Here is a 69,208-nt window from a genome sequence, read left to right on the forward strand (position 1 = left end):
TTGCAAAAAGCAATGAGTAAAGCATAATTCAAAAAGAAAAGAAAGTTATAGGTTCACATAAACGAAAAACCGGAGTTAGATCAACCTAGAAGTTAATAGTAGTAATAAATAGTGTATTAAGTTGATAATTAGCCTTTGTTTAACCTTTTTACCTACCTTTTACCTTAGCCACATTACAACCCAATAAAAGACCATATGATTTTTGTTGATTACCGAATCAAGTAGCGGAGTCCGGGACTATGAGCAAGCTTATGGTGAGTATTCATGTTTTCAATTGTGAGCTTTCTTTGTTATACACCCTACTTGTTGAAATATTGATGCCATTAGCTTAGTGATGAATCACCAAACTGAATCCGAGCTGTAGTGACCTGCACACCACAAGCAGACAGAGGTCAGAAAGAACTCCGGTGGGGGTCACCGGACGTTCACTCCGACGCTCAAGTAAGATTTTAGGTAGAGGAAGAAGAAGAAGAGAAAAAGAGAGTGCTTAGAGTAGAGAAAAAGAAATTACCTAGGGTTTGTCCTTAAACCCTCTATTTATAGTTAGGGTTTAAGGACAAACCTGCCTTGCTGGCAGGCTGTGAGCCCAGTGGTCCCAGAAATCAGTTATGCTGACGTGGTAGAATATCCCTGCGGGAGGTACGGGTTGTTAGGTGTGTCAGAGGGAACATTCCTCACGTACCTGTCAGAAGATCTTCTGTGGTCCCAGGATCTGGTACACGAGCGAGCGCTCTTAGGACGGGACCTCGGAGCCCGGATAACTTGGGAGTCAAGTTATCATGGTTCCCGTATCTGGGAGTGGCTCAGATCTCGGACTAGGTGGTCCAGTGTTTCGGGCTCAGGAGCTCGGAGCTCGGCTTAGGTCTAGGTCGAACATACTTCAGAGCTCGGGTAAGATTCTTGGTCCGACCTTATCAGGCATGATTGTCTCGGATGATGTTTGAATTCCCATCGATCCGGTGACCCCCCAAGTCATGCGTTCTATGGTTTCAAGAAGGTCGGAAATTGTTACCAGGTCGGTGAAATGCTTGACTTAGCGATGTTCGTTCCTGGCGAGGTTGCTTCGCCCCTACTAGATGTGCTACGTTATCACTAGTCCCCCCCCAGTGCGTCGGATATTTATGTCCGAGATGGTGATTTTATCCGGGTTATTAGATCACGTGATTCTGGGCGTACTTGCTTTGTTTTTGGGTGATCTCTGACACCGAGCCGCTTGTCAGGAAGATGGGTGAGCTGATATGATTATGTGAAAGGACGTGACTGTCGAGATGTCCTGTCTGACAGCTGTTGGAGCCGTTGTCCTATGTGGCGATTGCTTGTTGTCTACGCTGTGTCCACGTGTCTAGCAGTTAGGGCGTGAGCGCTTTCCAAGGAGACGTTTTGAGTGGGATGAGAGAGAAAAATTAAAAGCGTGGCTTTTCATTTTCCCTCTCTTTTCAGTTATAGGTTTTATTTTTCAAACTTTACAAAATCTCTTGCCTTCTCTCTCGTTTCATATTCTTCGTTTTTCTGCTGAATCATAGAACAAAAACTCTCTGTTTCTTTGCTTGCTTTGAGTTTCCCAGTTTTTATCTTCCTTCGACACAAGCGTTCGTTAGTTGCTGTTTGAAGGTGTGATCTGGTGATTTTTCATTCAAAGTTCATCCAAGCTTTCTGAGATCGTTTACTCTGTAACAAGTAAGTAATCTCATCTTTTGATGCTTTAATTCTTCTGTTTTGTGCTGTTTGATTTTCCTAAAATGGATGGAACTTGTTCGTGTTTGCCTTGTTATATGTATTTTAGTACTGTGTTGTTGATTTTTCGTACCTGTGTTCATGTTTCTGGTTAGAGTTTGAATTAAACCCTTTGTATGCCTGTGTTGTTCTTGCGTTTTTACTGAGTCTTTGTGGTTCATTGTTCTTGCGTTTGTACTGAGTCTTTGTGGTTCATGGTTCATTGTGTGATTTTTGTTGCGTTTGGCTTGGTTTCCAGAAATTAGTTTATCTTTGTATGCCTGTGTCTCTGTTTCTGTTCTTCGTTTTGAGGAATGAGTTTCCAGAAATTCTGGAAATTCATTGTGTCGTTCTTCATGTTCTGATGGTTTCACCCCTTAGGATTTCCCTTTTGATACATGGTTTTAACTTTTTGCAAGTTTTATCTTGTTTTTTCCCTATTTGGAACTTGTCTCATCCGAGCTAGTTTCTGTGTCTTTAGGCATGTCGGGTGAAACCTTAGATCGTGAAGAGGGGATGGGATATGACGATCACGGTGTGGGCACAGACGAGCCGTCTACGGAGTTCGTAGTCGTTCGCCCTCTCCGAGGTAACACCCCGGATGTGGAAGAGACTGGGACCTCCCAACCTTTACCGGTCGAGAAGGGGAAAAAGAAGAGAAAAGCTCCCGAGGCCAGCGAGAAAAATGATGACCGTGATATCAAGGCCTCTCGGTGCACCCGGGGTTTTCTGAGAGCAGTACGGGAAACGTTCGGTATTCCTGTCGAATACGAGCTGTCTTTGGTGCCCGAGGGGCAAAAGCTGAACGACGTGCCTCCTGCAAACACCATCATGCTGACCCTGGAGCATTTGCAGTCCGGGATCCGGTTTCCCCTACGCGAGGACTACAAGCAGCTGAGCCGGTACTTCGAGGTTCCCCTGTCTCAGATTCACCCTAATGGGGTTCGACACTTCTCTTGCTTCTTGAAGCTCTGCGAGAAGACCGGGGTGGTTCCCAGCATGAGGTTATTCTGCTGTTTATACCTCATGTCTCTGAAGGACCGGAACCACTTTGCGTACCTGCGGTTCCGGAGTGAAAGAAAAGCGGTTCCCGGGGGGTTGATCTCCGGAGTGATTGATTCACTCCGGGATTTCAAAGAGGATTATTTCCAAATTACCCACCCCTCGGCTTTTGATGGGATGAGCACCTCGTGGGTGATCAAATGCTACAAGCCGGAGAAGTGGTTCCACATCCCGGGACCTCTAGAAGATAACGACATTGCGATCCTTCGGGATGATGCCCCTCCGGGGAAGAAAGCACAAGCTGATGACTTGTGTCCGAAGCTTGTTTTTGACTACTGGAAGAATTCAGTGCCCGGTGCTGGGGGTTTGTTTTTGTCCTTGTCATGTTGTGTTTGTTATTTTTCGTTGTTTGTGTGTTGTTTGTTTTTGTTCCTGTTTTAAATTTGGGATTTTTGTGTTTTTGCAGTGGAGAGCCTTGATTTAGGAAAACTTGCTGGGAAGAAGCGCAAGAGGCCGGCGAGCCGAAATGTTACACCGGCACCTCCTCCTCTCCCCAAGGCTGCCGAGGTTCCTAAGTCTCCTCCTGGCGAGGTGCAAGCTGCTAAGGGCGCTCCTGAAGAACCCTTGCAGGGTATGGACGCTGTTCCTCTCCGGGTTCGTTTGCCGGAGGGAATCGAGGTGCCGGCGGGTGCCCAACCAGTTGGGGACATTCCGTTCGTCAACTTAGACTCCACCGAGACGGTGGATGGCCCCGGTCGGGAGAAGGCTGGTCCAGAAGGAGCAGCTCCTGCGGCTGCTGGCCAGAGTTCTCGGGCTCCTGCCAACCGAGCACCGGACCATCCCGAGATTTCTTCGGGGTCGAGCACTACTGCTCCTGGTCCTCAGACCATTACTCGCGCGAGCTTCGCCGAGTGGGTTAGCAGGCACAACGATGGTTTGCCTGCAACCTTGAACGAGCTGGCCATCGCTGGAGATGTTGCTCGGGTCACAACAATGCCCGCCGACAAGGAGCACTACAAAACGTTCAAGCCTGAGAATTTATGGGCGGTGATTTCGTCCTTCTGCCTCCAGGTAAATGCCTTGCGTTTTTCATTTGTGTTTATCATGTTTTTTGTTATATGTGTTCTTTTCTAATTTGTTATGCTTTTCCTTCTCTTTTCTCAGGCTTCCCAGATGTCGTATATGGCAGATCAAAACCAGAGCCGGATGGAGGTTGATCTTACCTTGGCCAAAAATCTCCTACTGACTGAGCAGAGGAAAGCCCGGGAGGCCGGAAGACGAGCGACCGAGGCGGAAAAGAAGGCCTCTGAGGGGGCTGCTTTGGTTGCTACCTTGGAGTCTCAGCTGAAGAGCTCTGAGGATCGCCGGGCTGAGGACCTCGGTGTGTTGGAGAAGCTCCGAGCCGAGGTGGCCCAGCTTGAAAATGAAAAGACCTCGGCTCGTGAGGACTTTACGAAGCAGCTAGCGGACCTGACTACCCGGAATGAGCTGGCTTCGAAGGGTCTTCGGGAGACTGTGTCTGATCAGAAGAAAAAGATCACCGAGGCCACGAAGCGGGCGGAAGAGGCTGAGGCCCAAGTCAAAGACGTCAGGGGTCGGGAAGAGAAGATCTACGAAGACTTTCGCCGAATTCTATATGTGAGCGAGATGCAGGTGGGCGAGTATGTCCGTGGACGTTTCGGAGCCGACCTCGACGTATCCGACTTTGTGCTGGATGTCGAGGAGTTGGGACGTCGAGCAAAAGAGCTTCCCAAGGATTATGATGGTCCTGCCGAGGTTGAAGATTATCTGGTGGATGGCCAAGATCCGGGCACCAACCCTTCTTAGATAGTCTATCGTTTTTCTTGCCTTGTATATTTTTGGAACAGTGTTTTCTTCTTTGTACTCTTTTTTTTGAATATTGAGCCTCGAGCTCTTTTTATAAGATTTGGACATCTTTTTTATATGTTCTTTTCAGAATGAATGTTTTCTGTTGTTTTGCAATGTTGAGCTCCGAGCTCCTTTGTTATACTTTGAATACTTTTGCAAAGTTTGGTCACTTTGTCCTTAGTATATATATCTTGTTTTTTACCTGCTGGTTTGCATGTTATCTTTCTGAATGAAGTTTTTCATGGCTAACTTGTAGTATAAATTTTCTAGTTTCTATGTTGTTTTTATACGTGGGCTCCTGACTTAGACTTGGGATAACAAATGCTAGGGTAGGTCCTTAGTTGTTCATAAGTCGAGCTTGATCAAGTTGCTCGGCGTGGATAACCTGTTATCTCTGGATGACCCGGGATTGTCATAGCTCGCAGGCGGCATACAGCCCGTAGATGGCACATAGCCCGTGGCCGTAGATGGCACATAGCCCGTAGATGGCACATAGCCCGTGGATGGCACATAGCCCGTAGATGGCACATAGCCCGTGGATGGCACATAGCCCGTAGATGGCACATAGCCCGTAGATGGCACATAGCCCGTGGATGGCACATAGCCCGTAGATGGCACATAGCCCGTGGATGGCACATAGCCCGTGGATGGCACATAGCCCGTGGATGGCACATAGCCCGTGGATGGCACATAGCCCGTGGATGGCACATAGCCCGTAGATGGCACATAGCCCGTAGATGGCACATAGCCCGTGGATGGCACATAGCCCGTAGATGGCACATAGCCCGTAGATGGCACATAGCCCGTGGATGGCACATAGCCCGCTGGTGGCACATAGCCCGTAGATGGCACATAGCCAGTAGGTTTTTTACCGAGTAAAGTACTCGGGTTTTGAAAAAGACATGAATTCTTTTTAATCTTTTTTATTCATTGAGGGGAAAAACTTATGTTTGAGTTTTACAAAAGCCTAACTCAAACATAAGTGAAAAAACCCCTAGGTACCTCGAAAATGAAAACAAGTAACTACTGATAGTATTTCCGAAGAACCTGGGAGTTCCAAGTTCTCGGGAGCACCCTGCCCGACATGTGTGCTATTTTATAAGCTCCTGCTCGTCCGACCTCCGTGACTCGATAGGGGCCTTCCCAGTTAGGGTCGAGCTTTCCCACTCCAGCATTTCCCTTAGCAATGTCTGCCCGTCGTAGGACCAGATCGCCGACTTGGAAACTCAAGGGTTTAACTCTCTTGTTATGATACTTAGCCATTCTTTGCTTGTATGCTTCGATTCTTAGCGCTGCCTGTTCTCTTCGCTCTTCCAGCAGGTCTAAGCATAATTTCTGTTCTTCCTCGTTCTTAGCCTCATCGAAGAACTGGACCCTTAGAGTTGGCATCCCGATTTCCACCGGTATCATTGCCTCGCACCCATATGTTAGAGAAAACGGGGTATCTCCTGTGCCTGCCCTTGGCGTGGTTCTGTAAGCCGAAATGACCTTCGGTAGCTCTTCCAGCCACTGTCTATCGAACTCCCCTAGCCTGGCCTTGAGCCCTTTTAGGATCGTCCGGTTGGTTACTTCAGTCATCCCATTGCTTTGCGGGTGAACTACTGACGTGAAGCGCAGGTCAATGTGCAAGTCGTTGCAAAATTCCTTGAAGGCTCGGCAGTTGAACTGCTTTCCGTTATCAGTTACCAACGCTCTGGGTATACCGAAACGACACACAATTTGTCTCCAGAAGAAATCCCGAATCCGAGCTTCCGTGATGGTGCTCACTGCCTCTACCTCGAGCCACTTAGTAAAGTGATCTACTGCCACTATCAAGAACTTTTTCTGCCCCGTGGTTGGCGTGAAAGGCCCCAGGATGTCAATTCCCCACGTTGCAAATGGCCAAGGACTTGTAATAGGACACTGTTCTGTAGTAGGAGCATGTCGGATATTCTGGTGTCTCTGGCAGTTTTCACACTTCTTTACTATCTCCTCTGCTTGCTTAACCATCAGGGGCCAGTAGTAGCCCTGCAACATTGCTTTCTTGGCCAACATGCGCGGAGCTATGTGTGCCCCGCAAATACCCTCATGTATCTCTCTCAACACATACTCTCCTTCCTCAGCTGTCAAGCATCTCGACCACGGGTGGGTGAATGACTTTCTGTACAAGACTCCGTCGAGGAACGCGTAGTACGGAGCTTGTCGCAAGATTTTGTAGGCTTTATCTCTATTTTCTGGCAGAGTTCCATCCATCAGGTAGTGGGCTATACCTTGCATCCAGTTTTCCAAAGGCTGAGTTAGAAAAATGGTTTCATAGTTGTCGATACTGGAATGCTTTTGAACAGAGAAATGGACTCCTGGTATCTTTTCGTTCACTGTTGCTGCTTTGGCCAATACATCGGCCTCTTGATTTTCCAAACGAGGAACTTGCTCTATTACCCATTTTCCTCCGAGCTCCTGAATCTTGTTCAAGAAGAACTTGACTCTGTCCACGTATCTCCTCATTTCCGAATCCCGAGCTTCAAAAGTACCCAGAGTTTGACAAACAACTAACTGAGAATCACTCCGTATCGTTACGTGTTCAGCTTTGACCACGTTTACCATTCTCAATCCGATCAACAGAGCCTCATATTCCGCAGCATTGTTGGATGCCGGGAAATCAAATTTTACCGAGCTTCGGAGTGTGACTCCGTGAGGGCCTTTCAAGACTACGCCTGCCCCCGATCCATCCAGATTTGATGCCCCGTCGACTTCTAAGACCCACCGTATGAGTTGTTCGTCAGGTTCTTCAGGTTGGTCGCTTGCAGTGGTCTCAGCTATGAAATCTGCCAGTACTTGTGCTTTCAGAGCCGGTCTTGGTTCGTACCGGATGTCATATCCTCCCAGCTGGACCGACCAGCTGACTAGCCGTCCCGACATCTCTGGCCTCTGCAGCGCCTTTCTCAGAGGTTGGTTCGTACGTACTACAATGATGTGAGCCTCGAAATATCTCCTTAGTTTTTCCGCCGCTACCTTCAATGCCAAAGCAAATTTCTCAATTTTTGGGTATCTGACCTCCGGGCCTTTCAAGACCCTGCTGAGATAATAAACCGGGGTTTGCAGACCCTTATCCTCCTTCACCAGGACTGCCGCTGCTGTCTCGTCATTCACCGAGAGATACAAGTATAAGATTTCCCCAGGCTCAGGTCTACCCAGCACCGGGGGTGTGCTGAGGTAAACCTTCAGCTCTTCAAAAGCTGCGTTACACTCCTCTGTCCACTTGAAATTCTTTGTATTTTTCAGGATTTTGAAAAATGGCAAACATCGTTTGGCCGAGCAACTCATGAATCTGCCCAACGCCGTTACTCTCCCGTTCAACTTTTGTACCTCCTTCACCGAGCTGGGTGCTTTCATGCTCATTACTGCCTCGATTTTCTCCGGGTTGGCCTCAATGCCTTTCTCCGAGATGAGATGCCCTAGAAATTTCCCCGAGCGTACTGCGAAAACGCACTTTTCCGGGTTCAGCTTAAGGTTAAAACCTTTCAGTTTTTCAAAAGTTTCTGCCAGATCCGTTGCATGTTCCTCGATTCCTCTAGATTTCACGACTATGTCATCCACATAAACCTCGACATTCTTGCCCAGTTGATCTTTAAAAACATGATTCATGAGTCTTTGATAGGTTGCCCCAGCATTTTTTAAACCAAAAGGCATCTTCTTGTAGCAATAAGTCCCCAGATCCGTTGTGAAAGCTGTTTTTTCTTCGTCATCTTTACTCATCGGGATCTGGTGATATCCCTGAGAAGCATCTAAGAATGCATAGACCGCAAATCCGCACGTCGCGTCCACCAGTTGGTCAATGTTTGGCAGAGGAAAACTGTCCTTTGGGCAGGCATTGTTTAGATCAGTGAAATCTATACAAAGCCTCCATCTACCATTGGACTTCTTGATCAAGACTACGTTAGCCAGCCATTCAGGGTAGTCTACTTTCCTGATGAACCCGGCTTTCAAGAGCTTCTCCACTTCATCTCGGATGGCAATCTGTTTCTCTAGAGAGAAAGTTCTTTTCTTTTGCTTGACAGGTTTGCATTTCGCATCCACATTTAACTTGTGCGAGATGATCTTAGGGTCTACCCCCCCAATATCCTCCGGCTTGTTGGTGAACTCCTTCACGTACTGTTTTATCCGAGCTATGATAGCCTCCCGGTGCTCGTCTGGCCAATCTACCCCCAGCTTTACATACATCTCGGATCCCTCTGTAAGTTCGATCGTTTCTAAGTTTTCTCGGGGTTTCTGAGCTTTTTTCTCTCTGATCAGCAGCTCGGGTGTATCGATGTTCATCGTTTCCACCGTGCTGCCCATAGTGGCCATGTAACATTGCCTAGATAGGGTTTGGTTTCCCCTGATAGTTATGACCTCGTTTTCCACTGGGATTTTCATCATCAAGTAACGAATACTAGTCACTGCACCTGTGCTATACAACATAGGTCTACCAAGAATACCATTATAAGCAAGAGGCATGTCAACTATCATGAACAGTGAACGTACCTTCCGTGTTGGTTCCGCCAGGATTCCCTCTGTTCCGTCCTCCTGAGGTATTTCGATGCCGAGCTCTAGATCCAGCTCGACCATGCCCTCTGGGGTAACTGGAGCTCCCCCCAGCCCCAGGAGAGGAATGTTCACAGGCTTGAGGTCAGTCTTGGATCCTCCCATTGTCAAAAAGACTGTCAGAGTCAACAAGTTAACCGAGCTTCCATCGTCTACCAGCAATCGTTTTACCCATTTCGATCCAATGATGGCGGATACGATCAAGGCGTCTTCATGAGGAAAATCTACTCCTTTCGCATCCTCTGGCCCGAAAACAATGTTAGGCCATGGCGTCCCAGTAGATACCGACATGACCATCTTTTGCTTTTTCTTTCTGCGCTTGCGACCATATTCGGACTCTGAGGTTCCTCCCGAGATTGTGTTAATTACCCCCGTGACTTGTGTTTTCTTTGATGGGGATTGGGCCTCCCTACTCCCCCCGGGCTCCGACCTAACCGAGTTGACCCTCGTATTTCCTCGGTCTTGGCCCTCCTTGGCCACAACAAAATGTTGTAATCGCCCCTGACAGACCAACTTGTCTATTTCACTTCGCAAACGTCCGCACTCCTCTGTTTCGTGGCCATAACCATCATGAAAATCACAGAACTTGGATCGGTCTCCATCTTTCACTAGCCTCGGCGGGTAACGAATCTCTTCGTTGTTGTGCTTGATCCAGGATAGAATTTGTTCCCTCGGAGTATTGAGTGGTACATACTGTCTCGGCACTCCTGCTCGATCTACATATCCTTCCGTTCCTCCTCCAATACTGAAACTTGGCTTAGTACCAGGCCCCGTACTTGGCGGACTGGTCTGAGCATTGAATGGTTTGTTACCTCTGTATCCCGAAGTCTCGTTCAGAGGTCGGTACCGATCTTGGTTACGGTTAGATCCCTGAGTATTCTGCGTTTTACTGGGAACCGGGCTAGCCGTCCCGTAAGACTTCCTCTGCCTTTCCTCGTCAAGATTGATATAATTCCAAGCCCTGTCCATCAACTCGGTGTAAGTGTCAACCGGGTTGGTGATCAGGCTGTCTCGGAAGACTTGCATGCTGGTGTTATCTTTCATAGCATCGATGGCGGTATCATCGTTCAAATCTTCTATCATGATTGCCTCGGCATTGAACCGAGCAATATAAGCTTTTAAACTTTCTCCCGGTTTTTGAAAGCACTTCTTCAAATCACTGGATCTTTTCTTTCGTTCGATGCTCGGGGCAAAATGAGTTTTGAAAGCCATAGCAAGCTCCCTGAAACTAGTAATAGAGCCCTCCTTGAGGTTCTGGTACCACTTTTGCGCCGCATCGCTCAACGTCGAGGGGAACACTTTGCACACTGTTGCGTCCGAGACACTTTGAACTCCCATGGCAACCTGAAAACAACTTAAATGAGTCATCGGGTCGGATTTACCGTTATATCTGTCAATGGGCGGATATTTAAACTTATCTGGAAATGGGTCATCCCATATAGCCTTTGACAAAGGGCTAGCAATGCCACAGGTAGTAAAAGGTCGAGATTCTGCCTTGTGCCCTTTATGCCTATCCAGCTCGGCCTGGACTAGACGAGTAACTTCGTCATGCAAAGTTTTCTGATGCTGAGATGCTGCCCCCGAGCTGTGAACACTCTCGGCCCCGTTTCTCCTGACCGGTGGAGCTCCTGCTCTCGCGGTCCGCAGAGGATCTGCCTCCGGGTCTGGGTCTTCCCTCCCCAAACCAGCGTCACCGCGCTGTGTCCCCGGTGGTAGATTCTCGTCTTGCACCCCCTCCCTTCGAGGAGGAGGAGGATCATTCCGACCTTCGTCTCTCGGAAAAGGGCGATCATGCCGACCTCCGTCTCTCGGCAGATTAGTGTCACGATGATCTTCGCCTCTTGGTGCTTGATGCTCTGTGGGACCCCTAGGTCTGGGTCGCGGGTGATCGCTCCGACCTTCTTCTCTCGGAAGACGACCATCCTGAAACTCAGAAGCTCGGGGCGGTGGGGCCACAGGGGTGGCTGAGGGATTGTAACTTGGGTAATACTGGGACATGACTGCAAAGTGCATCTGCTGAGCCTGGTGCAGCTGGCGAGCCATGTATTCTAAATATTCTTGAGCTTGTAAGACCGCCGGAGGTATATCCTGCCCAGAAGTTGTTCCCGTTCCCGTAGCCACCAGTGTAGCGTCTACTGGGAAGTTGAGTTGAGTGGGAGACAAGGTATTGTGGAGGAAACTCTGAGGCACGGTGGTTCCTGGGGTTGATAAGTGGGTGTGACTTGGATCTGAAGCAAAAGGGTTCGCCCTTGGATAGTTTTCCAACCCATATAAAGGCACAAATCCAGCTCCACTGCCGGAGGCCCTGGATCCTCCCACCTGAGCATTCGCCGGAGGAGTTAAGCCAGTGATCACAGAGGTCCGACCACTAGCAGAGACTCCACCAACCAAGTTAGCGTCGGCAACCGTAGTTCCCAGAGGATCTACCCTGTCCAAAACAGGATCATCAGCCATTGTTTCTCGTCAAGATCTGGTCAGCAACGTCAAGAGAACCAGAGTAGAACAAGGGAATACAAAACGTTTCCCACAGACGGCGCCAAGTGATGAATCACCAAACTGAATCCGAGCTGTAGTGACCTGCACACCACAAGCAGACAGAGGTCAGAAAGAACTCCGGTGGGGGTCACCGGACGTTCACTCCGACGCTCAAGTAAGATTTTAGGTAGAGGAAGAAGAAGAAGAGAAAAAGAGAGTGCTTAGAGTAGAGAAAAAGAAATTACCTAGGGTTTGTCCTTAAACCCTCTATTTATAGTTAGGGTTTAAGGACAAACCTGCCTTGCTGGCAGGCTGTGAGCCCAGTGGTCCCAGAAATCAGTTATGCTGACGTGGTAGAATATCCCTGCGGGAGGTACGGGTTGTTAGGTGTGTCAGAGGGAACATTCCTCACGTACCTGTCAGAAGATCTTCTGTGGTCCCAGGATCTGGTACACGAGCGAGCGCTCTTAGGACGGGACCTCGGAGCCCGGATAACTTGGGAGTCAAGTTATCATGGTTCCCGTATCTGGGAGTGGCTCAGATCTCGGACTAGGTGGTCCAGTGTTTCGGGCTCAGGAGCTCGGAGCTCGGCTTAGGTCTAGGTCGAACATACTTCAGAGCTCGGGTAAGATTCTTGGTCCGACCTTATCAGGCATGATTGTCTCGGATGATGTTTGAATTCCCATCGATCCGGTGACCCCCCAAGTCATGCGTTCTATGGTTTCAAGAAGGTCGGAAATTGTTACCAGGTCGGTGAAATGCTTGACTTAGCGATGTTCGTTCCTGGCGAGGTTGCTTCGCCCCTACTAGATGTGCTACGTTATCACTTAGTTTTTACTAAATTGTGCTATGATTTGCCTAAGTGAAAAATTGATTATTTTCCATGTCCCGCAAGTGATAGTGAAGCTTGAAGTGTGATTCAATTTGACCTTGTACTAATGAGTTAGTAACCGTTGTTATATTGAATTATGTCATAAAATTATTATTGTTATTCGATTGCATCATTATTTAGTTGTCGGTTTTAGAAGGTTGTTATTCATATTATTCATAGGGTCGGGGATTTCTTTGATTGATTTATTTTTAAGTTATATGCTAAGGATTTCTAACATATTTTGTAGAGTAAGATTTATTTCTTGCTTGAGGACAAGCAAAGGTTAAGTGTGAGGAGGTTTGATAGGAGTATTTTACTCCTATATTTAGGTTCGATTTTACTCGGTTTTTATCATGTGTAGTATTGTTTTTATACATTATTTGGCGTTTTTACGTTTAATAGTGTTTGTTAGTGTTTCAGTGGAAATTAGGTGAAAATCGACTATTTGGGGCAAAATTATGGTGGATTGCGTGTACGAGTAAAAGCGGACGAAGGAATTGAAGTTCACGAACGAGATTGAGGAAAAAAGGATTGTTCCGTTCGAAAAAGATGAGTCCCGAACGGAAAACATGCAGAGTGAGCATGAGTCCCGAACGGAAAAGCCTTGTCCCGTTCGGGACTCAAGAAGGAATCTGATATCAAAAGCTTTCGGCCAACAAGTTTTTCGAACGTGAATGGTTTGTTCCGTTCGGGAAAGAAGAAAATTAGGCATGTCACGAACGGAACCAAGGGTTTCCCGAACGGGACAAGAGTAAAACACGCGTGCAGCAGACTTTGAATTGGACTAAAATTCCTCCTCCAAATACAATTACAATTCCTATTACAAATTGATTTGTAATACGAATTAGAAGACTCCGGAACTTCTCCTACTATATAAAGACCTTGTACTAGACTCAATTTAATACGTAGAATAGATTAGACATTAGATTAGAGTAGTTATAATTTAGGTTTCATTAAATAGTTTTTAGTTTAGTTTTTTTCCAGCAGTTTATAAGTAGTTTATAATTAGTTTCTGCAAGACGATTGTTGAAGATTTCAAGTTTAATCAAGACGATTCTTTCCGAAATTGACAACTCCGGTATTTATTGTTTAATTATGCTTTCTTCTTCATCATCCTTCTTGTTTTGTTTCAGTTTTATTATGAGTAACTAAAACCCTTGTTCGAGGGTTGATATGAACTTATAAATTGGTAATTACTTGGATTGGATGGATTAGTGTTAATTCGTGTCTTAATTATTAATCTTATTGCTTGGATTAAATTAGCTACTTAGTTCATGAGTTTGTGTTTAGTTAACTAATTGAGAGATTGTTAATTAAATAGACATAGATAATTAAGAACTTGGAGAAAAACGCCGTGAGAGCGGGTTGGAATTTAGGTAGTCGTTGAGTTTGCTTCATAATTATAATTTGATTATTTAATTCAGTTTTAATATCGTGAGAGCGAGTTAATAATTGGTTAGTTAATTAGGTTGTAATTTTATTCGGATCTTTGAGGCTTGAGAGGGCGGGATTCGGTGCTTTAGAATAGCTCGATTCACGATAAAATCACTAAAAACTCCTATTCCATAATTTTACTTATTTATTTGGGATTATCAATCCTTGAGCTTTTTAATCTTATTGTTTTAAATCATATTTTATTATTTGTTTTCAGTTTATATTAGTTTAATTAAATTACAAATCCTATTGATTTTTCTAGTTAGCCGATTAAAGAATATTTGAAATTAGTGATTAAGTCCATTGTCTCTGTGGGATCGATACTTGGTCTTCCAAGTTATATTACTTGAGCGATATCGTACACTTGCGATTATTTGCCAATAGGCTTCAAAGAAAAGCCTATCTTAAATGTTAGTCCAAGTAATCTTGTGGCAGCGCAAACTACTCTATCTTTGTGGTTACCTCCACCAATAGGTTTTCATAAAGTTAATTTTGATGGTGCTATTGATATGAACTCCAGGATAGGTGCGATTGGATTTGTAGTATGTGATTCTGCAGGTAACATTATCTTGGTCGGGGCTAGACGTTTTCTGGGCATAGTGGTACCAATCGTGATAGAGGCATTGACGCTTCGGACATCGATAGAGGAGATGTTACTAACAGGTTATAAAGATCTAATCCTTGAAGGAGATTGTCTTAATCTATAAATGCTGCTAATACCTCCACAAATGACGACAGAGATGCCAGAGTAGTTCCTGAAGATATTCTTAATCTAGTTTTCTGTTTTTCGGAAATTAGATTTAAATATGTAAACCGTAAACAAAATGGGGTGGCCCATCTGGTGGCTAGATAAACCCTAGTCGATGACTGCTTTGGCAGCTCTCATCATTCTGTTATGAACTGGCTTTCTCAAATGTGTTGAGGAGTCATTCATTATGTATATATCACATTATATTAATGAAATTCAGCGACTTAAGTAGCAATTTGACCCCTTAACTTGTAAGCAATGAGCAATTCACATATAAATTAACTTTGTGGGCAAATTAGTCATGAACTTGCTGATTATGAGCAATTAACCCCGTTATGAAAAATTAACTTAAAATTTGATTGGGTAAATTGACAATTGAGGGACAAATAACTTATATATTTAGGGGACAAATTGCCAAAATGGGGTTAATCGCCCATAATATATAAGTTCATGACTAATTTGCCCACAAAGATAATTTATATGTTAATTGTCCATTGCTTACAAGTTGAAGGGGCAAATTGCTATTTAAGTAGAAATTCAGCCTTTGTTAAAAAAAAAATAACATAATTAATGTCCTAAACGTAACGAAGTCGCCAAATGGAGGTAAAAGAAATGTTTCACTTCATACACGCGCGACATACAGCCAATCACATAGCGAGTAATATCAACTCTCTCTAAAACAAATTACTAGTTCGTTGACCATCTGCAAACTCATTTTGACACCTTCTTTGCTTCTTATTGCATTCCTCTTCTTCTGTCCTTAAAAAACTTAAAATCGAAAAAAAAAAAATTAGGGAGAGAAAGTAAAATAGAATCCCTACGAAATCGCGTCCCTGAAATTTAGCGATTTTCTCTCTGTTTCTCTCTCTCTCTCACTATATAAGGTATGAATTAGATCTCATAACGGTTCTGTTTGTTTCCCGAGAAAATGAATTAAACAGAACTGAATGGATTACTTTTGACTTTACTTTGTGTTAGATGAACACGTCATCTTTAATTTTTTGTTTATTTTCTTTTAATATGACTATTTGTTCACCAACTGAATCGACATTTTTCCCTTTTAGTAAGTAATAACTGAATTTGCACGGTTAATTAATCAATTTAACATGTATTTTAAATTCCTGTTGCAATCTTGATGTGTATACACTTTAAATGCTGTGAAATTGCACTTATTAAGAATTTTTGTTTTTGATTTTACATATTTAGATAGGTTTTAATTACTTGAATTGCTCTTAAATTTTCATATTATTCTCAGTTGATTTAGAGTGATTGTTAATTGTTATAGTAAAAGGAGGAGGAAATGAATTGAAGTGAGAGAGATAATCAAAAAGAAAAGAAGAGGGAGAGATGAATGTGAGCCATGCGTCGGTTCATCCAGTCGAAGAACCTCCTACCACGGATGGAAATAATAATAACAATGTACCTCGTGTGAGGATGAAAGACATACAAGGAATGCCTGGTACTAAAGGCGGCTTCGCCTTGCGTGTTTTTCAGTTCATCTTTGCTGCTGCTGCTCTTGCTGTCATGGCTACCACTAGTGACTTCCCTTCAGTGACTGCCTTTTGGTAATCACTCACTCGCATTTTCTTCGTTAATTTATTTATTGTACTTTGTTATGTTGTGTCTATATTTGGGGATTAGAATTCAATGAGAAATGAGAGAAACGATGGCAGGGGATTATACTAAAGTAATTAAGATTGAAGTATATAATGTAATAATCAACATTTATGATTTAGTTTGCTACGCCTTTGGGGGAAGAACATCACTCTATGTTTCCAGCTTTCAAAATCCAAGGTTATAACAATGTCTAGGGAGGTACTAAATTTGCCTCCCATGTAAAATGATTCAAGTTTGGGTTTAGGATTTTCATGAGATTGAGAAGAAGCTCATGCCTTTATCATTTAGGGTATTATGACAGTTTGTTTTCTATTTTGTCGGATACACGTTGAAATGTTGGTTTACTTAATGTTTGTTGAGCTTTTATTTCCTTTAGCTTTTGATTTACTCGAAAAAAGAGTGGCTTAATACATGGGGTTAGTTTTGCTCTCTTCAAAATCTTGTTATGGAAGTTTGGATAAATGGTCCTTCTTAACACCTGTGCAAAACTAGATATTGGCTCAAAATGAAACTCTAACGATGTCTCTCTTGATGTACTTTACTCTAGCAAGTGATTAGAATTGCTGTTAATTAATGAGTTGTTTCAAGTTAAAAGTTCAAAGTGTCTATGCTTCAGTTGTCGTTCATATGACAAAAGAATTTCTGCAGTCTATTTATTTTAATTGGATGCATATTCAGAGGGAAACTCTTGTAAAATCTGACAGTTCACTGCCTTCAAGTCATTGACAGACATGGATAGTTGATGAATGAGAAAAGAGTCAACCTGGCCTTCGTACTTGTGTTTCGGAATCAAATAAATCACTTTTTAACTTTTTTAATCAACTAGATCTCCAAGCTTGTGTCTCGAGGTCAAATAAGTCACTTTGAACTTTTTTAGCCAGTTAGCTCCCAAAACTTGTGTCTCGGAGTCAAATAAGTTACGCGTTTGAGGCATATAGATTAGGGGTTATTTGACCCCAAGACACAAGTTCTGGGATCTAAAAATTAAAAGTGACTTATATGACCCTGAAACACAAGTTTTGGGATCTAATTGACAAAAAAAATTAAAATGACTTATTTGACCCCGAGACACAAGTTTGAGGTCCGGGTTGACCCTTTTCTCGTTGATGAATTACAGACGAAATAGTTTTAGGGTGTTGAGAAATGACTACTTGTGTACCTTTTTCAATTGCCTTACTATTTTATTATGTTTTATCAGGACATCAAAGTTTTTTTTTTTTATGTTTTATCAGCTATCTTGTTGCGGCTGCTGGTTTGCAGTTCTTGTGGAGCCTTACCTTGGCTATAGTTGACTTATATGCTATCTTGGTGATGCGCTCCTTGCAAAATTATCACATCGTCAGCTTGTTTGCTGTTGGTGATGGGGTAAGATTAAAGAAGTATATTGATTTAAAAAATAGTACTATCTTTTACTCGTTCTAGTTGTTATTACTTATCTCAACAGTATCTATATAGCTTATGTAATCGTGTTCTTGATTTGGCATTTATTCAGTCGTTAAGCATTTATAATCTTGTTGCATATGTTTAATTAATATGTTCTGAACTGCTCGGTTCTGCTCATGAATGTTTTTAGTAAGTTTCTTTGGTTTGTCTAATCAATTTAGTTCTTTAGTAAGTACTTCACTATATATCCATCTGTTAATGTACAAGGTCAGTAAGACTAAAGCTTAAGCTGCCACTTCTATTTTGAAAATAAGCGTACCTAATGAAATTGTTCATACTTCATAGAACTTTTTTCGGCGACTGTTTTTAGCGTGTTCCTAAATCACGCAACAAATATAAATCTAAACTTAGGGTATTAAATGTGGAGTGTTATATAGTCGACATCTTAATCCTATGTGCATTTTTCTTCCCATCCTATTGTATCTACATGTGATCCGATAGCGTAATTATCTCTATAAGTTCAATTTTCTTGGTCTTGTAGTTTAACTGTGTCGCGATTCTCATGCAGCTCACATCCACTCTTACATTTGCTGCTGCTTGTGCTTCTGCTGGCATCACAGTCCTTATTGATAATGATCTTGGCAGTTGTGCTGAGAATCATTGTGTGCAATTTGAAACAGCGACAGCCATGGCTTTCATTAGCTGGTTTACTGCACTGCCATCTTTTCTACTGAACTTCTGGTCTCTGGCATCCAGATGACAGAAAAAAAAGACCGAAAACTGAAAACCAAAAAAGAGAAAAACAAATCGATATACGAGCCATTTTGTCACCAATTGATGAAATACGTGGTGGTGTTTGACCTGTATTGCCTGATGTTGTGTGCTCCAATTCTCAAATGTTGAACTCAACTCTCTTCTTCCACTTGAATAGTTTTTGTAAATTGGGATGCATCGTAAATACTTGGGGTTGTTTTGTATCGTCAGCTTATGCTGTGTATTACGGAGGAAATGAAGTTGAGTTTATTCTTCTAGACATGGATTGTAGAAGTAGCTGAACTTGAGTAGTGTGTCTAACAAAGAGTGTTACCGATAAAATTTTCATCTTTCATCTCCACTTTATTTTTGATGTCTCCCATTTGCTTGTGTTGTGCAAATCTGATATTTGTGGGTCAGCATTATTGCAATAGAAGTAACTAAGCAGCTAGTAATACATATTTTTTTGGATAACTCATTAAACTGTACATGTTTATATTACACATGAAAATATCATACAAAACAATACAAAAATGAACTTCTAGTTCATATAAGCATTAGTTCTGGAAACAAAAGAGGATGAATGCAGTAGCGGATCTAGAACTTTATTATGGTGGGTCCAAATATGTACCAATAAAATTAATTAAAAATAAATTGGTAATAATATAATAAAATATTTTTTTGTCATTATATTGATGAATTTTTATATCATGAAATTATTAAATAATTACATCGTTATTCCTACTATTAATTTTTTTTATCTCATTTATACTATTAAACAATTTTTTAATGTAATTTTTAATTTAAGTTGTTTTCTAGAATAACCTGTAAGACCATTAAAATCGAGTTCCTTTTCTTTTGTTGAAAAAGTTTGTACTTTATTGAAATTTATCTTTTTGAATATTAGTTTTTTTTATATCGAGATAAATATTGAAAAATTAATAAATTATTAGATTCAAATGCAAAATAAAAATTTAGTTATTTTTTTTCTCGATTTGATCTACTATATATATGTAAAAATTAACTATAAATTATTAACAATGATTTAAATATTTAATTGAATAAATATATATTTAAAAAATATGTACATATTAATGATTTTTTCAATTCAATTGCTTGAATTTTTTCACTTCAAAACCCGAAGTTACAGTCTGTTCAATGATTTTAATTTTTAACTTGAAGTTTGTAATTATTGTTGTCATTAATGTTAATGTTAAATTTTCATTTTTGGTTAACATAAAAAATAATGTGGTCCATTTAGATAATTTTTCTTATCCTATACAAAAATGTGTTGAAGATGGTAAAATTGGACTTAAAAACAAAAATCAAGATCATATCAAAACAAATTTATAAGATGTGGAAATGCCTCACTGTCTTCTCATAAGACTTGATGTACTCTTCTCCCAAGTGGTAAGACACCTGCCCTAACATATTATCTGATGTGTTAGTCAATAGGCCTACGCAGCCATGCAAATGAAGAACGAACCTAAAACAAGCTCTTAAGCTTCGTCTTCTATAAATACCAGACTCTACTCCCACATTTATCACCACCAATTCTAACATATATCTCTTCCGCTCCTGTCACCATGGCTAAGCCTATGCTGCTCTCTGTTTCTCTCTGCCTTCTTGCTATCTTCAGCGGATCACTGGCTAGCCGTTCATTTCAGATGCAAAATGAGTGCCAACTCGATCGGATCAATGCCCTCGAAGCCGATGATCACATTCAGTGCGAAGCTGGAACCATCGAGTCATGGAATCCCAACCGCGGCCAGTTCCAATGCGCTGGTGTTGCTGTCAACAGACACACCATTGAACCCAATGGTCTTTTGTTGCCAAAGTACAACAATGCTCCACGACTTGTCTATATTGTCCAAGGTATCGTGTATATATCTACTAATTAATTTTATGAGAAATATATTGAAGAAATTCTTTAGATTGATTCTTTTTTTATAAAATGCAGGTAGGGGTATGCTTGGAGTGATGATGCCTGGATGCGCTGAAACATTTCAAGAATCTCAACAGTCTGCTGGCAGCGGCGATAGGCAGGCAGAGCAGCACCAGAAGATTCGTCATTTCCGTCAAGGTGATATCATTGCTTTGCCTGCCGGAGTTGCTCACTGGTGTTATAATGACGGCAACGAACGCGTTGTTGCTGTGAGCATTTACGATATTGCCAGCAATGCCAACCAGCTTGACAACAACCCCAGAGTAATATACAATCACATTTTTTACTATCCATGCTTATACCATTTGAACTATAATTTTTTTTTTTATGAATTGCTATAGCTCAGCAAAATTCATATTTTGGCTGATAAAACTAATCTGAATCTCATTGGTGTTTTTTGAATAAATTCTGTAGAGCTTCTATCTAGCTGGTAACCCGGAAGATGAGTTCCGACAACTATCCGAACGCCAAGGTGAGCGTGGCCGTAGCGAGTCCTCCCCACGCGGCAGCCGTAGCCAGAGGCAACAGGGATCTTGCAACAATATGTTCTGCGGAATGGACACGAGAGTCATTGCCGAAGCTTTCAACATTGACGAGCAGTTAGCAAGAAAGCTTCAGAGCCAAAATGACTTCAGAGGCAACATTGTCAGAGTCGAAGGTCGGATTCAGGTAGTTAGACCACTGCGAACCCAACAAGAAATGGAGGAGCAACGGGAACGGGAATCTGAAGGAAGCCGCCGTTATAACGGTGTTGAAGAGACTTTCTGCACCATGAGGCTGAAGGAAAACATTGGCGATTCTTCACGTGCAGACATTTTCGTCCCTGAAGTTGGTCGTATGAGCACCGTTAACAGCCATAACCTCCCTATTCTCCGGTCGCTCCAGCTCAGCGCTTCCCACGTTGTTCTCCGTAATGTAAGTTAATTAACGCTACCTCAATAATCGAGAAAATCTTGTGTGAACCTAGTTCAATTATGAACCATCTATTAAATACATGACACCCGGCGTATGTATATCTTTTTAATTTACTTAACAAATCTAATTAAAAATTTATTGGCAGAATGCTGTTAGATTACCCCACTGGCACATGAATGCCCACAGCTTACTATACGCCATCAAAGGACAAGCATGGATTCAGATAGTTGATGAAAATGGCCGCAGTGTGTTCGACGGCAGTATGAGCCAGGGACAAGTACTGACCGTGCCGCAGAATTTCATGGTGGTTAAAAGGGCGGAGAGTGACCGATTCGAATACGTGGCCTTCAAGACGAACGACAACGCCATGACCTCCGATGTTGCTGGCCGGACTTCATCTGTTCGAGGTATGCCTGTGGAGGTGCTAGCCAATGCATTTAGGGTGTCAATTGAGGAAGCCATGAGGATCAAGTTTAACAGGCAGGAGACCACTTTTGGCCGCTCAGAACGTGGGTCTGATAGGAGGGCAGTTGCTTAAGTTAGTATAAATTTGCAATGAATAAAAGAAAGGGACTCTTTTCAATGTGTAGAAGTTGAATAAAAGAAACCAATTTTATGTATAATGCAAAGTTGACAGAGGACTTGGAAATAAAAATAAACCTTTTCTCTTCTTAATATTATCTTATCTCGTCCTTTGGAATTCTATTCTGTTACATTTTTTAGATTTCTAAACTTCGGTAACATATTAAAACATGTTAGGCAAATTTAAGTAATATATACAAAATCATATTACAAAAATAAACAAGAAAAATTGAATAAAATTACAAGATTAATATCAAATATTTAGCGAAAATCTCCATCACATTCCAACTTGTATCGTACTTATTTTGTTTCAAAAAGATCCATGCCCGAAAAGGTGTGTGCTCCCGTTGATGTGGCACTGACAATGCTTGCCACACATGATAAAATTAGGCAAAAGATGTAGAAAAATCCTTGAACTTATTTTTACACTCTCAAACTCTAAATCGGTTCAAACAAATTCTAAATTCTTTTTTAAAATAATAAGATTACAAATTAAAGTGTATTCCCCGGTCACTCAAAAATTCAAAATTGCCTGTATACCGCTTAAACACACTATTGCATTATCTCCTGATATATAACATAACAAAGCTTTTCTATATATAACATCACTATATATCACCACTTTACTTTTGCCTGAAATGAAATAAACCAGTCCTGTTGGCTGACAAGCAGAGTTTGCTATAGTAGTTTCTAGTAACCGTAAAATCCACTGATGTTGTACTGATATGATCATCACATAATCAGTTACAAACAATTATTGATGCATCCAAACTTTCAAATGTAATTCATCATTTAAATAATTTTTTCTTTAGGTATCTACAGTAATCAAAGAGCGAAACTGTTTTTTTACCATTCAAACAAAACCCGAGTTCATATAAGCATTATTTCTGTAAACAGAAGAAGATGAACGTCAAGCTTGTTTCTTGAACTTGGCTAGTTACATAATCTACTTTACTCGCGACTAACACATTCTCAAACAAACTACAGCTGCTCTCACATAAGATGTCTGATGTTTGAAAAACTGGCGGATACTAATATAAGAAGTCTTAAGGAACCTAGCTAAATAGTCTAATGATTGTAAATTTGTAAATCAAATCTTAGAGAAAAAAAAAATAAGAATTCTATTGTCTGCATTGTTCTTTTCGAGAAATATTTAGGTGAACTTAGTTTACCACTTAAAATTATGAACCATCTACAAATAATATGTCATGTGACATAATTATAAATTTATAATAAATAATCCAATTATTTCATGACACATTAATGATCATTTAAATTTAATTCTAAAAATCAATAAATAATATATGTCATTAAAATGATTGAATTATTTATGATAATTATATCACGTGACACATCATCATAATCCTACGTGATAGATTAGATTGATTTAAGGATTTCTAGTTGTTTTCAGTATTTACTACTTAGAGTGGCCAGTCCCAAAACCAACACAGGCTCCATCGCTAGCCTCGAAACCACCGCCGGTGCGGGTTTGTTGAGAACATATACCCGCGCCGGTCTGTTCTCAAATCCGAGAATAGACCATGTCTGTTCTCAGGTGAGAACATATGTCTGTTCTCACCTGAGAACAGGCCACGACCTCTGGTGGCCGGCGGTGGTTTTTTTTTGTAAAATTATAAGTAAAAAAAATATCATTCAGATTCCTAATTAAAATTGTTTATCAATATAAGTCCTTTGAAGGATCAAATTGAAATATATCGTAAATATTAAGGATATTTGTGAATCTTTTTCTAAAAGACATTTGACGCCGTTAACTGCCATAATTAACGGAAGAGTGTATTTCTCCAATAAAAAAATTTAAATGGTTTTTATTTCGATAAAGTAACCACAAAGACTTAATTGTGTCGGAAAAATGAAAAAGGGCTGATATGTATTTTGGTAAAACCACGAGGTCTTTTTGTACCTGTTGCCTTCTCAAAATCCTCCCAAATTCAAAAGCAAACCCTAGACCTAGAGCATCTCCAGCTTAACTTCTCCTGTCGGTCGTCGTCTTCATTGCAAAATAAAAAAAACGAAAATTTTCAATTCTGTATGAAATAATAAAATGGCGAAAGGCGACAAACAGAAGGCAAAAATTGAAGAAGAAGAAGAAGAAAATCCGGTGATAGAACTGAGCAGCGGCGATGAAGCCAACGAGGATCTAAGCTTACAGATTGTTAAGAAAGCGCTTCAAACGAGAGCTGCAAAGTTGGCCCAAAACGGCAGTAATATTGTCGTTTTGGACGATGATGACGATAATAACATTGATGCGTCTAAGAATGATACCGGAGTTATTGGTGTCACTGGCCGTGATGAGTTGGCATCATCCTCGTCGCCGCCTGTGGACGCTGACGTGTCAGTGAAGAAGAGGAAAAAGAAGAAAAAGAAGATTCAAAAGAAAGAAGAAATTCAAATTCAATCTGTAAGTGTGTTGATTTTCACGATTTGATTGGCCTATAAGTTCCCCTGATTTTATGAATCTTTATTGCCATTAAAAATGATTTAGTTCAATTATCATTGCCGTTGAAATCTAATACTGTATCAGGCAAAGGAAGAAGGGAATGCGGCGGAAACAATCCAAAAAGTTGCGGTGGAGGAAGCATTGGAGAATGTGGAGGCAGTTGAGATGGCGGCGGAGTTATATCCCAACGCCGAAACTAGTGCTATTGAAGTACCCGAGAATATGGTTCTGCGAAAACTTCTTGTGAGTTTAACTTAAACTTTTGTTTTGGATGTGCTATTTGGAATACATGTTACTTTCTCTTAAAGTATATGACTATGAGGAATGTAAATTCAGTGTGAACTATGAAGGTTTATATGGGTTGAGTATGTCTTTATTTGTTCTGTCAGCGAGGCCCTAGATACTTTGATCCTCCAGATAATAATTGGTCAAAATGCTTTAATTGTGGAGAGGAAGGTCATATGGCGGTGAATTGTCCTTCGTTTGAGAAGAAGAGAAGGCCTTGTTTTCTTTGCGGGGGTTTGGACCATGGTGTCAGGCAATGTTCTAAGGTCTGTAATCCGAAATAATGGTACATATTTGTTTATATTTTTATTTATTCATAGTTGTGAGTTGCTCTTGAATTTTACTTAGTTGATTTGGGCTTTTTGTCTGATTATTTTATGTTGAGGGGATCAGTATTCAGAATAAAAAATCTATTCAAATCTAATTCATAACTAACATCTGACTTTTCCCCATTAGAGACTCTTTTAGACAAGAAAAAATTCGTAATTGCGTTCCCATTAAAGCAAAAGTGTACATCTTCATTTTTTTTTAATGTTTATGCTTATGTTTTAGTTGGAACTCAATATAAGTGGGTTGCAACTTAAATTTGATGACTTATGAATATTTGTCGTGTTTGATTTCTTTTTAGGAACGGGTTTGCATTATTTGTAAATCTGTTGGTCACCGTCCAAACAAGTGTCCAGAGAAACATAAAGGTGGTCTTCAGAATGCAAAAGTTTGTTTGAAATGTGGAGACTCTGGGCATGATATGTTTTCATGCAAGAACAATTATTCTCATGATGATCTCAAGGTTGTGTTCCTCTGTACAAATTTTATTATGCCTTTTTGTTTTACTTACAGGCCAGTTTTATCATTTGAATGTGAAGGACTTTAATGTTTATTTGTTTCTTAACATTTTTTTAGTCTTCATGCAGGAGATACAGTGTTACATCTGCAAGAATTTTGGCCATCTATGTTGTGTGAACTCTCTTGACAATAGGCCAAGCGAAGTTTCTTGCTATAAATGTGGTGAACTGGGTCATACTGGTTTGGTAACTCCTGATTGGCATTTTGTGGCCCTTTTTTCTATCTTTAATTACTTCTTTAAGTTGAATATTCATGAAAATTCTTTAAATATATAGATAAATAAATTCAATACTACTTGCATTAACTATGTAAACAAACTTGGAATAATCAAATATTTTCTTGACTTCGGTAATGCAGTCTAACCACAATATTCACGCAAAAAGAAGAACATAAATAATATATTTAAATCTTAGAAGACTAAAATTTAATAGTTCAACTCAATGTCCAAAATGTCTTTGCCCTCAAATAAAATGTTAAAGCAAACTTCTAGCTCACAATGGCATTCTAGACCTATCTAACAGACTTAGTAAACCAAGCTCTTAAATCTACATGAATAAGTTACTGCAGTCTATTTTTTGAAAAAACAGATGGCAAGAGATTAGCTACATATTTAATAAGTATATAAATAGTTAAACTCTACTGATTGTTGAATTATGTCATCTATTTCAAAATGGATACTCATTTTAATTTCTTTTTTATTATCAAACTTTAATTTTGAATTCAATATTGATATTAATGAATTTTCTGCTGTGATGAAAAAGAATAACTTTAGAATATTCATCACACCAGCAGCCACGTGGATTTGAAATTATGTGGCTGCTGAGGCGGAAAATATTACAGGAATACTTTTTCAAGTTAGTTAAAATCCATCTGAAGTTTATTAAAGACTTGTGTCATTGAACTCAAAATTGAAGGCTGGTTATCAAAAAGGGAAAAAAAAATCAGAACTTAGTATCCATTTTGGGACAAAAATGCATAGTTTGGTGATTGCTATGGTTGATACCCATGTATCCTTGTGTCCTAAATCTATTTAATGGTATGTACTTATTAAGTACTTATATATTTGAGAATGCTATTACTATAAATAATATATTATCTTTTAAACAGGCTTTAAATAAGACTTAATTTTCCTAGATTGGCTGAATGCAGTGTATAAATTTATTATACAAAATAATTCAATGGATTAAAATGCTAAACTTAAAACCCAGAAAGCATATGTAGCACTACTCATCAAGTGAGGTTAAAACTTAAAAAAAAAAACCCCATTCTCTACTTTACTTGAGTGTAAAGGAACATTGGTAATAGTGGAGACAATTAAAGAAAAGGATTTTTGTGTGGAAAATGTGGGTTGAAAATGTAGATGGAAGCATGTTAAATTATAAGATTTTATAAGACAAAATAACTTGTCATCACCCTACTGTTGCTTGCAAGATACAAGAAAGAAGAAGAAAATATCATAATCTGTAAATCAAAACTCGCAAAATCGTGCACATAAAAACTTGTAAGCTAAAAGCAGTATCTTTTTGGAAGAACTTGAAGAGAAATATAAACAGTTGGCTGTAAAGGGAGGCTGATTCAAATAAAAGAAGAATATTAGGAATTTCTTTAAATAAGCATCTAGGTTTAGAAGTTTTTAACATAATCATGAACATATTAAAACACATGTTGAATTGATTTGTTAATTGTGGATATTATACATGATTACAGATGTAATCATGCATGCTTGTAAACACTAAGACACCTATTCTGGAAAAATCATTTATGCCGTTTCAAGTATTAGTAATATCTTTATTTCATAGGAACGTTACTCTTTTATGTCCATCAATGTCATTGTTATTGTTGTTGTTTTCATAATGTAGGAATTGGTGAAGCAAAAATCACCATCAAGTGGGCATTTATTTTTTCCTCATGTGTAACTTTTATGTGATTTCATACATATTGTGCTTCTTTCTTTTCATGTGATTTTAATTTTTTTGAAGCTGCCAATAGAGTAATTTATTATTATTTTTGGTTATAGTGTTTCTTGGAGCAACAATATACCAATGCGGTTTTATAGTTAATTCATTTACTAGTTTTTAAATGATTGGCTGAAGTTGATGATGCACTAATATGTATTAGAATATTATATGTTTATTTCTCTACCTATCCATAATAAATATTTATTATTGAAAATACTAATAGTACTATCAACTATATAATATTACAGATCTCTTGTGATTATTCGATGATTCCACATTTTAAATCTGCACTAGCATAAGCTAGGTAATCGTCGATGATGCGGATTTTAATTCGTCCCTGACATTGCTGTTGATAACATAATTTTTGTTGACTATATTACGTGAGGGGTAATGGGAATTGATTTGTGCAGGAATGTTTAAGCTTATATGACAAGGCTGCCACAACAGCCTCATCTAGTTCATGCTTCAAATGTGGTGAAGGAGGACATTTTGCACGCGAATGCACAAGTTCTGTAAAGGTAAGTTTTAGCAATGACTTCTTTTTTGATGTCGGTAGAATCATTGTATGTTGCCTAAGCATTTGCTAATAATTTTTGTCATAAAATGTATCATACTAGTGGTTAATGGACAATTAGTCTCAACATTCACTTTCTGGCCAATCAAAGCACAAGTTTTCCTATGTAGCTTCTCATAATAAGAAGCGAGTTACAGTTTTGTTGAGAAGTTTACACTTTCCTTTTTCCAAATGTTCTCCTCAAGACAAGGAAATATTCTATTAAAAAACCGAAAACCCTTAATAATTCTCTTCTCCAGCTGAAATGTTGTGCGATACATCTTATTTTTCCTTATGCATTTTATTAGAAGTTACACTTGTTGATTGTATTGCAGGCTGGGAAGAGAAATCATGAGATATCAACCCCTACTTTAAGACGTCATAGAGAGAATAATGAAGCTTTGGGATTCAAATCTGCTCCTCAAGATCTTAATAAGTCTCGTAAAAAGAGGAAATCCAAATTTGAAGAAGGAAGCAATACAACTCCAACAAAATCAAAACAGAGAGGTGGATGGCTTGCTGAGGATCCTGAGGAATACTCGCAGTCAAAGTCCAAAAAGAATCATTGGAGGTCTCCTTCAACACCGTCTTATAAGGGTTATAAAAATTCTTTTGTTGGTCAGACATCGAGTTCTTCAATGCACAAGAGTTATTCAGGTATGTCGAGGTCTCCATATTATAAGAAACCACAAAATAATCATTCGGAATCATCAGCATTGCATAGTTCAGCTTCATCTTTCCATAACAGATATTATTCGGCATCAAGGTTTAGCAACTCTGGTAGTGCTGGGTTCAGGGATAATTATACTTGGTGGTAGTAATGAGTTTGCATGTAAACAACAGCAAAGAGTTTTCGTAAATTCTCTTTCGCTGATCAATTAGTGTAATCTTGTAGCAAATGAACTTTGATTTGAGTTAATTTTATTCATCCACATATTTTCGCATATGAAGGAACATTCAATTTGTAGTTTGTTCCTCTTTGCCGCACATCTGCGTGCTTATTGATCTCATTGCGAGCTTTATAAATAATTTTTGATAGAGTATTGGAGCTGACTTTAATCTAATATGATATATAATTGGCAAGCTTTATACTAGAAAAAAAGTTGGGTTGCCGCTAATATTGATTTTGTTGCAACTAACCCAGTATGCAATTTTCTCAACTTAAGACTCGTGTTTTTCTGTTGATTGTGTTGTATTGGTGCAAATTCTCAATTGGCTCATTTGGATTGATGTGGTGATGATATATATTAGATTGGTGGTGTTGGCATGTTAATCTGTGCTTAAAAATGATATTTAGTGCCTCGCTGGTCTTGGCATGCTAACTATTGCAAATAACGTTCATAACACATGCGCTTGCAAACAAACAACCAGATCATATTGAGGCGACAAATTAGTATTTCTTAATCAATTTTAATTCATAACAGAAATATATCTAAATCGTTCATTCTGAAAGTTGTTATTAGATAGTTTATATGCATTGCGCAATCTCATTAGTTATTAAAAAAATTTGCCTTCAACACAACCGAGGGCTCTGACAAATGTAATACAGTTCTGAAATCACTAACATCAATTTTTGAATCACATGAAATCATAGTGCTAACATTGACATTTTATGATTGGTTATTTTAAACTTGTATTGTTTGTGCTGTAGTAGACAAGCTCATCATAATCAATGCACTGTGTATCTTTATGCTTGACGATCTTAATCATGCTATTATTGTTTTGCTTATGAGTAATTTGTTTGTGTAACTTGTCTTGAACAAACCCAATGTGGTGTGCATAGCCCATAAAGCATGAATAAAACAAATAATGGGGTTTGAGTTGCTAGCAACCCAATTAGCCATAACTGCAAAATTAATCCAAAAATGTTAGTTATAAATAATAATGAATACATGATATAAATATAATCAAAAATCATGAGATACCGCCACAAATCCCCTATACAACTTAAGCGTCACAAAAGCTCTAGTATTTTCCATGAATGCATCAACTAGAAACCTACATACAATAGTTTTGAGTATAGTTCCTACCAATGTATCATGATTAAGTCTGTTCTCCAAGCTCTCCCAATCTTCCTGATGTCAATCTTAATTCTCCTTAAGGCAGTAATCTGCAAACTGGAGCAGGTGGCTTCTAGATTTTGGTGGCACGAAGATGTTAACCAAAGAAGAATCCAGTGGCTCAACTGGAACAAATTAGCCAAGCCCAAAGACTCCGAAGGCATGGGATTCAAGAGATTATATGAATACAACCATTTTTGGTGGCCAAGCAAAGTTGGAGGCTCCTTCATGACCATGACTCCCTTTGGGCAAGGGTCCTATGGCGAATTTACTTCCCTCACTCTTCCTTCACCGAGGCAAAGAGAGGTGCACGACCTTCATGGGCTTGGAATAGCCTCTTGGCAGGTAGGAATCTTATCCTCAAAGGCACCCGCTGGTCCATGGAAACGACTCCTCGATAGAGATTTGGAATGCTAAGTGGATCCCTGACTCAAACAACTTCTTTCTCAATGATCCCACTTCAAGACTGCTGATATCAACAGAGTTATTGACCTCATTGACATTAATCAGAACTCTTGGAACTCTCCTCCTATCCAGCGCACTTTCTCTGAAAGGGAAAGCAAACAGATCCTAGCCATTCCTCTGGGCATGCCTAACACTCCAGATTCTCTCATTTGACACTTCACCAAATTAGGGAACTAATTGGCTAAATTTGGATACAAGCTGCTTTTCGACAGCAACCCCGCTTTGGACAATAAGAAACTATGGAATTTCATTTGGCGTATTAAAGGCCCTCCTAAGATCAAAACTTTTATGTGGAGGTGTGATACGAACTCTTTGGCAGTTAAGTCAAATCTTCTCAAGATCTCAGATTCAGGCATTTGCCCCATCCACAACAACCAAGATGAAGACACCTTGCACATGTTGTTGCATTGCCCTACTTCTAGGCTTGACTGGTTCTCCTCAAACTTAGGGTTTAACTCGCAACATATGCATTTTATTTGTTTTTCTGATTGGTGGCTATACATGCATGATACTTTAGCATCTGCTAGTTTGAAAGATAAAGTTTTGTTGGTTGCTTACACTTGCTAGCGTATTTGGTGCTCGAGGAATGCCTTTATCTTCCAACAAAGAACCATTAATCCTGGAGAAATATTTGTTCAAACTTGGAAGGACTTCTAATTTTGCCTTTCCACTCTCAAGCCTGCCTGCCCTGCCTCAAATCACAGAAGGTCTTCTCCTAATCATTGGCAGCTTCCCCCTTCAGGCAGATTGAAAATCAACTCAGATGCCTCTTTTGATAGCAACACTCTTAGAAGCACCGTTGCTGTGTTTCCAGATACATCTTGGAGCCCTGGTTTATGGTCAAGCAACTACTAATTTTTGCAGAACTGTTCTTGCAGTTGAGGCCCTTACCCTTAGAGACACAGTCAGAAGCGCAATCTGCAATAACTGGAACCATGTTGATTGCGAATCTGACTCTTCAATCTTGATTAATTAGTGCAATTATCATAATGATGAAGTCCCCTGGGATACTAGACCAGTTGTTGAGGAGATCAAGGAGATTGCCAAACATACTCAATATTGAAATTCTTCATGTTTTCAAAACAAAATAGAGTAGCTGATTGGATTTGTAAGTCTCCAAACTTATTATGTAATGAGGGCTGGTATAGACACCCCTCCTGAACTACAATGCCTTTTGCATTTGGATTTACATCCTCATTAATGATATTCATCATTCTGATAAAAAAAAAACTTGTGGATGCTCTTATCTTGAACCAACTAGTGTGTTGTGCATAGCACTAAAAGCATGAGTAAATAATATGACGAGGCTTCAGCTGCAAGCAACCCAGTTAGCGATAACCTTGAAAAATTAATCTAAAAATATTACTAGTTATAATCGACTTCACCATCAGTTCTTTACAAGAGGGCTTTAAGCATTATTTATGACATTCTAGGTTGCTTGTGGAGGTTTCTTGGGCACTTTATTTAGCTTCATCACTCTTTAACTTAGAAGCATCAGCTGAATTCTCAGGGTTCAAAAAACGCCCCGTCATTGGATCAACTGGACGTGTGTCACGAGGACCACCTTTGCGTCCCAATGCCACCATTGGTGGTGGAGGTAGCAGTCCTGCTCTATAAAGAACTCGCTGAACAGGTTCTGAAGGTTGAGCACCAACAGATAACCAATACCTGTTGAATGTCCACAGATTAGGATAACTAAAACAGAAACAGAAATTGAAAAAGAGAAATTAGTATATGGCTCCATTTATTTGACAACGCAAACGATCTCCATTATTAGAAGCTATGAAAGCAAAACAAAAATTAATAATTCATTCATCCTTCAGTTTTCTGTGAATCTGAGAAAGACACATTAAAGTGACTGTGGATTAAAAATAATTAAATCTAAATTGTCTGCCAAAAACAACTACAAAATTAGTACAGCTCCTATATAGCCGGTTTACTAATGTTCATTTTCATTTAAGTATCACAAATCTATAGGATATTAAGGGAAATTCAACAACATCACAAGAATGCCAAGCACATAACACCATTGACTGAGAAGGAAAATATGCTATTGCTGAATGAGAATGAACATCCTAAGCCATTATTTTCATTTTTTACAACTTCCAAATTTAAAATAGGTATTGTTAAACACAATAAGGGTACAGAGGATAGCAAAACTAAGTAGCTGAAGTATCACTAAGACAATACTGCATTATTAGTTCAAAGCTCGAGGTTAGACTACAAAGTCTAGTGTTATTTAGCTTAACATGTCAATATCCGCCTTGTGTTCAAACTTGCTTTTTGATGTTGACAAAGTCTACATCTAATACTTTGCGTTCGATTCTAGTAGCATATTGTGCCTGTAATCAGAGCCTCCGAATTTTGTTTAAAGTGAAAAAAGGAACATTTGAAAAACTGTGTAAGGACTAATCTAGCACAGATGCATCAAAAACTCAACTAAATTGGGTACTAATAAAAATCCTCACCGGCAGATTCTAATAGAATCTGTTCACTAACTGTCACCCATATGTGATCCATGAACTGGAGGTAGTATTTAATACTTCTGATATATAATAAATTATATTTGAGGATGATTCCACACTTCAGTGGCAAACTTTATGATTCCACACTTCAGTGGCAAACTTTGTTTTTCAAATTTAGAAAATTTCAGACCTAAATCTCTAATTCTAGTAGACAAAAGAAGTGATTATTTTTGGTCAATTGTATTCTGATGGTAATATTTTGACCTCAATTCTGATACATAGTGAGCCTTGGAAAGAAAATGCTAGCTATAACATTAAGACATTTCTTACTTGACTCTGTCGAAATTAATACCCATCCTTTTGCCTCCATCTTGACCTGAAGATTTGATTACGAAATTAATTAAGAAACAAAAAGAAAAACGAACTAAAAACTTGAAGCTCGAGTTTACCTGGCAAGGGATTATAGTAACCAAGGACCTCGAGGTGTTTGCCATCTCTTGGAGATCTGCTATCAGCTGCCATTACTCGATAAAACGGCTTGTTTTTGCATCCAAATCGAGATAATCTAATCCTCACCGCCATTATCCTTTAATTAAAGTAAGTGATGAAGATACTGGTCAGCCGCTAAATAACAAATAGCAAATAAAAACCTATGGTAGATACCTTGACTCTAATTTTAATACAAAGATACACATTAAAAGTGTGAGAAATTTAATTTTAATAAGACAATATAAGTCCTTTAAAGTACTTCATTAGATTCATAATCTCAGCTGCAATTTGAAAAAGCATGCCATATACACCAAACAGTAGCAGAAGAAATATCTGATAAAATCTTGTTATAAGAACTTTATGATCCCTAACATATTAACAATACAATCCTTCCAAAAATGCAATACAGAAACAAATGCGAAGCAAAAATCTGAGGGACTTAAGAGAGATGCAACTAACCTTGACGATACAACAGTATTAGCGTCGTCGAAGGAATTGATGTCGTCGGCTTATGTGGTGCCGTCGGCAGCGGTGGTAGCGTTGAGTAGCAGGGGCGTCGAATGGAGATGCTTAAAATGTGTGCAAATATGGAGGGTTTGAATGAAAACCATATAATAAAAGTGCTTAAGTACACTTTTATAACAATGTCAAGGGTTTTTATGTATCTTCTGCCTTCAATTAACTACACTGTAAATCCAATAAATAAAAAGAAACGTGTTACTAGAAGTTACGCAAAAAGACATGGCGTCATCATCTCCACCAGAAACCCTAAACCCCTCTTCCACAGAAACTTCCGATCAAATGACCCTCCCATCATCGGAAACCACCGCTGCCGCAGGCGAGAACAACAACGGAAACAACCAAGGAGAGAAGAGAAAGAGAGAGGAGGAGGAGGAAGAGACTGAACAACGACTAAAAGCAAAACAAGAATCAGAAACAGAGCAAACAAAAACTGAACCCTCGGAAAACCAGTATTACAAAACCTCACTGTGTTCATATTTCAGGCGGCATTCAAAATCTTGTAGCCACGGGAGTGAGTGTAAGTACGCACATGGTGAAGAAGAGCTCAGAGTTAGACCTGATAATACATGGGACCCAACATCACAGAGGGTAAGAAAGGATGTATTTTTGGAATTGGAGATTGATGATACTGATATTATACCCAATGAAGAGGTTATGATGACTGAAATGATTGGTGCTGAAGGAGGCTGTTTGAATCCTGAACTTAGTAAATGCTTAGTGCATCTTCCTAGGAAGTGGAATTCTGAGTATTTAAAGGACTTCCTCGACGAGCAAGTAAGTTTATCCAATTATTTAGAGACAAGGCATATTCGTTATTTAAATTTTTGCATTGTGCTGTTTGTTGGGTGAATTTAGTGTTGCTTTATTGCAAATTTAGATTCTAGTGTGATATAGATGAACCTTTGTTTATGTATGAGTAAAACAATTTTATATGTTGTCAGGGTGTTGTTTTCAAATGGGCTAAGAAAAAGAAAGGAATGTCTGTAGGTTTTGTGACTTTTGAGACAACTGACCTATTGGAGAAGGCAACTGAGGTATCCTTCTGTTTTTATGTATGTGATAGATATGAAGATTACTGACTTGCAATAACCTTCACAAGTTGTGTTTTTTAAATTTTGATGTGATAGGAGCTGGAAGGAAAATCCGTTGGCAGTAAGAAATTAAAGGTTGCTGATGTTATTCCCAGATCATATGACAAGAACATAAAATCAGCCATGGCTCAACCGCAGAATGCTGCACGGAAAGTTGAATCCTCATTAGATGGGGAAAATGCAGATGTTACTGAGGATGGTGATGCAAATCACGACGGTTCAACATTAGATGGTTCAAGCTCCAAGTCAAAAACTGTTCGGGATGCCGTGACTCCCCTTGCTCATATGCCTTATGAAGACCAGCTGGAGCATAAGAAGAACTCTATAATGCAAATGCTCAAAAAACTGGTCAGATAAATTACTTTGCTTTTTCTTATTAAAAAGCATATCTTATATTATTGCATCTTAACTGACTGAACTCTTACAATTGCTGCAGACTAGAAATGCACGTAAAGCATGTCCGAATGGTGTTTCTTTGCCAGAATGGGTTCTGAAGGCTAGAGAAATAGGTGATATCATAACTCTGAGAGAGCTATTCTGTTTAATGTAAATCACTGTCATAGTTTGAGGAATGGTCTTCTTTGAAACTCTAATACTGTACTCGCTGTATAAGATTTTTGTTTTTCATGCATTTATTTGTTTTGCTTTCTTTCTTCTTATGAGACTGTTAGAGACTCGTTCGACTCAATTTCTCCTTTTCTTAATTGGTCCTTAGGTGGTCTTGCATGCAACCTTGAGGGTATACTTGCATCTCCTCTTGTGAATGGATACCGTAATAAGTGCGAGTTTTCAGTTGGATATTCTCTTCAGGGGAAACCTATTGTTGGGTTTATGCTGGGAAACTTTAGGTAATTTGTTGATTCATTTTCCTTGGATGCTATTCCCCACTGTTGACTCATTTCACTGGAGCTATTTCTCACTATCTCTATGGTGATTGAATTTAAAAACAATTTATCCAGAGATGGAGTAACAGCTGTAGAAGAACCTGTGGACTGCCCAAATGTCTCTACCATTGCTAGCAAGTATGCTTTCATATTTCAGGAATTTCTCCAAGAATCACGCTTGCCACTTTGGAACAGATTTAAAAATTCTGGATTCTGGCGTCAATTAACAGTATGTGGTTCTGGCAACACCTTGTACTGATGGAAGTGTCAGTAGTAGCATTATTTGGTGCTTTTTTTCTTTATCTGTTTCTACTCATACCGTTGAGATGTTTCCTCAAATCATCATTCCTTTTATCTTTTTTCTTGTTTTTAACATAAGGTCCGAGAAGGAAGATTACCGGCGAAAGATGCTGATATCACAAATGATGTCAGCGTATCGGAGGTCATGCTTATTGTTCAGGTTTGTTTGAGAGAACTTTGTTGGCCTTTTTTGTCTAACTGGTAACTTGTACAGATAAAGTTATGGAGAAACCTCTTTCTAGCTTATTTTAGTCCAGTTTCATAGTCCAAACAATGTATTTGCATTTTCTTTTTCCATTTCACTTATAAGGAAAGTTACGCTGCACTATTAAATTTTTTGGCTTGTATTTACAAGTATTGAATCTCAATTACACAGGTATGCTTAGCTGGCTTTGACGATGAACTGGTAAACAGTGAACTCGGGAGTCTGGCTCATGCATTTGCTGCTGGAGCTGCTGCGAACTCTCCACCATTGCCTTTGACAGTTATTGTTCTTCAGGTATAAGCTCTTTGTTCTGGTTTTCGAACTTTATTAGTTGAAATATTCTTTTCTAGTCTTTTGAGAGAAGGGTCTGGGACTATGGTGCTGGACAATCAAAGATTGCTAAAACTGTAATTGCCTCCAGCTGACATGATTATATGTAGTTGACTACTGAAAGTGTTGGTGATGTCGCTCTTTGTTTGTCTCTTGAAAATGCTGGCCAAAATAGATAAAACCAGGAATTGAGTCCATACATGATCATAAAACATTTTTTTCTGAAATATGCATGATCAATATATGATAGTCTCAGTGACTTTCTGCTATTTTATATAAATGTATGTTCTTTGTTTTGGTTGTAGTTGCTTGCCACCTTCTGGCCTCTCCTTTAAATGTCATCTTTATTCTTTTTCAATCTATTAACCCTTCATCATGCTGCAATTGCTTTAACACTGCTGTTTCTTTATATTGCCGCAACTAAGCTTTTTTTTTTCCAAAAAAAACACTTTTGTAAGTGAATGTTGGCTATTTTTCTTGTAGGATCACCAAGGAATATCAAATGTGGCACCAGCTGATGCTCCATTGAGAATTATACCCCTTCTAAATGCCGGAACTACATCTGAAGCAGAGGCAACCAAGAACGTTGTTGAAGCGAGAATTCATGATTATATAAACAATCTTTGCTTTTCCATATCACCTACTGCATTTTTCCAGGTTAGGATCCCGGTTCATTTTTATCCTTCTTGTTTGTGAAGCTTTTGCTACTATTCTTAGATGTTTACATAAGCAAATATACACAGGTTAATACATTTGCTGCAGAGAGACTCTATTCTCTTGCTGGAGATTGGGCTGCCTTGGGTCCTGACACCTTGCTGTTTGATATATGCTGTGGGACTGGAACAATTGGGCTCACTTTAGCTCATCGTGTTGGAATGGTATGGTCATCAATCCACTTTGTCAGAGGCTTTAGTCTCATTCCTGCTTTATGGTTGGCAAATTTATGTTCACCAATTCATAACACATAAAGCTCCTTCGTATGATCAATTCAATTAGAATGGTAATAGTAAGTTATGTGGAGGTTGTTAACATTGTCATTTTGGTTATATACAAGTATGTTTATATATTAATTGGATTTTGGCAGTAAATATATTTTCCATCTCCTTGTCTCCCAGAGACAAGTGTGTAATCTTATTTTATTCTCCTTCGATGAAAGATGGTGCTTATCTTCACTTTGAAATTTCTAGGTTGTCGGCATTGAAATGAATGCTTCTGCAGTTTCAGATGCTCAAAGGAATGCTGAAACTAATGGCATAAAAAACTGTAGATTTGTTTGTGCAAAGGTGCGAATCAGTTTCTGTCTCTTCTATCTCTGTTATGTAATATTGATTACACCACAACTGAGGGGATCGTGACTCGAACTATATTGCCACTTACGAAATGAATAAATGTTGAATTTTTTCACCTTGTTAAATGTTTGGCATTAATTTTGGGTATGAGATTAATTTTTGTTTGCTGTGAAACCTATGCAAATTTGTATTTCATTCTAAACATCATGATTCTTTTCTCAACAATTTGGCTGTTCTGCCAATTATGAGCATCAGGCAGAGAGTGTGATGGCGTCTCTATTGAATGAGTACCTGAATGGGCCGCAGAAGCAAGATGAGTTATCAAACGCATGTGAAACCAGTGACAAGGAAGTTACTGCCAGCACAGATAAAGATACTCCCGTGGATAATGTGGTAGATACTACTGAGATAGATATTAGTGAGGTAGATACTAATGACAACTCAAGCCACAAGCTTGGTAACGGTAAGGGTGATTCTGTGGGTTCAGAAAATTATGGACAAGAACACCAAAGCCAGCCTATGGAAATTTGTGCCTCGGGAGATGGGACTCCCTCTTTGATGCAGTACAAAAATGTTGTTGCCATAGTCGATCCTCCCCGTAATGGCCTTCATCCCACTGTGAGTACTCATTGTAATATGCAAGCAGTTCTTTTGTATCTTAAGTATGTCATTGTCCAGACATGCATTTATATTATTCAGTAATCATCAAGAATTGTACACAACATCTAAACAAGATGCTCTGCTCCACACAACATAGGGTCTATGTAGCGGGGAAACTTATCCAGTCGTGTGTTTTGAAGTTCATTTCTTTTTTCAAAAATGCTTATGAAACTCCGAAACTCTATGTATAACATATTCTTGTAAAAATGTCTTTTCTTGATTTAACATTTCAGTGTTTTCTGTTTCCCTCCATGCTGCAGCCTTAAAATAACACTGTGCTATATAGCTTGTGCCTATAAATGAATCTGGAGATCTGTATTCGACCCTTGACCTGATGATTATACTCTTCATTCTACTAGAAGCTTACAATTAATATTATTTTTGTCCAGGTGATCAAAGCTCTGAGAACTCATTCAGGTCTACGGCGACTAGTGTTAGTTCCATGCTCTAGTTCTACTACTTATTTGGTTAAGATAAAACAATTGAATCTTTTTGACATCGCCTTTTTGGTGTTTTTTATAGTTATATTTCCTGCAATCCTGAAACCTTAGTAGCAAATGCTATTGAGTTGTGCACACCATCACCTGACAAAATAGAGAAAGGAAATAAAAATAACCGGGGATGGAGGAACATGAGCAGCGCTGGTTTGGCACGCCATAGAGCCAAGTCGATGCCGATTTCAGAGGCATTTCATCCGGTAAAAGCTATGGCTGTTGATCTTTTTCCACATACTACTCACTGCGAAATGGTGATGCTCCTCGAAAGATAAAAATGAACATTCTCAAAATCTTGTAAGTTCTGTTATTCCTAATGAAAACTGCAAATTGTCATCTATATTCACAATTTTGACTGGCATATTTAATCTGTTTCATTTCTTGATCTACCCTTCTAAAGTTCTGCAAATAATTCTTAACATTTAGATTAATTCAACATCAGAAAAGTTGCCAGGCATCTAGAATTTCTTACAAGATAAATTTTACCTTTGAGGATGGCTATATTATCCCTACATGTAACAAATATATTCCTATTCTCATGTCTGCCTGACATTTTAGGTTTGAGTTGACTCTGGATGTGTTTGATCTTTCATGAATCATGCCTACTATAACTGCTATACCTAATTTATATGCCAACCTTCGTTTTAGCTAAAACTGTCCGCTCCCACTTAGGGGTGTGAAAAAATCAAACTAAACTGAATAATTGAACCGTCAAATTTTGTTCGGTTTGATTTGATATTCTAATTTGTTTGGTTTCTCGGTCCGGTTCGGATTTGAAATATTTCAGTTAAGTTTTAATACAAACCAAATTGAAATAACCGAATTGGTTCAAAAAAATTAACTGAATCAACTAGTATGGTTTAATTCGGTTTGAATTTTTTTATTTTCTTAAAATTTTGGTTTGGTTCAGTTTAAGTTTGAACCAGATGCACACTCATACCCCCGCGTCCATTTTTCTTTCCCTCCATGCCGCTGCTTCTATCCAATTGGCATATACATCTAGGGTTAACCGAACTGATTTTTTCTAAACCAACCAAACTGATTTTATAAGAATCTGAAATGTTTTAAATTCAATTGAGTGTTTTTTTAGTTTGGTTTGATTTTCCGATTCGGGTTTGTGTCAAAATTGAACTGATTTTTTTTTATCATCAATACCGAACCAAATTCAAATTTTTAATATAAAATTAAATCAAATCAAATTTCTCGGTACATTTTGGTTAATCTATTTTGGTTCAGGCACTCCTTATCCATTTCATCATCAAAATCTGGAGTTTAGTAGAGTTTCATTCCATGTGTAAGAAGGGTGATCGATCAATAGCATTCATATATAATAGGGATAATATTATAAAAATTCATAAATCATATTTATTTTTTCAATTTAATCACGAACTTTAAAGCGCCTCAATTGTATCCAGAAAGTTCCATTTTTCTTAATTTGACACACAGGGTCATAATATGATGACGTGGCTGCCGAAAATGATGCCCACCTCAGTAAAATCACACAAATGGATGGGTGCTACGTTAACATATGTATCAAATTGTAAATAAAATAAAATTTTATGCATACAATTGAGACGTTTTAAAGTTTGTGATTTAATTGAGAAAACATATATAGATTAATTAATTGAGAAAATCAAACCAAGGTAGAAACAGACTTTCATGTTTGCTAAAAAAGAGCACATGTTGTTAGACATGTTGTAGTAATGATCTAAGCTTTACAAATAAGCAAAATCAAAGAATGATTATGATTTTCAAGTGGGAATTCTTTTCATTATCTCTTTTACATTTCTTTAGCAGCCATGCATACAAGTGTTAATTATCGCCCGCATTAGTGTAGTTGAAAAAGTAAAGATCTTTTGATTGCCCATTAGCATTCTTTAATAATATGAAATTTTATGAATACAATAAATCCATTGATTTAAAGTACTATACTTTTTGAAATATTTAAACATATTATTTTTTATGTTTTTTTGGTTAAATGAGTCGAGCTTGAAAAAACTGGTATTCGGCTTGTTTTCGTTCACAAATAGCTCGCATATGAGCTCGTCTGATAGTTCATGAACAAGCTCGTATATGAGCTTAATGAGTTCATGAACCAGCTCGTAAGTTCAGTGAAGAGTTCATGAACCAGCTCGTAAGTTCAGTGAAGAGTTCATGAACTAGCTCGTAAGAGCATGATTATACGTTCGCGAACTAGCTCGTATATGAGCTATGGTTGTGTTCCTTTGTTTAGATGCTAAACAAGATTGGTTCGTTGTTGTTCATTGAAATACTGAACGAGTTAAGCACGAGCTCAGCTCGTTAGCTTGTTCAAACCAAGCTCGTTTAGTACCTTAATGAATAAATAAGAACTCAACTTATTCAACATTTAAATGAACAAATATGAATCCAACACGAGCCGAACAATAAATATTATAAATTTTATAATTTTCAAACATCATCTCGTTCAAAGATCGAACGAACACGAACGAATATGAATATCTCGTCCTGGTATCAAATTGAACATGGATATTTCAAAGCTTGATTCAGTTAAGTTCATTTTATAGCAAATTTTATCAATAAATCAGAAAATTTGTCTATTTTAATTATTATTTTAAGTTATAGGCAGTTTGAGGGAGGCAATCCAATTAACATTCCACTATGAAATGTGGTTATTTATATGTCTACATGTATTCCACTGTCTCAGGAACACAAAGCACTAATTTGCAAAATAATCAGAAAATAAAAATTGACTACCATTGCTATCCTTTACCACTTCTATGGAGCTCAGACAACTTTTTTTCTTTTTTGTTTCGTTTTAAATTTTTAAGTTGGCTGGCTGCTGATATCTTATTTAATCATTTCATACAATTATCACTTTATGTGAATTAAGATTTATTTATATTTTTACTTTCGGAAAAATATAGGACCAGGTGTATATACTTTAAGAGAAATATATAGTTAACATCCTCCGATAATATTTGTTTATTAGATTATTAAACTTTTAATTTAAACATTAGCTTATTAGACTATTATGTAATGTCCAGTTGTTAGTTTCACTTCTCATAAAATTATTTTCTTCAATCACACATACAATGGTTAAATTTTTTGGGCTTAATACTAAAAAGTAACCCACATTTTTTACTTTTTTTCATTTATATCTCACAATTTTCAAAACTTTAGTTTTTGTCTAATGTGATAAATCCATTTCATTTGTAGCTAGAGATATGTTTTTTTTTTTTTAAAAATTGACTTTGTTATTTATGAAAACTTTTCTTTTAAAAAAAATATTAAGCAAAATTAAGCTACAATTTTGAAATTACAAGATTTGGTCATAAAATAATAATTTAAAAGTAAACTATTATTGAAATTAGGCTTAATCACTCAAAAGTCCCCCACCTTTAAACTTTTTTCCAATTGCACTTTGACGTAAGAAAATTCTCTCAGAACTCATCCACCTTTAAATTCTTTTTCAATTGTACCCCAAAGTATTAAATTGACTTCTTTTCACATGAAAAAAAATTAAAATACTCTTTCATTTTTAATCTATATTCTAATTAAACACTAATATTATTAATAATATAAAAAATTATTCTTTCTAAAATTATATCCAATAACTTTTTAAAATTAAAACTATAAAATTTCAATTTAGGGTACAATTGAAAAAAAAAACTAAAGGTCGGGGGATTTTGAGAGGATGTTCCTACGTCAGGGTGCAATTGGGATGGAATTTAAAGATGGGAGGATTTTGAGAGAGTTTTCCAACGTCAGGGTGCAATTGAGAAAAAGTTTAAAGGTGGAAGGCTTTTGAGTGATTAGGCCTTGAAATTATGTTAAAGTTGACATTTTTTAAAGGTTAAGATGTAAATTCTTTTTTTTTCTTCAAATGTTAGATGTTTTTGAGTTATTAAGACTAAATTTTGTAATATTTCTCATTTTTAATTAGAGAGATTCTTAGATAGACTCGGTCTACCACGTCATCCGTGAACTAACCTATCATATTATGACACGTCATTAAAATAGTGAAACTATTGTAATTTTGTTTATTATTTTTTTACACTTTTGAATAGTAACTTTACGAAAGTGCCATTATTTTAATGACGTGTCATAATGTGATAGGTTTAATCTATGGATGACGTGCCATTATTTACTTTTTTTTGTTTTTCTTTTTTCTAAAACCTAAAATCGATATATAGAGGGAAAAGAACATGAATTTAATGTCATTATTTACTGATAAAAAAGTTGTTTATAAAACGAAAATACAGGTTCGAACCTTTTTCTTTCTAATATTTATGAATTTGAACTTGAAACATATGAGCAGGTGGACACCAAAAATTTAAATTCTTTCTATTAATTTTTTAAAGGATGATATATGCTTCAATGGTCCCATTAGAGATAAAAAAAAAATGAATTGAAGTTAATTTAATAGAGCAATTTAGAGGGTGGTGATTCAAGTTGCATAGACCTTTTGACAACAAGCAAAAGCAGGGATATTGTACATGAATGACCCTTAATTTCCACAACAAGCACTGACTGAGCATCTTTCCCAAAACCAAAACCAAAACCAAAATCAAAATAAACCAAACCAAACCAAAACCAAAAGTTTATTTATATCCTTTTGACAAATTAATTTTCTAGCTCAATTCATAAATTAATCAAATGAGAGTACAGGAAATGTTTTGATTCATTAGTTTTTACTATATGATTGCATAAACTATTTTAGGGTTCAACTCCCAAGCCAATCAATAGGAGTTTTCTTTAAGCCTTTTTTTTTTATCAAGTCTACTTGTATTGCATTATTTTATGTTATGTTGCCCACATATTAGGGGTAGCAAAAATTCGGTTAAACCGACTCAACCAATCTATTTTAATTAAATTTGGTTTAAGTTAGTTAATTCAGTTAGTCCGACAGTTTCAACTTGATTACGGTTAGAACTTCTAAGAGTTTGATTAACCAAATTAACTGAATTAATCGTATATTTATTATTTTTTATATTGAAATCGATTTAAACGAGTTAACTGAATTGCCAAAATAATTTGGTTTGTACGGTTTTATATTTTAAGATTTTAAGTAATTTAATTTTGATCAATTTGATTAATTCTTACAATTCGGTTAAAGAAATGATATAATCGGTGTTCATTAAGGTGGTTGGCCTTTTAACCAAACCGATCATTTGGCCGCCCATGCCTATAAGGTGGTTTCTTTGACAAAAGGTGGAGCGGATGATGAAAATTATCAGTTACGGAATCCAAAAAATTAATCAAAATGGGGCAGAATTTTGTTTTCAGTTGAATTATGCATCGTTCCTCTATTAGTTTTAGACCGAATAATATATTATTAATTTTTTGAGACCAAATAGTATGTCGTTTTGACTCAAAAGAATTTTAAAATTATTCGACCGTTTTTAAAATAATTATTCGATACACATAGATCTCGTATATTTTGGAACCAGGATGAGCGGCTGCCCCATCTTATCCCGCCACTGGAAATCATGAAAACAAGATTCACAGTCAGAACATGCATATGATTAATTAGTCATATCCAGCGGTAGGGTGTTTTTTTAAAACATTGATTTGCCTTCCCTTTTTTTTTCTTCATGTTTTTAATTATCAATTGCAATTTCCTTGAACATTGCCTAGTATTAATTTATTAAAGCTAGTTTTTACATAAAGTATATGAGAATCTGTAATTTTTGTTGAAATGGATGCTTAAATTGAGTTCAGTACGCAGCACCAACACCAACATCATTCAAATCATTTCCATATAAGATATATATGCTCGCCAAAAAAGAATCAAAATCTCAAAATATTAGTCCCTCCATACATAGAAAATAAATTTCTTTGACTTACACACATTATTTTAAATATAATTTATCTTGGGAAAAGTATACTAAACCATCTATAATAATTTTGTTAAACAATTAATATATTTATCTTTCTAGTGCATTTTTAATAAATAGTAAGTCAAAAATGACTCTTAAAATGCACATAAAATTCTTTCTAAATGACTCTTAAAATGCACATAAAATTCTTTCTAATATTAAAATTATAAAAATTATTAACTACTATTATTGTTATCAAAGTTATAATCATTCTAATTTAATTGATTAAATTTAATATAGTCAAGGACACTTTAGATATTTCTCTAATTAACTCATTTTTTGCGGGTACATGTACATACATGAAGGGAGTTCAGTTTTTAACTTTTACTTTTCAAAAATCTCCATCAAAACGTTTGGTGAGATTTTTTTAAGAGTTTTTTTGGAGCTTTTTGAACCTCCAACAACTGTTGTTTGAAAAAGTTCCATTTTGGAGCTTTTTGCAAACAGCTGATAGCTGTTTCAATTTTTTTAAATTATTTTTAGATACTATAATCGTTTATAAATTATATAAAATTATTTTATTTATATTAAAACAACTATAATTTAATATATTTTTTAAAATAAATCATAAATTTATCAAATAAAGTATCTAAATAAATTTAAACTAAATATTGCTTCTTATAAAATAATAATTATTAATATTTTTACTAAATATTATATAATATATTTATAGTTTAATAAATAAAAACAAATATTATGCTCTTTACGTCATTTTATATATAAACAGCAACAACTAATCAAATCTCACCAAACACGTATGCTCTATCAGCTATCAACTACCAGTCAACAGCTAACAGCTATTAGCTACCAGCTATAAAAAAACAGATGAACCAAACATGCCCAATGTCTTTGACAAGTTTTAATTGTGATACAGTGTTATAGTTCAGACTAATTTTCGAGAGATTTTTAGGTATACTCAGTTTACCACGTCATCCATGGACTAACTTATCACATTATGATACGTCATTAAAATAGTGGCAGTATCGTAGTTTTGTTTATTATTTATTTACACTTTTTAATAGTAATATTACGATATTGCCATAATTTTAATGACGTGTCATAATATGATAGGTTTAGTCCATGAATGACATGGTGAGCTGAATCTACCTAAAAATTTCTCCTAATTTTTAGTGTAGCCAACGTTTTGAAGGATTTTTTGGATATTTATTCAATAAACTATTTTTTTTAAAGCAAATATGTAATTTTGGAATAACTAAAATAAAAATCAGTTTATTTTTTTTTATGAATGGAAGGAGTAAATATATATTTTTGCCTTTGACTCCTCCGATTCTTCATTAGAAAAAGAAATTGGCTACCGCTGAATTCATAAGTTGCATTCAACATATAAAGTCCACTCTTTAATTGGAGCATGGCATTCATTTCATGCCATCATGTTCAATTACTTTTAACGGGAGGATAAAAAACTATAAAGAATTTAAGGTATGATTCTATATTTAAAATTAGAATTCATTATGCCGCATCAATATTGATATATAAGTATAGGATTTATAGAATTTAGAAAAGAATATAGTCATCTTTTTTTGTCCTTGGAATAAATTGAATGATAATAAAGCATAGTTGAGAGAGGTGAAAAAATACAACAATATTCTGCATTACAAAAGTACTACTACTATATGTTTGGATAAGTGATTTAAGAACCAAACGAACCATGAAATCAACAGAATATAGTCTGGTTTGACTTAAAAAGAAATACAATTTAACTTTTATAAATAAAAAAATTATAAATGTCGACAACTATTAAATCAGTTAAACTATGAAGAAATTACACTTCGCATGCTCTTTTTTGAAATTTTTGCAAAAATACGCTTTAACTTTTTGCTGTTGTGAAAATATATTTTTTTTGTAAAAATATGCCATGTACTTATGGTACCAATAATCTAACAATGTTCTATAAAAAAAATGTATTTTTGCAAAAAAGAAAAGAAAGATTAAAGTATATTTTTACAAATTTTTAGCTGAAAATAGTATTTTTATAAAAGGCCCTCAAACTATCAAAGATATCAAATTCTATACTTATTATTTATAGTAATATATTTATTAATTTTTAATTCAGTTGCATTATACTGTAATTAAGAAAAGTGAAAAAATATAATATTATACAAAAAAAAGTCATGATAATATATGTTTGAATCATATTTTAAAACTAAACGGATCGATTCCTACTCAGTGAGTTAGCAGGGAGTCATTATTCTATCATCCTCTCAATCCCCATAATGCGTTTTTTTTAAGTCTGAAACCCCATCTAACCACATATTGAATATTAATCATGTCTGATTAAAAAAAAAAAACAATTTAACTTCTGTAAATGTATTTTTTAGAAAAAACCAATAACTAATAAATAAGTTAAACGATAAAAACTATCCACAAACTATTCTATTTTCAAAAAATAATTATAAAAAATGGATCATGAATTATTAATAACATTTTATTTTCAATTTCACAAAGTATTTATAAGAATATCTTTTTTATCTAGCGGTTACTCACTTTAAATATATCATAAATTGGTTATATAAATGATAAGTACACCATAAAATATCCATAAATATACTATAAATACACCAACAAAAATAATACATACACCAGATTTTTTTTGAAACTAAGATGATATTTTGAAAAATAAAAAAGCATGAAATGTAATTATTTTTAAAAAGTGGATGCCATTGTGATTAATTTTCTTTTTTTTAAAAAAAAAAAAGTACCCTGCAAAATATTTCCTTTAAAATATTAGTATTTATTAATTAATTTAGTAGCTATACGATATATAATCTTTCTCTCTCACACACATTTTTATAGCATCTCCAATACAATGCTATAAAATATACCACTTCTGTAATTTAGTATTTTATCTTTAAATTACACTCCAATGCAATCTATACGGGATGTTAAATTTTGCATATTCTATACTTCATGCTAAATTTAGCATCCATTATAGAATATGTCAAATTTCATTATTGATTGCGTATTTACAATTTCACCACAATTTTAATCACGTTTCTTTCATTTTTAACTTTTCTATTTCATTAAAACTCTTAACTTTTTTTTCTTTTTCGTAAAAAATCTCTACATATTTTTTATGTTTTTTTCTCTATCAATCTTTTTATAATGGAAAAAATAATCCAATAAAATAAAAATCGTAGAAATGTTTTTACTGTTAATTAAAAATATACAGATATTTAAAGTATGTGTATTTAAAATATTTCACTTCTATTAATAAAAAAAAGTAGTAGATATTTAAAGTACGTATTTATCTAAATGAATACATAGATATTTAAAATATTTAACTTCTATTAATAAAAAACAAAAAAAGTATGTAAATATTTATAGAGTCACAGATAATAGAGAGGATAAATAAAATTAGTAAATAAGTAACATAATACTTATAATACTTATCTTAGTAATTAATAATCGTTACCATAATAATTAATTATACTTCTTTTTTTAACATTTAGCATAGGAGAGAAAGATACAAATTTATGTTAAATATAATATTTTGCTATTTTTGTATGCTAAATTTAGCATAAAATATAGAGTTATATTAGAGATGCTGTAATCTAGTTATACTCTGATTGAACCGGTTAATTCCGTTAAACACTGATGTGGACAGTATACATGAAAAGAAAAGTAGGAGAAGAAAAGACAAGTGTTATTTCTGAGAAATTGAATTTCAAAGTAGAAAAGAAAAAGCTACTGAGTTAATGAAGAAATGGGGAATGAAAAAGTGGTGTCAACTGAACTGATCACTGCACTCCAACTTTTTATTTAATGTTAGAAATGTTGGTGAATAAGAAAGAATTCAAGAAAAGAAAAAGAGTGTGGTGGACTGTATTAGTATTAGTATTAGTAGTAGGCCATGCCATGCCTCTCCCCACCTGCTTTTTATTCCCATAAATCAAACATTTTATCTCTTCTTTTTTCCTACTATTCTCTTCTCACACTTCTCAAGAAAAATAAATATTTACCATCACTCCCTATCTTGCTTGGTCTTCATTTTCTTGTTTTTCCTTTCTTTTTTTTGTTGTTGGGATTCTTGATTTTGTTATGTATTAGTATTAGTTTAAAATTTTAAATGGCAACTTTGGAGGACAAGCCTGTTCTTGTTCTTGATGTGGGTTCAAGCCAGCAAGAAGCACTTGTTTCTCCTGTTCATCAGGTATTTATTTCTGCTTCTTTCTTTTATGTTCATTCTACTTTAATTCACCATCTTTTTGTATACTCTTATATTTGTTTAGCAGCTTTCAATAGTTAATCAGTGGCCTTTAAATCATAATTTTTCAGTTTGTGTACTTCTTTGTGTAGTATATATCAGTTTTCAAACTTTTATATTGGTCTGAAGAGTTATTGAAGCCATGCAATTTGCAATTGGATTCATCTGATTTATTATTGCTTGCTGATGAGATTAAGAGGAGTTCTGTTCATGCGTCTTAAGATTATGTTTTATAAATTTTTGCCCTTTTTTAGTTTATTAATCTAAACAAAGTTGATGCAGCTAGATGAGAAACTTTCCTATAACAGTATCACTAATTTTGTAGCTCAATTTTGATCAGTCTGCCAATTCCAATTTTTTAGCTGTACAAGATTCCTTAATTTTCTTCACCAACACTTAGCTAGTTGTCTTTCTCTGCTATATATATTAAAGCTGTAGTATAGTGACAGGCATCTTCAATCAAGACATATATATCTACATGTGTTGATGCCTAACTTTGAAGAATTTGTTTCACTGAATTTTAATTTGGATTATTTGTTTTTATAAAAGCTCGGATCTACCTGATCTGATTAACTTTCAGGCTCAAACTACTGATCCAATATAGTTGATTCGAGTTTATTTTTGTAGTTAGATCCTAAGCATTTTTGGATATGGGATGTTATAGTTTATCTTTAATTTTCCCTTCCTCCAGAAACATTTTCTTCAGTATCCTGAAATTCCGAGCTGTCAATTGTATTTTTTCTGAAAATGGTAAACTTTCTTTAAGCATGTGTATTCTAGCAGATTTGAATGCCAATATTTATGCATATTTTCATTATTTATACGTATGCTTTCAAGGGTTATACAGGCGGATTATCTTAATCTTGTGGCTTTCTCTGTGAATCTCTAATGAAGTGAATTTAACTGTATGGCACATTTGTCTAGTGTTACCGGTCTTCAGAAGGACCTTCAGAATGTTTGGGTTGTCTTTTCGGCTTGCTTGTCTACTTGTTTGTGTATATGGTCTGTGAGAGTTCATGCACGTTGTATATGTAAAGGACTAAATGCAGTGCCACACTTCTGGCTAGATTAATTACTAGTAGAAATGAGAAGCTCAGTTTCTATGACTGTGTTGTTTATTTGCACTGAATCGTTCCCTCATCATTTTGTTTTCCAGGTTAATGACTCGACAGCTATTGTCGAAGAAGACAGCCAAGCTCGTCAATGGAAGAAGAAAAATCTTGTTCTAGAGATACCCTCAAGAACAATCGAAGACTCTTTACAGGATTCTGTTGTAATAAAGATGCCTCCTACACCAAGTCCGACCCCTAGGAAAGTGAACTTCCTCTTGACACCTAGTTCTAGTGATGCGAGAGCCTGTAGTTCCCCAGGTCCCTCTTCCACTAGAGGCAAATCATCCTTACGAAGTCTCTTACCTAAATTAAGCTTCAAGTCTAAAATTTCTACATTAGACGCTGAGAAGGCTGTCAATTTAGCTCCAGATTCTTCATGTATCGTGCCAAAAGAGAAGCCTTCAATCTCAAGGTCATTATCACTCTCTAAAATATTCACCCCTAGAATGAAAAGAACATCATCTCTGCCTGTAACACCAGTGGTAACTTCTAACTTAGAATCTCAACGCGGAGGAAGCATTAGCGGTGCGCTCAGTTCAAGTGTAAGTTCCTTTCTAACCACATTAGAAATGATGTCTTGTATACATTATGATTGTTAATTAAACTATAGGAATGGGGTTTATTTTCTTTGAAACTTAGCTATGGAGTAATTGTTACTAATTTCTTAAGACAGCACATAGAGACTGGTCCACAAATTGTTCTTCCTGCATTGACCTTGAGTTCACTTTTGTCTTTTAAGTTTTATCAGAAGATATTAAGACCTTAAGTTCACTTGCATTAGCATCTGTTATGCAATTTGATTCTTTGCAAAAGTTCAAAATGTTGCGTCTATTGTTTCACATTGATGGTTGCTTTTTCAGGGAAAAGGCACTCAGCGACAGATATCTCGCTCACTTTCAGTGCCTGTTAACAATAAAGAAAAAAGTATCAGGAGGATGGATTCCTTTTTCCGTGTCATTCCTTCGACTCCTCGAGTGAAGGAAGGAGATGTAATAGTAACTGCTTCTCCAGACAATGATACTGGTATTGTTGTTGTCTTAATTTGTGATGTTTTCAAGTTGGGATATAGGGTCTAAAAAATAAATTTATATGTTTCACCGAAAAATCAAACCATGCCAATTTCCTCCCCAAGTTGTCCGAATTTTTAAAATAAAGATATAGGCCACCATTCCAAACAATTCAACAGCATTAGATGCTGCTTGTTTGCCTGTTCATTGATCTTTATTTTTGAGTTGTTTCCAGTGTCAAGTGGTAACTGGAGTACTGGACATCTGTGATTATGGACTTATTATTCTTTTCTTGCACATTTATTTCACTTTTGAGAATATTGGAAATGTGAATGCACATTCCTCAATTTTGCAGCTGGAAATCACAACTCTAACCTGTTATTTTTTCCCTTCTTAGATATCTAAGTTTTTTTCCTTCCACGAGAGGACCTTTTATTTTTCTCTACCAACCAATGTCTTAGTATTATGTTTCAGAAACCGACGACACTGATGGTGAAGACATACCCGAAGAAGAAGCTGTTTGTAGAATTTGCTTGGTTGAACTGTGCGAAGGAGGTGAGACCCTTAAAATGGAATGCAGCTGCAAAGGTGAACTAGCTCTAGCCCATCAAGAATGTGCCGTAAAATGGTTTAGCATCAAAGGTAACAAGAATTGTGATGTGTGTAAGCAAGAGGTCAGCAATCTCCCTGTCACTCTGTTAAAAATCCAAAGTGTCCGCGCTCGAACTACCGGGGCTAGTAGAGCTCTTCAGGGTGATGCTAATGGTTACAGGTAAGTCAAGTTATCTCACACTGGCTTATGCCTAATCAATGGAATTAGGTAAAATTTACAGCTGCATATTAGGCAAAGGAAAACCTAGAAAAAAATAAGGATTATTTGCATTGAAAAAAACATCTTTAAGCTCCACATATGAAAGTTGCCAAATAATGGCCTAACCTTCCATTTTATTGGCAATTTCTGACCCGAAGCAATTTTTCGTCACCAAACAATGCCGTTGTTGGCAATTTAGTAATGAACAAACAATGCCGGATAATGGCGTTGGGCCAGAATTTGCCAAAAAATGAAAGGTTAGGTCATTACTTAGTATTTTTCGTAAGTGGAGCTTAAAGCGCTAAAATAGATAAAGGTGAAGCTTTTTAATGCAAATAAGTCAAAAAATATAGAAAAAGTCATTTTCTATTTGGTTAGTTTGTTTGAAACTTACTATTCGTTATCCTTATCTAATCAGGCTTTGGCAGGAAGTTCCTGTGCTTGTAATTGTTAGCATGCTTGCCTACTTTTGTTTTCTTGAGCAGCTTCTGGTTAGATAACTAACTCATTCAAATTCATGGGATTGTTGTTTCACTTCTTTCCTGATAGACATTTTTTTGTGCAGGTTGGAAATATGGGTACTGGTGCAATTGCTATATCACTTCCATTTTCTTGTGTACTGGGCCTTCTCTCATCTATGATCTCATCAACAATGGGTAAGTCAGTAGGGGTATTTTGGTTTGGTTCGGTAGTGGAAAGGGAAAAACTAAGCTCGGTTCAGTTCCATTTTGGTTTTACCAAAATACAAGAGTACTTAGTCTTTTAAGGATTAATTTATACGTTTTGTCATTTTAATCACGCCGTTTAAAAATTGCCATTTTCGTACACCAACTACCAATTTTTGTCAAATCAATACACCGAGTGAAAATCCGGTTGCTGAGTTGGCAACCGGATTGTGACACGTCAGCGATTTTCACAGGATTTTGAAACGGTGTAGTGATTTTCAACTGACCATTGACTGTCGAGACATATAACTTCTACTCCTTAAACTTTGCAATGCAGTGAAAAGAAGATTTGTGTGGGTTTATGCATCAGTTCAATTTGCTTTGGTGGTTCTCTTTGCACATGTTTTTTACTCCTTGGTAAGTTCATTCACACTTCATAGTTTCTTTCAAGAAATAAACAGTTTCTATGAAAAGCTGCTTAATCAAATTTCACATATGGCTTACAGGTCGACTTACAAGCAGTTCTATCAATTCTTCTTGCCACATTTTCCGGATTTGGTGTGGCAATGAGTGGCAGCTCAATACTGGTTGAGTTCTTGCGATGGAGAAGAAGATGGCTTGCACAAGCAGAGCAACAGCATGATTCATTTTTGATGTCAGCACCAGGCCAATTCCCAAGAACTGTAAATTCATCCCAAACAGGCTCCGGCGACCGCCACTAAAACGGCCGCCGCCGCGGCTGTTGAATGCCAGAAACGTTCAGTGGAAGTTAAATATTGGTGGCTCATTAGAGTATAGTAAAAGAAAAAATTGGAAAGTGTTGTGGCTAAAATAGCTATGAAAATTTGCCTTGTGTGATATATAGAAAGTAGGTCATTTTTTTTTCTAACACATCATACAAACAGGGTTAAACTTCTAAAGATTATAATTATGGATTGGGTTTTTTAACAGGATTTGAAATATAGTTATGAAATTAATAGAACTTGTTCTTTTTTCTTTTCTTTAGGACTCTTCATGTTGTTCTATTGCCGTGTTAGAAATGCACAATCTGCATGTAGGGGTGTGCAAGGATTCGATCAAAAAGTCCAATTATACCGAATGGAAAATGATTGGTTCATTTTTTATATTTGACATTTAAAAAAAAGGCTACATTTGGTTCTTAATTTTAGTTAAACAGACAAAAAACAATTAGAGTCCCTAGGAGATGCATTATCAGCTTATTTGACGACACCAAATAACTTGAGAATTCGTCATCTATAAATTTCTAGTCCGCCATTTATAATTTTAAAATTTTCATCTCCAAGGATGCTCTATATTCGTATTGGCTTAGATTAAAATTTAAGATCGTTGATTCACCCATAATCTTAGCATGCAAGTCCCAAATAACTCTAAACTTTTTTCATCGAACTAAAAATCCACACATGCAAACACCAAAAGCTCGAAAAAGTACCCCATAAAATAGAAAAATCTACATGGTAAATCAGTTTCATTGATGAAAACCTAGCACGGTAAACGTAAGCGAGAGTAGAGATGATTTTCCGATCAAAAGGCTAAAAATCATTTGTGCAACACTGAAAATTAAATATTATTACAAAGTAATTTTTAAAGAGAAAAAGAGTACTTTTAATACCTTCAACATTTTCATTAGTCTATAGATTCATTAATACTATAAATAAATTGTCTATAGACCATTTTCAAATAAAAATCCGCATTCAAAAAACACATAAGTGATCATATCAATGCCGCATTAGTAATATTTACAAATGATTCTCTTGCGTGTTACTAATATCAAATTTTTTATCTTCGCCACTTTCGTTTAGCAGACCATTTGTACTATAGACATTCATGTAAATATGTTTTGATAGAGAAATTGTTACAATGAACAACAATAAATTTTTCGTTATACTATGTAAATGTTATAAATTATACGGTTATAAACTGAAATAAGAAGAGATACAAAATTTAAGGACTATAAATGAAGATTACCCATCATATCACAAACGATCGTGCGAGACACACGTGCTACTTACTGAACTAGGGTACTGCGGAATACAAAACGGTCAGTTGTTTCAGTTTGTAACTATAAAAAGTAGCATGAATAATCCTGCAAGAATTGCAAACAAATTCCCGATTCTAGTTTCTTTTCAAGGTGCCATTTAAATTTAATCTTAATTTTGTTCGATAAATTTCAAGCAAAACATGACTGGGAATTCAATTTAATTTGACAATTCACTAATTTTAGGTGTTCCCAGAAGTGGGTTGGTGCCGTATTTGAGTCCGAAAAGGAAATTGTGTCGAGCAATGATGGGGTCTAGTTCAGTGAGATGCAATAATGCAGAGATTGAGGAGAAGTTAGGGGTGGTTCGAGCTGCTACTGAATTGTACGCTGAGGAGGCAGTTGAAGCACTCAATGCTGGCAGAGTTATTGCGGTGCCTACGGATACTCTTTACGGATTTGCTTGCGATGCTTGGTATGCTTTTTCTAGCGCTATTTGTTTTTAATTTTTGTTGTAAGTTGTGGTTGTATGTTTTGAACTTGGTTTACTATGCTAAAAGGAAGGTGCTGAAGTGGTACATGTTATGTGATTTTGTGCACTTTATATTCCGAATGTGGGTACTCTCAGCGTTATGAATTAGCAAACAGTATGCTTCGTGCTTAGATGTGAATCTATGTAGCACGGAAACGGACTTCACGCAGGAACTACTTAAATGGAGCGAAACGATGTTATTACTAGAATACGTTATAAAAGTAGAGTTTGAGGTTTAGAAGCATTTATGGAAACATAAACGAAACACTGCATATAGGATTCAAACAGTTTTCGTGCAACGTAGATGTAAAATAATCTAATGGGTAGATGAGAGTTTAAAAATTCTACATGAGAAGGCTATGGATGTTCTCCCCTCCTCTCTAGCAGTTTGTAGTCGTATGGAGAAAATGGCAACAAAACAACAAATGTTTCAAATTCTCCTACACTTTTATAACATGCATTTGAATGGCTACTGCATACACAGCTGTGGAATATTTTGGGTGGTCATAGTCTGTCTCTGAAATCTTCACTTTTGGGATGCTGCTGATTTGCAGTTTTTTTTTATCTCAGCTCCTCGGAAGCAGTTGATCGGATTTATGAGATCAAAGGACGTAAGCATACAAGTCCTCTTGCAATCTGTGTTGGAGATGTATCAGACATAAAGCATTTTGCAGTCACTGATCACCTGCCTCATGGCTTACTTAATTCTCTACTCCCGGGGGCTGTTACTGTTGTGTTAAACAGAGGTGAGCAAACTGTAATTGGCGTCTCTCTCTATGCAAAATAAAAAATGAAATTGTTTCTCTCCGAGATTCATTTTTTCTTAACGCATCATGACTGCTGCAAATTGCCGATGTTGTCATTTCAAGTCTTCACTTTATGCATGATAAATAAGTTTACGTGGTTTGAGTAAGATTTCGTATTTGTTTAGGGGATGCCAGTGCACTTGAGAAGTCTTTGAATCCAGGGTTGAACAGTATTGGAGTTCGAGTTCCAGATTGTAATTTCATCAGGCTCATTGCTCGTGGTTTGGGAAGAGCAGTGGCACTCACAAGTGCGAACCTTAGTGGAAGGCCAAGTAGCGTTTGTGTCAAGGACTTTGAGAGTCTGTGGGAACATTGTGCTTATGTCTATGATGGTGGAGTGCTTCCATCGGGCCGTGCAGGATCAACTGTTGTGGAGCTCAGCAGGCCAGGAAAGTACAAGATTCTTAGACCTGGAAGGTAAAATCCGGATTGCACAGATGACTTACTACACGAGTTTCTTGATAATGCTTATAATAGTTTTCTTCGATAAGTTGAGCTCAAAATTTTTTGTGTCTCAAAGCAGGTATTTCTCAACAAAGAGTTAGTTATTAGAGCTTGGCGTATTTGCATTCTAAGATTATAAAACTGTTGGAAATTTTTTTTCGGCATAGAAAGAAACTTATAATATCGTAGCTGCTCATGGTTATTTTGGCCGATTAATCTTCCAATATGCTAGTTTCAACCCAAAGCTATGGAACTTGGGTGTGGGTCTTTTGTCGTCGTGAGAATCATATAATTTTACTTAATTAATACCAACTCATTCTATGATTACAAATATGGAACTGCTGGTGAGGGGGCTAACCATAGTTCAATTTTTTATTTTTTTTTAATAATTCTTTCAGTTTGTATTTTGATATAGTTATCAAGTTTGGATTTTTGTATAATTGCCCCCCCTCCCCCTAAACTCTAATCCTAGTTCCGCCCCCTGGTTGGTCGGAGATGGTCGTTTACAAATTCTTCCAACTCATAAGGTTGTGTATACTTCTCATCTTTTTTTTTCCACAAATTCTTCCAACTCATAAGGTTGCTTTGTCTTGTATTTTCAGTGCAGAGAAAGAGACGGTACAGATCTTGAAAAAGCATTCGCTAGTTGAGGAAGGGACGACTATTTGAAGACGTACCGGAATCAAAGTGTTACGATTTTTACTGATTTTTGCTGCACTTGTGAAACTCTAAGATTGGATTTACGTGTGCATGCGGTAAACTGTATTTACTAAATTAGAATTGCATAGCTTGGGTTCTCTCGAGGTTACATTTAGAATGTACATTTAGGAATGAAGTTATCTAACTGTAATTTATTTAGATTGAGACTAAATTTAATGTATCATGAACCATTTTTAATCTTTGTTTGAGTTAAAAAGAAGGGGAAGCCATTGTTTTACTGCACACGGTGTAAAGCATTTTGAACCCTTCTTTCTGTTTTTATATCAAGGCGTCGAGGTAAGGATGTGGGAAAATCAAACGAAACTTGTAACTTTCATTCCGTTCAGTTTAAATTTATAAAAAGATTTGGTTTTTGTTCGGTTCGATTTTGGAAGCAAGAATCAAAAGCATCAACAGAATCAACTAGTTTGATTAGTTTTAAAATATTGAAGATTTTGTAAATTTGCTTCAACTTAATTTTAAAAATAAAATAAAATTTGATTTGGTGGGTGGGTTAATTTGAAATTAATGAATTTAATGTAAACCCCTAGTTGGAGGTTGCTATGACTTGGAACTCAAATGCTTACCTCCCTGAAAGACTTTAGTCTAAAATCAACTGGGTGAATTGGCAAATGTTGAAAGGGCCAATTTTATTCAAAGATGTTCTATGGTAGACGGTCAAGATTAGTACATATTAAATATATATATATATAATGTTTAATTCGTTACTTGTTATATTAGACTAAAATCTCCTAATTCTTTTGAGAAACTAGTCAATATAGAGCTACTGACCCTTTTTTTGAGGTGGCTGCTAATGTTTTTTAAAATCTTTTCTAATTAGACTTTTCTTATAACTAGGTCTGTAGAATAGCAACTTTTTTCTTTTTTCAACATTAAAAAAAATATGGCTATTTTAGAAATGGGGTTTTAAGTCAATTATTTAATGTAACAAATATAGTTGATGGCTATATTTAAGTAGGAGTATAGAATGGCAACTCTTTTTTGAAGTCCAATATTTAATATAAGTTTAATGTACCGATCTACAGAAAATAATTTTTTTTATATTTGTTATAAAGGTGATAAATTCCTACTTAAGTATTTAAATTTGGCTGTGTCCAATTTTTTTACAAAATTAATACTACCGACTAAGTATAGTTAATTTTAATACTTTTTTTGTCTCGTTTAAGAAGGGACTTATCTCAATTTTTTTATGTATCATTTAAAAATTCATTGTCATGTTTTGTGCATTATGTAATATGAAATTACACTCTTTTCTCTTTTTAAAATCAATGACCGTAACTAAGTTACAAGACTATTATTAATAGGGAAATAACAATTTTTTTAAAATTTATGTGCAAACAATATATATTCTTTTTTGGCCAAATGTTGTAAAAAGGCCAAACCTTTTATAAAAATTTCACAAAAGTCCTGACCTTTCAATTTTGTCGATTTTGGCCAAAAATAAATTATTTGGTTTCAATTGTGGCCAACTCTCAATTTGATTTCAATTTGCCTATGTGGTGCCTATGTGACGCCTATGTGGCATGCCAAATATTGAAAGTTCGGGACTTTCGTGAAACCAAATAATCCATTTTTGGCCAAAATTGACAAAATTGAAAGGTCGAGACTTTTGTGAAACCAAATAATCAGTTTTTGGCCAAAATCGACAAAATTAAAAGGTCAGGACTTTTGTGAAACTTTCGTGAAAGGTTTGGCCTTTTTATAACATTTGGCCTTGTTTTTTCAATGAAACAGCGGAAGTATATTTTATTTTTTAAAATAAATAAATAAAGAAGGTGTTGACTTTAAAACTATTCAAATCTAGAACTCAACAAAGAATTTAAACAAAAAATGTCCTTCTATGTGACTAGTAACAAATTGATTATGATGAAAATCAAAGTTAATAAAGTTAAAGATAATACCCTGATATGATCTTTTTAATATTATCTTTAAAAACTGTGAAATTATGACCTTAAAAATTATTTTAAATATATAGTCAAATGTATGAGGGAGACAATTATCATATTTGAAGTTTTGAATGAAATGACTAACATATACATATGTATTCTATCAAACAAATTGTTGAAAGTTGAAGCTTTCTGCTTCATGAAAAATAAAATAGTAAATGCAAACAAAATTATGAATTATAGTGTAGTTTATAGTTTTAATATGATTTTAAATTTTGTATCTTTCGATTTTGTTTTTATAATTCAAAATTAGCAATTAAAAATTTCATAAGCGGGGTGGATATTGGCATGGACTTCAAAATCCATCTTATCATGCATTTTGATTTTGAATTTTAGCGTTTCATATCAACACCGATTTATCAGATTACTAATTAGTCATTTGAAATATAAAAAAACTAAAATAATTTGGAATGCGATCCAACAATGGACACTTATTATTATCTTATGTGACACTATAAATAATTTACTAAAGAGCACCCATTAATGATTAAACTCTAGCAATTTGTTTATGAAGAATCATATAAATAATGTTTAAGGTAGCACATAACATCAATACAAGATCCATGTGATATTTTGCCAATAAGTACTATCAAAACATATAGACGTGAATTTCGTGATGAGTGTTTAGTTCTTTAAAATAAGTAGAGTGATATTAAAAGTGAAATTTTAGCTATGATGCATATATTTTTGTTTTTTTTTATTAAATAAATTTGAATTTTTATAATCACATCTAAATTTATCAAATAATTCTTAAAGATAATATAATGGGGTAATTATAAGAGAAAACAAACTATTGACTTGAGAACAAGGATAGAACGAGATGGTTTTATTTTTAACATGAATTGAAAAATAATTAAAAATAATTGGTGACTGATTGACAATAAACTAGGTAGCACGGAAACGGAAACGGAAAATGGAAACGATACGAAACGGACACGGGGAAACGAAAGTTTTTCAAAGTGAAGGACACGAAACGTGGAGGAAACGTGTAAATAACAAAAATGTAGGGATATATTTATAAAAATATTATCTAAATATATATGATAATTAACAAAATAATTCATTTTAATATACTAAATATTTAAAATTTTATAAATATATAAAAAAATATAATATAATTAACACAAATAAGTATATTTGATGATGTGAATGTAAAATTTATGGGTAACTAGTTAGATTTTTTTATTTGTGGGTAATAATTTTAATTTTTTACAAATTTTAATTTTTATTATTTACGAAAACAGCCCGAAACGTTTCGTACAGGTGTCCAAGAGTTTCCAGTTTCCGAAACGTTTCCGAAACAGAAAACACAACTTTGTCGAGGTTTCTGCGCTTCTTAGACAATAAAACATCGAAGAAAGGATCATTTTACTCCCTTAACTTGGTACAAAATATTAAAAACGTACAAAACTGAAAAATAAGATAAAAGATACCTTGAACTTGATCAAACCAGGTCAAATCCCCTATGCTGATGTGACACTTTAATTAAAGAGTGAGATTCTAAATTTTAAATAATTAACTCTAATTAACCTAACCTAACTAAACATTTAACTCTAAATAATCTAGCTTAATTAAATATTTAATTTAATTTTAAACTGATAAATTCATCGGTTTTTTCTTTTAAGCCACCACCATCCCTCTTCCTCCACCTCCATTAACCATCGCCTAAAATTCATCACCCCAAAACCACCAACCACCGATGAGTTTCCGTTGAGAGACGAATCCATCAGAGACGAATCCATTTGGGTTCGTCTCTCACGGAGACGAATCTCATCGTCTCTGTGAGAGACAAAGCTCATCGTCTCTCACAGAGACGACGATGAACAGTTACCAAATTCTTCACTGGCTCATCAGATTATAAAAAAATTATCTATTTTTGTAAAAAATAGAAAAAAATTCTTTATATTTTTAGTTAATATACATTTGATATATAAAATTTTAAAATTAAAAAATTAATTTTAATTATTATGGATTAATTTGAAAAATTAAAAAAATTAGGAATAGTTTAAATTTTTTTTCATTAAAAATCACTTTGAGAAAAAAAAATCACGATCAAAATCAGAGAGTGTATCTCACTCTCTTAAATGAGAGTGGGGAGCAAAGTTTTTGACCCGACTTTGCCAAATTTAGGATAAATTGCTCATTTTTTTCAGTTTTGAACTTTTTTGATACTTTGTGACAAGTGTAGACAGTAAAATGATTCTTTGTTCATAAAACATCTGCTTATTTTATCTGTAGTTTCATTATAATAAATATCAGTTTTATGAGCAAGTAATAATATTAAATAAATATTATCTATTATACTACTTTTATTTCAAAATATTTATCGCAACATTTGATTGTATGTAACAATTTAGTGATGATTGGTAAAATATAAAATAAAATAACAGTATTTATTTTCTTTTAAATGTGTGAAACTAAAGAAAATGTTATTATAAAAGAGAGTCAATCATTAATAATAATTATAAATAATTTACTGCTTTTCTTTGAAAATTGATGAAAATATTTAAATATTAACGGTGGATGATGCGATATGGAGCCAACCAAGTAAGACTGCAAGAGTGGAAGTAACACGTGGGGTACGTGATAAACGGCGGCCGGGAAATTAAAACTACTTATTTTGACAGTTAAGCATTTTATTAAAAGAGCTTTTCATAATTAGCCACATAGTTTAATTTTTGTTTCATTCATGCCCTTAAAGTAAGCAATAAACTTAATAACCCATTCTTTAAGTTAATAAAACTTTTATCATGAAATACCTGTTTTAAATTTTTTTAATTTAAAAAATATTAAACTAAAAATATTATTTAAGAGGTGAGTATATGTTTTATACTTATTTAGTAATATATTTACACTTAAAAAGAAAAAAATTAAAAATCTGAATCTATTATAGTAAGTAGGTATTATTTTGATCATAAGCGGACCTAGAAAGAGTTAACTGTCCAAATATGAATATATAAATTAATATATATTTCTTCCGACATAAAATTTATAGCATTGTTTAATTTAAAATGTATATTTTTATCAATTTTACTTATCTTATAAATTTTTAGTACAATCTTTTCCATTTTATCTCACATAGCAACAATAGTGAAGCAGCTCAGACAAATTAGGGACTAAAATAGAAAAACCTTGAAAAATACAGAGGCAAATAAGAAAATACTTACAAAACAAAGTCCTTGTTATCAACATCACAAAAATTAAAAACTTATGAATTTTCATAATAATAATTATAATTAAGACAAAGAAGTATAAATAAATTTTTTTGAAAGATGCTGAAAAATAGCTCGGTGTCGTCTTCTACATTTTGGTGTTTGTCTTGTCTGTTCCATAATACAGTATAATTCTCCATTTTCCATTTCCATAAATATTTATAAATTCCTGAGCCAAACACACTCTTCCATTTCTCTTAACTATATAACCACCACCACTTACTTCTCTCTCTAGATCCTTCAATTTCACTCTCATCCTTAAACCTCTGTTTGTTTCCAGGTAAAATTTTATACAACCAAAATTTATTTTTCTCAGCTGTTTCTTAATCCTAATCACTTCTAACTAATTACTTTTATCAGCTGAATTGAATTTGTATCAGTATCTATGGCGACCGGAGGAGCTGTACCTGCGTCTTTTACTGGTTTAAAAACCAGAGAATCATCATCGTCCAGCACCTTAGGGTTTGTTAAGAGCATTGATTTTGTCAGACTATCTGATATGAAGAGAGTCAACTCCGGCAAAAAAAGAATCTCTATGAATATTCGAAATTCCTCTAATCCTGAAATGATTGAACTTCAACCTGCTTCTCCTGGAAGCCCCTTGTTAGGTCCGTTATTATATAGTTATTTAATTCTTATTACTATTCTTTGTGTGTGTAATAAACTGATAAATTATCGATTACGATTGGAATTCTTGTAGTGCCTAGGCAAAAGTATTGTGAATCAATTCACAAGACTGTCCGGCGAAAAACGCGAACAGTTATGGTTGGAAATGTGGCGCTTGGTAGTGATCATCCTATTCGGGTTCAGACCATGACTACAACGGACACCAAGGATGTTGCTGCAACTGTTGAGCAGGTTTCCTCTCTTAAACTTTATTTTTAAGCTTTCTATGCTCATTATTTTTGTTATAAGCAGAAGTTTTTTTAACAATTAGCGGGTTTTATTTATGTAGGTGATGCAAATAGCGGATCAGGGGGCAGATTTAGTTAGGATAACTGTTCAAGGGAAGAGAGAAGCTGATGCTTGTTTTGAAATAAAGAATTCTCTTGTGCAGAAAAAGTGAGTTTAAATTTGTAATTAGCAGTCTTGTGTAGTTACAGATGCAATCAAGCATGGTACTGACTGTTTTACAAAAAATTATTTTGCAGTTACAATATTCCGCTTGTTGCGGATATTCATTTTGCTCCATCAGTTGCGTTAAGAGTTGCTGAATGCTTTGATAAGATTCGTGTAAATCCAGGAAATTTTGGTATGGGAGTTGCCTATTTGACTTTTAATTTGTTTTTATGAAATTTATTACCAGTAGTTTTTATTCAACATGATGCTTCATTGCAGCTGATAGGCGTGCTCAGTTTGAGGAGCTAGAGTATACAGAAGATGACTATCAGAAAGAACTTGAGCATATTGAGCAGGTCAGGCTACTATATCAAAATGATTATTGCTACCTTTCTATTTGATGGTATGTTGACGCTGACATAATTTTCCTCCTATTCTCTCAATTGTTTCTTTCCAGGTTTTTACTCCATTGGTTGAGAAATGTAAAAAGTATGGAAGGGCAATGCGTATTGGAACTAACCATGGGAGTCTTTCAGATCGCATCATGAGCTACTATGGAGATTCTCCTAGGGGAATGGTAAGCAGTAATCTCTCTCACTTTATTGAGCTTCTTTGTGCTTTTGCTGTTTGACCTTCGAGATTCAGTGGCATCATTTTGATTGTATTTTGTTTGACAGGTTGAATCTGCATTTGAGTTTGCAAGGATATGTCGGAAATTGGATTTCCACAATTTTGTATTTTCAATGAAAGCCAGTAACCCAGTCATCATGGTCCAAGCATATCGTCTACTTTTAGCAGAAATGTATGTTCAGGGCTGGGATTATCCCCTGCATTTGGGTGTCACTGAAGCTGGAGAAGGTGAAGATGGGCGTATGAAATCCGCAATTGGTATTGGGACTCTTCTTCAGGTATGATAATAGTGCTTCCGTACGAACGTATGGAAATTGCATATTTATATTACATTATGCATCATCAGGTAGTGGCCTATTTTGGAATTGAATTGTAATTATCTAAATTCTTTTCTTCATTTTAAGTATCTTATCTCGGAAAAAAGTACATATATTTGACATTGTGAGGAACATATTGAATGTACAGGATGGTTTGGGTGATACAATCAGAGTATCGCTCACAGAAGCACCGGAGAAGGAGATAGATCCTTGCAAAAGGTTGGCTAACCTTGGTATGAGAGCATCTGCAGTTCAACAAGGAGTGGTAGGGCCTTACTATTTACTCTTCTGTTACTTTTTGTTAACACGCTTAAGCACAAGAAGTTCTGCAGTATAGGACTTTGCTGATTCTTGATGGTTTTCTCTCTATAGGCACCATTTGAAGAAAAGCACAGACATTATTTTGATTTCCAACGCCGATCTGGTCAATTACCAGTTCAAAAGGAGGTCAGACTTTACCTAGGATATTTATAGCAACATTCTGCTTATTTTTCTATATTCACGCTTTACAGTAGTTGATTCCTTGTTGAATTGCAGGGTGAAGATGTGGATTACAGGGGTGTCCTGCACCGTGATGGCTCTGTTCTAATGTCAGTTTCATTAGATCAGCTAAAGGTACTAGATACTGACTGTTCTTTATTTATTTTCCTCTTTCCCAGTCTTGAAATAAATTGGGGACAAAGTGTGCGGCAGGGCTTAACAGTCTTGTCTCTTTGTTCAGGTACCTGAACTCCTATACAAGTCACTTGCAGCAAAGCTCGTTGTTGGAATGCCTTTCAAGGTCTGTTCTTTGTTTTAATACATGAAAGGGCTTTATTACATTGAAGTTATTGTATGTTTTAATGGTCATATTATTAACACAAATATTTGTTATCAGGACCTCGCAACTGTTGACTCAATCTTATTGAGAGAGCTTCCACCTGTGGACGATAGTGATGCTGTAAGATTCTAACTCCCGTTGATTCATTCTTTCAGAAAATTATAATTTTTGTCATTAGAAGGCTGAGCATTTATGGTTGAACTTGAACCAATTTAATATTTTGATAGTAACTCCAGTGAAAGAATCTGAATGACTTGATGATATTCTACCTCTTATTCTTTCCAGCGGCTTGCTCTCAAAAGACTGGTCGATATTAGCATGGGAGTTATTACTCCTTTGTCTGAGCAGCTGACAAAGCCATTACCCAATGCTATGGCTCTTGTAAATCTTAAGGAATTATCAACTGGTGCTCACAAGCTTTTGCCAGAAGGTTCTTTTCCAATGCTCTTCCATATACTATTTCTTAATCAAGTTGTCTTTTTCTTTTTTATTCCATTTTTAAGCAAGCATACTGATAATATCTCATCATGAAAATTAGGCACGCGCTTGGTTGTGTCTTTACGAGGCGATGAGTCTTATGAAGAACTGGAAATCCTCAAAGAGATAGATGTTACAATGATTCTTCATGATCTACCAAACACAGAAGATAAAATTGGTAGAGTGCATGCAGCAAGAAGGTAACTTGCAGACTTGAATTTAGTTACATGTCATTAGTTTAGGCTTAATGCCATTAGCACATCAATTAGTCTGAATTTGAGTGTTGTTTCCAAATTTACCATTATCCTGACAGTTGAAATTTCTGTTGGCTGTAGGTTATTTGAGTATCTTTCAGAGAATGCTTTGAATTTCCCTGTAATTCACCATATTCAATTCTCCAATGCAATTCATAGGTAACAACACATGCAATTTCTTTTTTTTTTCCTCGGATAATCAATGGGGATGCAAGAGATGAATAATTATAGCTTATATTCTCCTTATATTTTCTGTATTTGCAGGGATGACTTGGTCATTGGCGCTGGTACAAATGCTGGAGCCCTTTTAGTAGATGGTCTGGGAGATGGTATTCTACTAGAAGCACCTGATCAGGATTTCGATTTTCTGAGGAATACCTCTTTCAACTTACTACAAGGTTGCAGAATGAGAAATACAAAAACGGTATGAAGCCTTTAATGTTTGGAAAATACCTCAGTATAACAACTTATACAAGATATGGTTTCTTACTAAATTGCCAAAAAATAACTGCAGGAGTATGTCTCATGCCCATCCTGTGGTAGAACATTGTTCGATCTTCAAGAAATAAGTGCAGAAATACGAGAAAAGACATCTCATTTACCTGGTGTCTCGGTATATGTCTTATACATCCTCCATTAAATAATGAACCACTGCTTCTTTATATCGAGACTCATGTTCTTTCTTTTCATTGTTAGATTGCAATCATGGGTTGCATTGTAAATGGACCTGGGGAGATGGCTGATGCAGATTTTGGGTATGTTGGCGGTGCTCCCGGAAAGATCGACTTATATGTTGGAAAGGTATTGAAATCTTTCTTGCTCTGAGGTTCACATAGGTTTCATCAGCATTTATGCTGTCCAGTTCTTACTATTTAATTAAGGATCACAACTTAATTTGTTTTTGTTTCATCAATTTTGTGATTTGCGTCAATTATAACTAAACAACAAATAAAAACTAAAGGATATTATTGATAAAAAAAATTACATTTTAGTTTCTTATCTTACTGTTATAGTAAATTAGTTCACATTGGGAGATAATGGGAGATAAATTAATAAAAAATTCTATGTTATTATAAAAAAAATAAGAAATTTTTGTCAACCAGTTTGTTATAGATATAACTTGAGAGAATAAATTATATCTTATAATTATCAATAAATAAAAAAAGTATTCAAGATATATTTATAAATTTCATTATAATTGTGGACAAATTAATTTTGCCCAAGGATTGCACATTACTTCATTGGATTGCATTCTAAGGAGATATTTGTAGCGTGTCAAAACTGATGGAAAGTATAATCGTATTTCAGACTGTTGTAAAGCGAGGAATCGCAATGGAGGGAGCCACAGACGCGTTGATCCAACTAATCAAAGACCACGGCCGGTGGGTAGATCCTTCAACAGAAGAGTAAGGTCATTTAATTAATAGACTGATACAAAAGAAAGAGGCAGTGAAATCCTGAGGAGTTGATAGCTGCTGCATCTTGTAGAAATATTTCAATGTATGTGAACTTCAAGTTCCATTAGAATTTTTACATTTTTATATTATGATACAAATAACAGAGTAATTCCTTTACCACCAATAAAGAAATTCAAAAATTCGTAAATGTTGCAATTTTATTAGCAAGCAATGTATGTATTCAGTGTTCAACATTACCAATTCAATTTAATTCAGAAAATGTGAGATATTTATCGCATATAGTTCTGGTGCAGTCACAATTATATTGAACCTGTTTTTAATTAGTTCTTCATGCAATGTAACAGTCTCTTTATTGCCTTTAGGTGCAACAATATGACTTTTTTTGGTAATTACTGCCAGTTATTATTTCATGTTGGAAAAGTCAACTTTATGTCCTTTTGACGTTTTACTATTACTATTATTCACTACGTTTTATGATACGTCATCACTCGAACAAATATAGTTGAATTGATTAAAATTAATTTTTTATTTATTTTTTAATTTTCTAATTAAATGAATAGCAGATTAATAAAAGCTAGTAAAGGAGTTATAAAATTAAAATTATCGGTATAATTAACAATATCTTCAAATTGATCATCATCATAATCAAAATCAACACAATCATAAACAACAAAAAATCCAATAAGTCTCAATTGATCAAAATTCTACAGTGCATGGAAGCAAAGCAGAGGAAGGGGAGGAGAATCGGTGAACATACGAGGAGGAATATACAGCGGCTCCGATGATTACGTAGCCAAGAAGCAGCAATGATCTAGCGGAGAGAAGCGGTGGAATTTTGGCGGTGACGGTGGTAGTCATGAGAGACAAAAAAGAAGAAGGATTTGAGTGAGATTGCCCAACAAAGAACTGTTTGATTTGTAGTGAATCACGATTTTGGTTAGCAAAGAAGAAGAAGTGGTTGGAGGTTATAATTGTCCAATTTTCTTTTAAATTTGATTTAATTTGGGTTAGGAGGGATTTATGGAAAGATTTTTATTTTTTTGAGAAATTACTGCCAAAACTAATAGTGTGAGGTAAAAACATAACACCATAGTATTTTTAGGGGATTTGTGAAAAAAACCCAAGATTAAATTAGATGAAAAACGGTACTAATCAATTTCAATCTCACAAATACATACTTTTATCTTTTAAACAATACAATATGATCTTTTTTTTAATTTTAACCTTTTACTTTTTTACAAATACAATAAAAATCATCCACCTTATTCATTCTCTTCTTCCGTTCTTCTACTGCAACCAAATCTAATATCATATGTTTCCCTCTTAAATCCCAATTGAATTTCATAACCCTTTCTTCTTTTAAAAAAAGATTATCTTCAGATTGCTTAAACGATCACCAATACTGCGGCGATCAAGCTCATCTTGTTCGAATCTACCATTCCTATTACTAATTTCATCTTTGTTTGATTTTCCCCAATTTTTTGTAAAACCCTAGTACTTCTTTCTTACGAGAAGCTGATGGATAGGAACGTTATTATTTGTGAGTCTTGTTTCGGTGACACTCTGTATGTCCGTATGGTGAAGTCTCAATTTTTTCTCTTTTATTATATTTTAAATTAATTATGACATTTTGTTTGATTTCATTGTGTGGGTTTGTTAATTTTTTTGAGTG

At 35.9% G+C, this 69,208-nt stretch overlaps 8 protein-coding genes across 9 annotated transcripts; 7 read left to right on the top strand and 1 right to left on the bottom strand.

Moving 5' to 3' along the window:
• Positions 1 to 15,418: 15,418 nt before the first annotated feature.
• Positions 15,419 to 18,794, top strand: LOC126665744 (CASP-like protein 5A2). Its single transcript, XM_050358636.1, has 4 exons — positions 15,419 to 15,559; positions 15,961 to 16,240; positions 17,525 to 17,657; positions 18,244 to 18,794. Exons 2-4 carry the CDS (start codon positions 16,023 to 16,025, stop codon positions 18,433 to 18,435), a joined length of 543 nt encoding a protein of 180 aa, XP_050214593.1. The 5' UTR covers positions 15,419 to 15,559; positions 15,961 to 16,022; the 3' UTR covers positions 18,436 to 18,794.
• Positions 18,795 to 19,960: 1,166 nt separating this feature from the next.
• On the top strand, positions 19,961 to 21,963 carry LOC126682177 (11S globulin-like). Its single transcript, XM_050377773.2, has 4 exons — positions 19,961 to 20,303; positions 20,389 to 20,636; positions 20,788 to 21,288; positions 21,434 to 21,963. The coding sequence occupies exons 1-4, from the start codon at positions 20,015 to 20,017 to the stop codon at positions 21,824 to 21,826; spliced, it is 1,431 nt and encodes a 476-aa protein (XP_050233730.1). The 5' UTR covers positions 19,961 to 20,014; the 3' UTR covers positions 21,827 to 21,963.
• A 1,789-nt stretch (positions 21,964 to 23,752) lies between these two features.
• LOC126664605 (protein AIR1) lies at positions 23,753 to 28,914 on the top strand. The gene is made up of 7 exons (XM_050357084.2): positions 23,753 to 24,289; positions 24,413 to 24,571; positions 24,718 to 24,879; positions 25,242 to 25,403; positions 25,528 to 25,644; positions 27,828 to 27,935; positions 28,306 to 28,914. The coding sequence occupies exons 1-7, from the start codon at positions 23,933 to 23,935 to the stop codon at positions 28,786 to 28,788; spliced, it is 1,548 nt and encodes a 515-aa protein (XP_050213041.1). The 5' UTR covers positions 23,753 to 23,932; the 3' UTR covers positions 28,789 to 28,914.
• A 2,895-nt stretch (positions 28,915 to 31,809) lies between these two features.
• On the bottom strand, positions 31,810 to 34,050 carry LOC126664606 (30S ribosomal protein S16-2, chloroplastic/mitochondrial-like). Its single transcript, XM_050357085.2, has 4 exons — positions 33,909 to 34,050; positions 33,410 to 33,546; positions 33,291 to 33,336; positions 31,810 to 32,163 (listed from the first exon to the last, which is right to left on the bottom strand). The coding sequence occupies exons 2-4, from the start codon at positions 33,540 to 33,542 to the stop codon at positions 31,956 to 31,958; spliced, it is 387 nt and encodes a 128-aa protein (XP_050213042.1). The 5' UTR covers positions 33,543 to 33,546; positions 33,909 to 34,050; the 3' UTR covers positions 31,810 to 31,955.
• A 106-nt stretch (positions 34,051 to 34,156) lies between these two features.
• Positions 34,157 to 39,611, top strand: LOC126664603 (zinc finger CCCH domain-containing protein 24). Its single transcript, XM_050357083.2, has 14 exons — positions 34,157 to 34,745; positions 34,913 to 35,005; positions 35,099 to 35,410; positions 35,499 to 35,571; positions 35,778 to 35,910; positions 36,022 to 36,175; positions 36,326 to 36,406; positions 36,623 to 36,745; positions 37,265 to 37,438; positions 37,525 to 37,659; positions 37,969 to 38,064; positions 38,326 to 38,688; positions 39,120 to 39,163; positions 39,253 to 39,611. The coding sequence occupies exons 1-14, from the start codon at positions 34,191 to 34,193 to the stop codon at positions 39,497 to 39,499; spliced, it is 2,583 nt and encodes an 860-aa protein (XP_050213040.1). The 5' UTR covers positions 34,157 to 34,190; the 3' UTR covers positions 39,500 to 39,611.
• Positions 39,612 to 48,943: 9,332 nt separating this feature from the next.
• Positions 48,944 to 53,887, top strand: LOC126664224 (uncharacterized). The gene is made up of 8 exons (XM_050356506.2): positions 48,944 to 49,256; positions 50,467 to 50,964; positions 51,283 to 51,445; positions 51,904 to 52,201; positions 52,659 to 52,731; positions 52,806 to 52,896; positions 53,243 to 53,322; positions 53,412 to 53,887. Exons 1-8 carry the CDS (start codon positions 49,173 to 49,175, stop codon positions 53,625 to 53,627), a joined length of 1,503 nt encoding a protein of 500 aa, XP_050212463.1. The 5' UTR covers positions 48,944 to 49,172; the 3' UTR covers positions 53,628 to 53,887.
• A 1,058-nt stretch (positions 53,888 to 54,945) lies between these two features.
• On the top strand, positions 54,946 to 57,620 carry LOC126666230 (uncharacterized). Its single transcript, XM_050359235.2, has 5 exons — positions 54,946 to 55,054; positions 55,148 to 55,376; positions 56,004 to 56,179; positions 56,365 to 56,656; positions 57,286 to 57,620. Exons 1-5 carry the CDS (start codon positions 55,000 to 55,002, stop codon positions 57,350 to 57,352), a joined length of 819 nt encoding a protein of 272 aa, XP_050215192.1. The 5' UTR covers positions 54,946 to 54,999; the 3' UTR covers positions 57,353 to 57,620.
• A 5,017-nt stretch (positions 57,621 to 62,637) lies between these two features.
• On the top strand, positions 62,638 to 67,723 carry LOC126653812 (4-hydroxy-3-methylbut-2-en-1-yl diphosphate synthase (ferredoxin), chloroplastic). 2 transcript variants are annotated; one of them, XM_050347757.2, is made up of 20 exons: positions 62,638 to 62,841; positions 62,922 to 63,169; positions 63,262 to 63,419; positions 63,517 to 63,623; positions 63,713 to 63,813; positions 63,900 to 63,976; positions 64,078 to 64,197; positions 64,298 to 64,528; positions 64,716 to 64,832; positions 64,940 to 65,014; positions 65,105 to 65,182; positions 65,289 to 65,348; positions 65,445 to 65,507; positions 65,673 to 65,817; positions 65,926 to 66,064; positions 66,200 to 66,277; positions 66,383 to 66,542; positions 66,633 to 66,731; positions 66,815 to 66,919; positions 67,427 to 67,723. In XM_050347757.2, exons 2-20 carry the CDS (start codon positions 62,947 to 62,949, stop codon positions 67,526 to 67,528), a joined length of 2,238 nt encoding a protein of 745 aa, XP_050203714.1. In that variant the 5' UTR covers positions 62,638 to 62,841; positions 62,922 to 62,946; the 3' UTR covers positions 67,529 to 67,723. The 2 variants fall into 2 exon arrangements, with proteins under 2 accessions (XP_050203714.1, XP_050203723.1); XM_050347766.2 differs by having other exon boundaries at positions 62,942 to 63,169.
• The last annotated feature ends 1,485 nt before the right edge of the window (positions 67,724 to 69,208 follow it).

This window comes from Mercurialis annua, linkage group LG1-X (assembly GCF_937616625.2).
Source record: "Mercurialis annua linkage group LG1-X, ddMerAnnu1.2, whole genome shotgun sequence".
Classification (NCBI taxonomy): Eukaryota; Viridiplantae; Streptophyta; class Magnoliopsida; order Malpighiales; family Euphorbiaceae; genus Mercurialis; species Mercurialis annua.

Coding starts and splice junctions, on each gene's coding strand:
- LOC126682177 (XM_050377773.2), top strand. CDS start 20,015: ATGGCTAAGCCTATGCTGCTCTCTGTTTCTCTCTGCCTTCTTGCTATC. Junction 20,304..20,388: donor ACTTGTCTATATTGTCCAAG/GTATCGTGTATA, acceptor TATAAAATGCAG/GTAGGGGTATGCTTGGAGTG. Junction 21,289..21,433: donor CCCACGTTGTTCTCCGTAAT/GTAAGTTAATTA, acceptor ATTTATTGGCAG/AATGCTGTTAGATTACCCCA.
- LOC126666230 (XM_050359235.2), top strand. CDS start 55,000: ATGAATAATCCTGCAAGAATTGCAAACAAATTCCCGATTCTAGTTTCT. Junction 55,055..55,147: donor GATTCTAGTTTCTTTTCAAG/GTGCCATTTAAA, acceptor CACTAATTTTAG/GTGTTCCCAGAAGTGGGTTG. Junction 56,180..56,364: donor TACTGTTGTGTTAAACAGAG/GTGAGCAAACTG, acceptor GTATTTGTTTAG/GGGATGCCAGTGCACTTGAG.
- LOC126664224 (XM_050356506.2), top strand. CDS start 49,173: ATGGCAACTTTGGAGGACAAGCCTGTTCTTGTTCTTGATGTGGGTTCA. Junction 50,965..51,282: donor GCGGTGCGCTCAGTTCAAGT/GTAAGTTCCTTT, acceptor TTGCTTTTTCAG/GGAAAAGGCACTCAGCGACA. Junction 51,446..51,903: donor TTCTCCAGACAATGATACTG/GTATTGTTGTTG, acceptor ATTATGTTTCAG/AAACCGACGACACTGATGGT.
- LOC126665744 (XM_050358636.1), top strand. CDS start 16,023: ATGAATGTGAGCCATGCGTCGGTTCATCCAGTCGAAGAACCTCCTACC. Junction 16,241..17,524: donor CCTTCAGTGACTGCCTTTTG/GTAATCACTCAC, acceptor ATGTTTTATCAG/CTATCTTGTTGCGGCTGCTG. Junction 17,658..18,243: donor TGTTTGCTGTTGGTGATGGG/GTAAGATTAAAG, acceptor ATTCTCATGCAG/CTCACATCCACTCTTACATT.
- LOC126664605 (XM_050357084.2), top strand. CDS start 23,933: ATGGCGAAAGGCGACAAACAGAAGGCAAAAATTGAAGAAGAAGAAGAA. Junction 24,572..24,717: donor TGGTTCTGCGAAAACTTCTT/GTGAGTTTAACT, acceptor TTGTTCTGTCAG/CGAGGCCCTAGATACTTTGA. Junction 27,936..28,305: donor AATGCACAAGTTCTGTAAAG/GTAAGTTTTAGC, acceptor ATTGTATTGCAG/GCTGGGAAGAGAAATCATGA.
- LOC126653812 (XM_050347757.2), top strand. CDS start 62,947: ATGGCGACCGGAGGAGCTGTACCTGCGTCTTTTACTGGTTTAAAAACC. Junction 63,977..64,077: donor AACTTGAGCATATTGAGCAG/GTCAGGCTACTA, acceptor GTTTCTTTCCAG/GTTTTTACTCCATTGGTTGA. Junction 64,529..64,715: donor GTATTGGGACTCTTCTTCAG/GTATGATAATAG, acceptor TTGAATGTACAG/GATGGTTTGGGTGATACAAT.
- LOC126664606 (XM_050357085.2), bottom strand. CDS start 33,542: ATGGCGGTGAGGATTAGATTATCTCGATTTGGATGCAAAAACAAGCCG. Junction 33,337..33,409: donor TTACTATAATCCCTTGCCAG/GTAAACTCGAGC, acceptor TCAAATCTTCAG/GTCAAGATGGAGGCAAAAGG. Junction 32,164..33,290: donor ATTAATTTCGACAGAGTCAA/GTAAGAAATGTC, acceptor GACATTCAACAG/GTATTGGTTATCTGTTGGTG.
- LOC126664603 (XM_050357083.2), top strand. CDS start 34,191: ATGGCGTCATCATCTCCACCAGAAACCCTAAACCCCTCTTCCACAGAA. Junction 37,439..37,524: donor CACCTACTGCATTTTTCCAG/GTTAGGATCCCG, acceptor AAATATACACAG/GTTAATACATTTGCTGCAGA. Junction 39,164..39,252: donor TCAGGTCTACGGCGACTAGT/GTTAGTTCCATG, acceptor TGTTTTTTATAG/TTATATTTCCTGCAATCCTG.